The sequence below is a fragment of the Streptopelia decaocto genome (assembly GCF_964273445.1).
Source record: "Streptopelia decaocto genome assembly, chromosome: 15".
NCBI lineage: Eukaryota > Metazoa > Chordata > Aves > Columbiformes > Columbidae > Streptopelia > Streptopelia decaocto.
This window is the reverse complement of record NC_138670.1, coordinates 10176834-10229903: the sequence shown is the minus strand read 5'-3', so window position 1 is coordinate 10229903 and position 53070 is coordinate 10176834. Positions and strand designations below refer to the sequence as shown.

The window sequence follows — 53070 nt, the reverse complement described above, 5'->3', positions numbered from 1 at the left end:
GCTAGAAAAGATGACTATAACAGCCCTCAGTGCATTTTCCTTCCATTATTGGTTTAGCCACATTTTAAGCCAAAAACCTGTTAGTATCAGTGAAAAGAAAATGCACGCTTTTACTGTGGACAAGCATCTACAAGGCATTTCATCAAAGCTATTACTCGCATTTGTAGCTAATCAAATCTGATTTTATTCTTGCATGCTGCTTTGAGGACAACCATGAAGCTCTTATCCTTTTCAATTTGACTTTTATCAGGTGTCAGGAACTCGGGTTTTTTTCCTACTTTGAAGTATGGGAATTGTAGTCCCTGTGCTTGGTGTCCGTGTGAACTACATTTCCCAGAAAGCAACTCTCCCGGCAGGCGGCCCCTTCCTTCCGCGGCCGGGCCGGGAGCGTTATAAAAGGTGACATTTCGGGCTTTATTCACCGTATCACTCTGATTTCGTTAGATGAGTTACCCCCTCCCCGCCCCCCGTCATTATTACAGCAGAGGGGACTCGGGTGACGTGGCTGTCCCTCTGAATTCCTGTCCTGGAACCGTTTGGAGAAACCTGTATCTTACACCTTGAACTTGTCCGACCTCTTTCTGTGGAGCATCTTGGATGCGTGTTAAAAACAAACTGGAGCCTCGGGTCTCGCTAGGTACGTTTAAAAAGTTTAACTTTTGTATAGTAGTTGTTATTTTTTAATTTAAAAATCAGCTTTGCATTTCACAGGAAATATTCTGTCCTAAGTTCCTCTCCTACGCTTCACAGCAGGTCTCAAATCTATGTTATTTTTGCTGCTGGGCCCACCATTGCCTTCTCTCTCCTGTGGGCAAACCCATATTATATCTTCATTTCCTCTGAGAGATCTTTTGGTAAGGGAGAGGAATGGAGACTTCATCAGTTAAAGCATTTTAAACACTGTCAAACTGGCTTAGCAGCCTTTGAGTAGCACCATGACAGAAGTTATTCTCAAAGCAAATTAGTTTATTGGGAGACTTTGTCCCTTCTAATTAACTCATATGGAAAATTAAACCTCCTCAGAGGGAATGCCCAATATAACTCCTGCTAAACAACAAAACAATGCAAAAATCATTGCAAACAGAATCCCCTGCTTACCAGACAGTCAATTCTTGGTACCATTTCTTTCAAAACTTTTTGTACTTTGTATACAAAACCATAGAGATGCCTAGAAAAATAGTTTCCAAATAGTGAAATGGAGAAAGGAGAACTGCAGACTGCTAGAAAGACCTAACAAAATCAAGGTCCAAACCAATCCACTCCTATCACAGCAGGTCTTGCACACAATTCCAGGCTACTTGTCAGCAAAGCCATCCTGCCTGTCCCCAACAGGGTGTGCTCTTCCTCCCTCAGAGCAGGAGATCCCTCCCATTCCTACCTGCCAGGCAGTTTGTGCCCCACACGCAGGTGATCCATTCTCTCTCAAAGCTTGTTCCTGCTGGAGAAGCACAGCAGTATCTCTCTGCTGACTCTGGGGATGTAGCACCCATAAAGGAGGAGGTGCCAGAGGCATTTAGGCCACGTCTTAATCACCTTCAGTCCGACTTCAAGGCCTGTTCTGCACCAGGCCTTTATTAAAAAAAAAAAAAAACAAAAAAAACAAAAAACAACAACAACGAACAAAACCAGGAGGAACTCTAGTCAAGGCCTTTCTCCTGAAAAAGCAACACTTCAAGGTTGTTTTTCTCTCCCTTCCCACAACACGTGCAAAGGATGGGATAAACAGAAAGGGCTGATTTGGAGCAGGCAGAATATTAAAGGCGGCAGAGCAAGGGTCTGTTTTGGGGAACAACCAGTCAGCATCTCTGGGGGGGGTGCTTGGCCTCCCTGCCATTTCTCCTCTGCCCTGCTGCACATACCTGGAAGGACTCTGCTTGCTCAGGTCTTTCTGAGCTCTTAGGCTGCCGTCCTTCACACCAGCACAGGCGAGCAGGAATCCTGCGAGTCAGGAGTGCTAACTTTGTCCTTGTACCCTGAGCAGTCCTCGGTGTTGCCCTCTGTCAAAGGGATGTAGGAAGGCTGTCCCTGGATGGTGAGCATTAGTTAACATTTCCAAAATAATTTGTGTTTCTTTGCTAAAAAGAAAAAAGAGCAAAGGATAATTATCAGCATAATTTACCAGAGAAACCCAAGAAAATTGAATTAAGGACATGCTCTTCACCTTCTTTTACTTGTCATGTATTCTCTTTGCCTGCTTTTACCTGTCATGTGTTCTGGTCTTGGCTTTTAGCTGAACATGTTCTCTGCCAGGAAGTTGTCAGGAGTTTGCAGAGCCATCAGATTCCATCCTTTCAGATCCCACTCTGTATCCAGGACCTCTCCAAACTTGGCTTTCGTGCCAGCCTGTCTTCCCCCAGATCCTGTGGAAGTAGAGCAGCTGCAGCACTTTGTTTCCAACTCCAAGAGGCTGTTTGTAATGACTGGAGCTGGCATCTCCACTGAATCGGGGATCCCAGATTACCGCTCGGAAGGTGTCGGGCTCTACGCCAGGACAGACAGACGGCCCGTCCAGCACGCTGAGTTCGTTCGTAGTGCCAGTGCCCGACAGCGCTACTGGGCAAGGAACTTTGTGGGCTGGCCCCAGTTCTCCTCCCACCAGCCAAACACAGCACACCTGGTACTAAGAGACTGGGAGAAGCTGGGGAAGCTGCACTGGCTGGTGACCCAGAATGTGGATGCGCTTCACACCAAAGCCGGGAGCCAGCGCCTGACAGAGCTGCACGGCTGCACGCACAGGTACTCTCTGGCAGCACAGGGAGGAGGGTTAATCCTCCGGTCTCTCATTCAGGGTGATTCACAGGCAGGTGTGGTGTTAGCTGCTGAGAAAGGAGGCAAAATGTTGATGCTGTGTTCCCAGAGATGACATGCTCAAACGTGGTGTTGGGCTGGAGAAAAAGATCACAAAGCAGTGCTGTTCATAGCACAGTTTTTAAGAAATATGAACACCACTCAATTTTTTGGAGCATTATTTAGATTGTTTCCCTTGGAGCCTGCATCAGTCAGAATTTCCCCTTTCCTTGCTACAGCAAATGTCCTCTTAGTGGAGAGGACGAGGGGATCCTGAGGATGCAAGGATTGTTCAGGGCTAAGCAGAGTAGATAGTGGCAGATGAAAAGTTTCCAGATGAAAAAGCACAGCCTGAACTGGGATAAAGGACACAGAGTAGGGTTCAGAGTGCTTCCTCTAGAGCAGTACTACAAAGCAACAGTGGGAGGCAGAGAGACAGTTCCTTGACCTCTACTGTTTGGTAAATAAATGTGGATAATAACAACAGACCTTCTAAGGAACAAGTTACAGACTCCAGATCTCCAGCTGACATGAAAACCTCCCCATTAACACTTTGCTCTGAATTTCAGGGTTTTCTGCTTGGCCTGTGGAGACCAAATCTTGCGCTCTGAACTTCAGAAATACTTTGAAGCTCTGAATCCTAACTGGAAAGCTGAAGCGCTCGAAGTGGCTCCAGATGGGGATGTCTTCCTGACAGACGAGCAGGTGCGTAGTTTCAAAGTCCCGGCCTGCCGTAAATGTGGTGGAATCCTGAAGCCCGATGTGACCTTTTTTGGAGACACGGTGAACCGGGAAATAGTGGATTTTGTGCACCAACGCCTGGCGGAATCAGACTCCATGCTGGTGGCAGGATCCTCTATGCAGGTAAGCAGGTCTTCCTCCCACACTGCATTTCTATTTCTATGCTACTCGGCCTGCAACAATACTTGGTCCCACAGTTTAGGACTACTAATTGCTTGTAGATCATAACAGCCTCTCCAGAGCTTCTTTGTATTTTATTTTTACTGTGGCTGGAATCTGGCTTCACAGTCTGTTTGGGCTTCCCTGTCACTCTATTGCCAGTCTACATCACGCTGCCATAAATAACTCCACTTGCACATTCGGGCCTGTGTTACCTCCTCCATCACTACATTTTAAGTTCACAATTGGCCATACAGCCAAGATACCTGGTACAATTCAGTCCTGCAGAGATCACCACCCGATGGTTTTTTGCTTGGATTTTTTAGCATTTGGCAGCTTTCTAGGGCTCGTGGCACACTATGCGAAATACCAGATTTTAGGATCTCTAATTCCTAATTCAGTTCTCAAGAAGAAAGCAGAAATATCTCTGGTTGCTGCTTAGGATTGTCCTTTGTATTGCAAGGTCTTTACTCCATTAGCCTCTTATCTATAAGGTAAGGTAGTTTAGAAACACCTGTTGTTTAACCCATGGAAGCTTTTGGATCAGAGTGCGTATAAGATAAATATTTCCAGGAACAAGTTCTGTTACATTAAAAAACCCTACTCTAACACTTCCCAGAACAAGGTAAAACCAGGGCTGCCTGATTGTGATTCTCTTGGCTTCAGGATACTGGGGACAAATTCCTTGAGCTTGCACTTCTTAAGCTTATAATCCTTTGTACAGGAATGATTGAAATGCCTTCGGTTCATTCTTGTACTACCTAAGCTGGGCCATGTGAGAACCATCAAAGTAGAAACATTTGAGTACCTATGATAACTAATAATAACTGCTGCAGAGGTTTACTAAAAGACAAGGGCATTTCCCTTCCATGTACTCTGAAGTATTAGTTTCTATGAAACTGCAAATCCTTCACTGAGAGAGGTTAAAAGCTGTTCTTTTCTGTGCACTCCTGAAGGAATTTCCTACCTGAATTAAGTGCAATTGCCTAACACAGCATGTACATACAGCCCCTTTTCCCACTGCCAACAGCAACTATTTTACTTTCCTTACTCCTGCCTGTAGCTCTTCTTTTGCGTAAGCTGCCAATTATTTTTCTGGTATTCCTGCAGGTATACTCTGGTTACAGGTTTGCTCTTGCTGCCCGGGATAAGCAGCTGCCAATTGCGATCCTTAACATTGGGCCCACAAGATTAGATCGCTTTGCGTCCTTAAAACTGAATTCCCGCTGTGGAGAGCTGCTGCCTTTGATTGTTGTACATGATACAACCAGCTGAGCTTCAGTAGCTGAAAAATTATTTCTACAAGGTGAGTACCTTCCCTGGTCAGTCACCTTACGGGGGGTAAGCAGATGGGTTCCCATCAAATGCTGAGACTGAGATACACTGACTAAAAATATGCTCCCTCAATGTGCACCAAAATGTGGCGGAGATTTTCATCTGTAACTGGTATGCTCTGATGGGCCATGGTACTGCTTTCCATGGTCATATACAAAAAGCATACTAAGCGCTGATGCTCCCAGAAAATTGAGCAAGAGTAACCAGAAGATTTGGCAGTGTTGATTTCTAATCCATTTGCCACAATCAGAAAACTACAGGGGATCACGTGCAGATTCAGAGAACCTGATCAACACTGTTGCCTTTGCAACCAACAATTCAAAAGCTGTGCCTGGTTGAATCGATCCAGCTAATCCTAATCGAAACACTGTTGTTTAAAATAATCAATTCCATCTATCAAGCAGCTTCTTCCTTTCACTCCTGCAGGACTCATCATCTCAAAAGGGGAAAACTTTTATCTAAGAGGCAGCTGGGAGATCCAGTGCATGGCCCCTGACGACACCAGGAGAGGGCAGCAAGCCTCGCACATGTCAACCTCACCAGTTTTCTCCATTGAGACCATCTCCACTTACCAGGAAACGGAGTGATAATGAAAAAAGTACTTTTCTGCCTCACTTTGCCATTGTAAACAGTGCCTTTTCATTCACTGAGATAGGATAATCAGGCTACCATATCTGAGAACAATACACCTTTCTTATAATTGTCTCCAGAGAAGAATGAGGGACAGGGATTTTGACCGGGTAACTCGAGGCTATAGCACAGGAGGGCAATGTGGAAAACCACCATATCTGCTGGAGAATGAGGAAAAGGAGGCAAGAGGAACTGCAGTTGGTTCAAAACAGAAGCTGAACAAGAATACTGCTCTTTTTAGAGATTATTTGAAAGCACAGGATATAAGGCTGATATTTCCTAGCGAGGAGGGCAAGTCAGCATATCTCTTGACTGTCAGTTGACAAACTAAACTGCTTACTATCTGAACCCTTTAAAAATTATATATTGTTGAGATGCCAGAGATGCCAGAGGAGTTACTTTGAGCTAATCTGACCAGCACTTTCAGTGTAGCTGCTGCATTTTCCAGAATGCATTTTTTGAAGATGTTACTTAATGAATAGCTAAGTAGTAAATTAAAATTGTTTACAAGACTGATCCTATTTGCATTGTAATTTCCTCTCCCTCCTACGATTTAAGTACAGTCTCAATAGCCAATGTAGATTCATTTTTTCCATTGCAAAAATGCAGGATGTAATTACTAACAGCTGATGAATTAAGAGAGAAATACAATTAAATCTGTACAATAGGTCTCCCTCAGGATGCAATCGCAAGCTATTAATAGATGTAGTTTTCTGCACTCCTAACAGGAGATCCATCAATACTGGGTAACCTTAGGGTGGTAATGTAAGCCACATTAAACCATTTATGGAGTAAACCCAGAATCTTGCCCAGATTACAACACTAAATTTTCGACCCCAACCTTCTGCATAAATCTGCCACTCCCGCTCCAGCTGTGAAGGAAATTCATTGCTGGGGTCTTCCAAATGCCCCAGTCGTACTCTCCACATAACATGGCCTGTATTAATATTTGGACAAGAACCATAACAAGCAGTTGGAAGCAAGGAAAGAATCATCTGCTAAAAGGTCAAGTAGCAAAGCACTGACTACTGACCACATGATGCGAAGCTCTTGTTTGCTTTGTTGTTGATTCAAATCCAGGCTAGGCAGGAGCAAGCAAAGCACAGAATCTAAGGGATACTTAGGCACCCAACTTCTGCAGAAAGTAGAGGGAATTAAAGATACTTAATGTGTTTCAAGATTTGGCTGTTACGGGTCAGAGGAGTGATGGCTTCGCTTAGAAGCCAAGCGAGCTAACTTCAGGACCCCCAGCTGCATTCTGCTCTCATTTAACAGAGATCCCACTTCCCAGCAAGTTGGGTACCTGCTGTTTGGTAGTGAAGAAAGCTCACAGGTGTCACTCTGTCTTTAGCACGTCCTGCTAACCAAAGCTTTTGCAGAAATAATGGCTGAGGCACAGCAGAGTCTCCACACACAGCCAGAGAGCTTGCACAGTCTTTATTTGCAGAAGCTTTTCCGTGCAAGAAGAGATATTTATGCATCCTCAGCAGAGGAACTGGGGCTGGGTTTCTCACTATCCGTGTCATCTTCTGTACCACCTTGAAGCTTGTGTGACACAGGTGTGTTAAAAACAGAGGCTGCAGGTTTAGTGCCAGTAGAGCCAGCATTTTGAGAAGGTGTGGGAGCACTGCCAAGAGGTCTAAAACAAGAAAACATTTCCAGTGAGGACTTGGCATCAGCAATGCGACAGGTAACTAAACCTCCCACATCTCCCCCTGCCTCTTCTCCAGTTTGGCAGCTGAGCCTGTGGGAGAGGAGTCAGGATGTCTCTTCAGCATCACTGATAAATGACTCATGTTACCCTGACCCTCCCCTGATTATTTTGTCTGCTTTTATGTCCTTAGGACAATGAGTTATAGTAAATGAACATTTACAGCAAATTTCCTGTGCATGGTTTATTGCTATATCTTAATGAGCATATATACAACAAGCACATAAGACTGACATGGGGTGTTTGGTTTTTTTTTGTCTGCTAAGCTGATCCAGCTTTACTAAAATTGCCTTATTTTAGAGCAGGATCAGAGCATTTCACCTCTTAACATGTTCCTCAAGATACCATTGAGAAGTAAGTTCACTCAGCTGAGAAATGCCAGAGAAAGCCTAAAGTTCCTACATGAAGAGCCAGCTCTGCATCACTCTAATGCTGATTGACACCTTCCCTTGTCACTCTTTGGGGACTATTTGTGTGGGAAGATGCAATGCAGAGAGATAACAGCTATCAGAAGATAACTCTGTCATTGCAGGAAGCTGGCAAAGACCTATCCCAAGAAGTCTGTGTTGCTCAGCTTACTGATGTAGTTACCAGCCTGGAGTTATAGAAACCTCCAGGGTTGAGCGCTATAGGATGCGAATCAGCTGCGCTGTGGGAAAACAAACTCAGTAAAATAACTGACATAGTGTTCAGTTTATTCTCTCAGCCTATGCAGAATTTGCAAGGGAGAAAGATTTTTAAAAGGGGAGAAATATTGTTCCTAAAAGAGTCATCTTTGTGTTACTGGCTGAAACTAACAGAAAGACTGTTACAGACCTTGAGCAGCATTCTCTTCCCTCACCACCAGGAAGGAAACACAGGTCCTTTCTAGTTACCTTGTCTGCTTTAAGCCAGCTTTGTTCTCCATGATTTAATCCTCTCCTACCTTACGTGTCTCACTGCTGTTAGACTAGTACACCAGTATTTCAGAAGAGGGCTTGAAGTCATAGCTCTGTCCGCCTGTGGGTGGCAAAAGTACATATCAGCCAACAGTGTAAGGACAGTTTTTTACCACAAAATTAGCTGAATCATCAGCTTGTGCTCCTCCCTTTTTCCTACAGCTCTTCCTACTAGGACAGGCTCCTGAGGTTTGGATAGAGAGCTGAGCGCCCTACAATGGATTTTTCTGCTGCTCCTCTAAAAGTGGAGTTAGAGTTACCCAAAGCGAATAAAAGCTACTTCCTATTTGGAAAATCTCGTTTCTGATTATGGACAATTTTTCAGAGCAAACTCTGTAATCAAGTCCTGCAGGCTGAGAAAGATATTTCACATACTGTGCCCCACCAAGGGCAGCACAGACTGCAGACAGCCTGGAGGACTTGTGCCTGGTGGGTGCAATGAAAATGCCGCCTCTCACATCTTAATCAGATCCCTCCTACTGACAAACCTCATTCACAGCTTCTGGAACAGGACCGAAGACTCTGGGCATGGTGAACTGTCGAGGTTCGGAAACACTGGCATGAAGATGACTAGTTTTATATTCCAGAGTGTGCTGCTTCCCCCATGACTGCCTTGGATGGTGCCCTTTCCCAGTCTTTGCAGCTGTGAGGAGGAAAGAAAACAAACATTTCAAACCAGTACCAACTCACTGATTTCCTCAGTCTATTCATTCAACACCTGGGGCTTGGGCAGGACAGATGGAGCCTTCCTCTCACATAACCTGTCCTAGGGCAGCCCCAGGTAAACAGCAGCTGTAAGGAACAGTCCTAGGAGCCTAGCTGGAGTCAATGGGAAAGGAATGAGGAGAGTCTCAGCTAAATGCCTGAAGTCAGAGTTACTTATCACTACACACAGCTATTCTCTATGGTGTCTCAGTGCAGGGTTTTTGAGATCTGAATTAACTAAGCCTTAAAAATTGTGTTTTTAGATTACAAAAAAGATAATAGTGGTGAGAGAGTAAATTTACAATAGAGGACTTTGCCTCTCCAGTCCTACTGGTCTGGCCATTTTCATCACTGACAGATACTGTGAAAATATCTTTCTGATGCCAGATTCTTCCTGGCTGATGCTTTCTTTCTGTAGGGGCAGGGAATTCTGGTACGTGGGCTGTTAAACAGCTTTGATTTGTTTGGTTGGAACCTTAAAAAAGAGGGGGATGATGTGTTTGGAATAACACCACAAAGGAGCCCATTAATCCTTTTCTTCCTATTGTATCAGTTCTATGAGCTATTGCAACTGCAAGTGTCCCCAACAGGGGCTGCACAGCTGAGTGTTCTGTCACCTATGGACCCAAGTCCCAACAGAGGCAGGAAATTAGGCAGGGGACACAGATGGACAATAAGAAATTCATACCCACTCACCCTGACAGGACAACTAGGCAAGCACATGACAATTACGAAGGTTAAAAATAAAAGGAGAAGGAAAAAAAAAATAGGAAAAAGCATTTTGTCTTAGAGGGCCTCACAATATAGAGCTGCAACTTTTACGCACTACAGGAGAGCAGTTTTGAGCGAATGACCTAAGTGGTGCTTGCCCTTGCCAAGACCCAGACAACATATGCAGCTTCAGCATATGCAAATCAGAAATGGTGCCTTGTTGCTAATAAAAGAGGATTTCTGGGACACTCTACTATTCCTTTATCAGAATGCTCTTGCAAAAAAGAAAAACATCGAAAGATTTAAGACACATGCTGCATCCAGATTTCCAGCGATACCACATCTTTACACTGGCAGGAGCCAAGCAGAAGAATATTCAACTGGACTCGAATTCTAGAGACTAAATATCTGCAACAAGTCATTCTGTGCCCCAGAGATCATCATCTGACACCAACTGCTGCTGGTGGGAGGGCGGCAGCGCTTGGCTCCTTACTCAAGTGGGTAGCATACGTCAAAAATCAGATTATGACCCTCACCATTTAGCACTTGGCATGACAGAACTTAATCCAGTTTAACAATCCATCCCTGTGTCTGTGCACAGAACTGACCACGGCTGCAGTGAGGCTCCTCATCTCTCTGTGCACCTACTGTTCCTACAATAAAGCAGCTGTGCCTGCAGGTACAGGAAGCCAGAGGATCCTCAGGAAACTGAGGCTTTCACACACGTGGGATGAAGGCTGCCTTCTCACTGAGTCCCTTTGTTGGTTGGGGAAAACAGCATTGGAGCCAAGACAAGAAGTAAATGCTTTTTGATGCATTTTCACAACTTAGCATGAAGGGGAATATTAACTTCAATTTATGGAGTTGCACACAGCCAAATGGGTTGAAGACAATTCCTAAAGCTCTGCCAGATTTATAGTGATTGGCCCCTTCAGTCAGAGGGAAATCTGGAGCTGTGAAGAGCTGATCGAAGAGGAAAGCTTGTTTTAAAGGGGATGATGAAACATAGGGTTTGTGGCTTACAAAAAACGCTCAAGAAATCCAGGAAAGAAGTTTTAGTGATGGCCCGCAAAATGGACGATAAATCAGATGCAAAGCAAGTGAATATGTTTCTCCTACAGAAACTTGCAGTTGCAGCAAGTGGTTTCTGCTCAGGAGGTGATAAAAAAAAGAGGGACATATAATACTGTATCCAGCAGCAAAACAGTTGATCTGGGGCAATATCTTCTAAAAGAGACCACAGAACACCAGCCACCTTGCAGGTGCTTTCCCCAAGCTCCTGCCTTCACACTGGCAGTTCCCCTGGCGAGAAGCAGCTGGGAGCAGCCAGCAAGGCAGAAAGGGGCAGTTCAGAGAGGTGTGGGCTGCACTGCTCCTCCTACCAGCACCCCATAACACTGCAGAGCCTTTCCCTCTCATACTTGTCTTAGTACACTTAACTCTGCTGAAGTAGTCTACTAAATACTCCTAAGCTGTTACTAAACCCACAATACCACTACTTTGCAGTACAAAAACAAGATAGCACTTGCACACAGCATTTAGCGGATGAATCCTCGCAACCACTGTACCGGGAAGGAGGTATAGCTACCCATAACGGACAGAGGCGGCCTCGCCCTCCTTTTATGGCATTTACCACTGGGATGCAGAAGAACTGGAGGTGGCAGTAGTTGTTCTACTGGTCCCTGCAACAACACTGCTGCTTGGTGTGCCGCGAAGGGAGCAGAAGTCCCTCCTAGGATCCTCGCTCAGGACAGCCAGCAGGCACACAGCAGATTCAAAGCAAAAAGGAAAACTTTGGTTGTGTTGCCCAGGGGCAGGGCACTAGGCTTGGAAGGATGAGACCAGAGCTAATTCTCAGCCGTTTGATCAATCCAGAAGTCACACTGTGACTATCAGAAAGCCACTTCATCTCCCTGCATCTGTTTTCCATAATGTAGTCTACATAATTCTGTGGCCCATGTTTTTTTGTAAGGTATTCTGAGGTCTACTAAGAAACAGCAGGAAAGAGATGGTAGATAAACAGTATCACGGTTGTCCCCAAGATCTTTCCTGAATGATCAGGAACAAAGTTGCTTTAGGCAGATGAAAGCAGAGTCCAACCAGCTGGGGTTTAAAACCACTGTGCCAGATACAGATGATATCTGCAATTTTCTGTGCAGCCCCCTGTTCTTTCCCTTCCCACTAAGGAAAAACACCCAGTTACCACATTCTGCACTTTTCCCTTCTGCATCACTAACGAGACAGTGGCAGAGAAGAAGAAAAGCTGAACCCAAGAGGGACAGAACAGTGAAAGAATCTACTATTGGTCTCCAGGCCTAAATGAAAACTGAAACATGGTCATTACCACAAGCATAGCTGTTTACTCTCTGCATGTCTCGTCTCAGCTGGAGTACTTTATTTTTCATCTCTGCAATGTCCATATAGTTACAGTAATTCAGCTCTCCCTGCAGAGCCTTAAAAATCTTGGCCTAGAAAACAACAATAGAGAAAAGGAAGATAAGACATAAGCCCACAGAGCCACCATCCTTCCAGCATCTCTCCCTGCAGCTGCAATGGCTGCAGCAATGCACAGGGCTGCAGAACTCCCATGCCTGCTGAGCACCAGGATCCTTTGTGTTTCAGGTACTCAGTTGCTGGTCTTGGACCAGAAACACAGACCAACATGGCAGAAGATCTTCACATACTCTTCATACTCCGCACAAGTTGTCAGTAAGTCAGTCCAAGCAATATTGGCCTGTTCTTAAACTCTGCTTTCTATAATGTTCCTCAAAGCCCTAAAAAGCAACTTTGCAACAGCACAACCTCTTCAACTCCTCTGGCTCTGTCATCACCTAGGGCCTGCCACTGCACATCACCTGAGAAGATTCCCTATATTTGGCTGGCTCAGGGGGCTGTTTAAACCTACTGCTAGGGCTTTTGCAGCGCATGTAAATGAGAAGCGCAATCAAGGGACCAAACATAAGAGCAGGGTTATAAAAATCTATATGAAGTAAGGCACAGAATGAATTGATGCCTTCATCTATCCATTGAGTTCATCCAGGGAATGCTGGCATGCCCCAAATGCTGGATGCCAGGAGCAGATATACTACTCACCTCAGACCTAGAGAGCTCCTACTACAGGGAAAATTTATACCAACAATTTCTGAAGTGCTTCCAGCTGCACCCCAGCTCTCTTCCCTGCTTGTGATGATATAGCTCAAAAGTACAGTGTTTCTTCTAGACAGTGAAGGTATTTTCCTTTTTTCTCTACAATGGGATTTATCATTTATCGCTACAAAGTGACTTCAGTAACACGTTTCCTTAGGACCTTTACAGCTCTACAAACAATGATTTCAGAATCAAAACTTGTGTGTGATAACAGGAAACCTCATCTTGCACTTCTTGCTCTAGGAATGATTCATCTTAGTTGTATGATAGGAGTGCATCCAGGATCCTCAGGATTTCTGTGGGGAGGCCAAGAGCTCAGTGTTTCCAGAAAATTCCTTAAACACCCAAGGAAAAACAAGCAATGAATATTGGTACAAAATTAGGACTCAGTCTGCCTTGAGATGGAGTATTCAGCTAAGACATACACTTTTTTCTTCTTTTCTTTTTTTTTTTTAATAATAAAATGCAATTTACCATCTTATCTCATCATTATCATCCTCAAAGATCCAGTGGCCTTCACTAGGAAGGCATTGCAAGTACCTTCAAATAGGATATCAAGCCAGCTTCTTCCTTTTCCTTCTGTTTCTGCTTTCTCAAAATCCTCTCGCAGATCCTTGGGTCCTGCTCCATGGCCGAGTACAGTTCATGCAGGCATTGCTGAGTGTAGGACAAAGCCTGCTCCTCAAAGTCCTCTATGGAAATCAGCTTGCAAAACGATGTACTGAGGGGATGCTCGTTGTCAAACTCATCCAAGATCTCCATTGTGTAGCTGATCAAAGCCCACAGGGCAGGCTGTATGCTCTCCTCCCGCTGGTGGAGGCAATAGAGCTGTTTTCTGGGCATGGAACAGGGTCTTCTTCCTGCCTGTCAGCAAAGGGACAGCAGCAGGCCCTCCCACAGGGGCTCACCAACACCCTCCCAAGGGCCCCAGTAGTGTGATAGCACCAAGGCTGGGTGGGAGCTTTGGTGCAGGGCCTGGTCAGGACAGGAACACCGAGCAGACACTGTCCCTCAGAGCGGCCCCCTGCCCACCCCTGACTTCTAGGCCTGTGTTACCTCTCCCCCCAGAGCTCTGTACCAGGAACAGTGCTAGGCCAGAGAAGGCCTCCTGGGTAAGCACACACGGGTCTCTCAGAGCAGCCAACAGCCAGACAAATGGCTGAAGCCCCTCACACAGCAACCCCCCGAGGAATATAACGCACAAGGGGGCCAGTGGTGCAGTAGCCGACGTGCGGGCAGCCCGAGGAGTGGTGCCTCCCCCCGACACTCACCGGGAGGTCAGCAGGGAGGGAAAGGCCGTGAGGTGACCTGGGAGTGAGGGAAGGAGAGGATGCAGGAGAGGATGCAGGAGAGGATGCAGGAGGGAGGGCGGGAGGCGCTGCCCGCAGCTCCCGCGACACCTGAGGGACAGGGCGGGGCCGCCCCCGCGGGCGGGAGGGCGGGGCTGCCCCGCGCCGCACCTGCTCGCGCCTGCTCCCGGAGGCCAATCACAGAGCGCGGGGGCGCCGCACGCGCCACAATGGCCCGTTGGCGGAGGGGGCGTGGCCTCCCGTTCCCTCAGCACAGCCGGAGTCGCTGCGTCCTTGCAAAGACGTTTATTGCTGACAGGGCGCCCGCCCCCGAGGCGGGAGGAGGGTTAGCTGCAGTGTTTCTTGGTGTCCAGCCTGTTGTACGCGGGGTTGTAGGGCGCCCGGGCGAAGCACATGGCCGCGGTGCGGTCGCAGTTGCAGATGAACATGTCGCACTCGTCGTTGCTGCCTGGAGGAGAGAGCAGGAGCGGTCAGAGGCGCCGCTCGGCCGGGCACGGCCGTGACGCGGCAGGCGGTTCTGCTGCCAGGGCACAGCCGCTTTGCTGCTGCCGTCATTTCGGGGTGTACGTGCTGCTTCCCACAGACCCGCTGGCCCCAGAGCTCTGTGCTCTGGCCCAGCAACCTCCTGGCTCCCTCCTCCCCTGTGGTGCTGTTTGCCAGCCTATCTGCCACAAGCAGAGCCCTATAAAACTCCACCGTATGCTGGAGATGCCCAGCAGAATCTCTGCAATGCTGCGTGCTGATCTCTTAAATACTGCCATTAGAGGGACTCCCATTAAAGTACCCCAGGGACTCAGTCCCCGGAAGAGGGGACAGACTTCCCTGTGTCCTGTGATATCAGGTATCTTCCATAAACTTTAAATTGTGTGCTGTAGGGCGCCCATGTGAGGTGCATCAGCCCCCCTGCAGGCACTTGCACAGCGCCTTCCATGGAGTGTAACAGCCCTGTTCCATCGAAAGAGACACTGCAGTAACGTTTGAAGCAAAGGGGTTTGGAAGCGGACGTACTGCTACATGTGATCTGCCCTTGGGAGCAGCTGAACTTGTACGACGACGTGTAGGGGTTGTCCACAAGGGATCTGCACGCTGCTAGTTTCTGTGCCTGCCCGTAGCACTGATCGTGTGTTTGACAGCACCTGGGAAACAAGGAGGAAAAGGTCAGGACATACCAGAAACACAAACTGAGCTGACCTGTAAGACACGTAAATAATGCTAGTATTGCTTCGACAAGGCACTGACCAACAAAAAAGATACCACGGTTATGGCAGCTAATGGTCCAAGAGGCATCTGCTACACATGTACTTACTGGAACATCTCCACTGTTGTCTATTGGGCACAGGGAAAGCAAAAGCCGGCATTTACCCTGCGTGCCCATCACTGCCTGGCAGCTGGAGACCCAACAGCCAACACAATTCACTGCGTCTTGGCTACCAGACTTGTGCCATCTCTAAGCTGCCCAAGGCACTTAGCGTCTGCAGCTCAGCCCTGCACGTGTTGATGGTCTCGCATCGGGCAGAGCAGTGTCTGGGCTGCACTGCTGCAAAAAATATGCTGGGATGGGTGCAGTGTAGCTGCCACAGATAGCAGAGTTGTTTGGGTTATATTTTATCTTAGTAAAAAGGCATCAGGGTGCGATACTACACATCCTTTTTTCCCTTGAATCAGTCTTTGAGAGAAAGCTTCATTCCCGGCAGCCGGAGAATTTTGTGAACGTTTACAGGCAGGGCCAGCTGACACAAAACTGGCATGCACAACCGTGAAAGCACAAGCAACGAAAGAGGTTTGTAAAAGCAGAGTCTATAAACCTGTCGAGTTCATCCACGGGCGTCCCACTGCCTCCCAAGCCGCAGTAGCAGCCGTAGTCACCGAATTCCAGGAGTGGATAACTGTCTGATATGGTGCATTTGATCATGGAGCGAAACTCCCACACGGCGCGGGGTGAGACAGCGGTGCTGGCTGCGCCCACTGAGGAGACAGAAGGGTTAGAGTTAGGTGAGGTGTTACCTGTCCAGGGGGTGCCCAGTGCCACCTACACACCCGACAGCAGGAAAAGCAGGACCAGGGACTCCATTCCTGGAGGACTTGGTGGAGAGGCTGGTGCTAAAGAACATGTCAGCTCTTTATATGACGAACTCACCTTGACGTGGGTATGAGATAAGGAAGTCAGTATTTATGTTACTAAATGCAGATTTCTCCCATCGAAGGCTGTGGGCAGCAAGTTGTGACTCGACCAGCTGAAGGCCAGGAAGGAAAATATTTACTTCCTAGGTTTTTGCTATTAAATTCTTCTAATGCTACTATTAGAAGCCAGCCTGAAATACCTGGACATTTTTAAGGGCTCTCTACTGAAAAATAGTAGCAGTGTGGTAATTATGTTGTAAATGGCTGGCACACTAATATCAATCCTGCTAATACTGGCATCCTCTTTCTATGGTATCCCACTTATCATTAATCCTGTATCTCCCCTGGCCTAATTCAGAGTATAAAGTACAGGTTGCCCACTCTTTCCAAGTGGCCATTTGGCATGAACTGAACTGAAAAAAAATCAAGCTGTTTTTTACTTTGAAACTATAGAGGAGGAATAGGTACTACCAGGCAAAAAACTGGAGCCAAGCAGCCTGGTAAGCTTCTGTACCTGGCTTTAACAAGGAACAGTGTCTGTTTGCACATGACCTTAAGAGTTTCACTGGAAATGAACTGGGCTTAGAAGTCTGGACACACACAGTCAGAGACAGCAGTTTCTTTCACCAGCACTGAAGCAGAAACCAGTTAGGCGAGTTGGGGACCTTGAAATAAGATCAAAAAATGGGTAAGAAAAAGCTTCCTGGAGGCGGCTAGGGCTGAGTCCAAAATACTGCACTCATGTCCAGACCCAGGGGCTCTAACGCAGTCAGGGCTACACATTTGGCATTTTTACACACTCATGGTATAGATCTAGACTTGATAGTAAGAGTCTGCACTGATTTCTAAAGCACCGAGCAAGCTTTCAGTTTTCGAGAGCAGAGGAAGAGGCAAACCCCACCTTTCCGCAAGAGCCTAATATGCCAGAGAGCTTAGTGAGGAAGCTCAGGGTTCAGCACCCTTTGGTAGGGTCAAACACGTTTCTGTAAGACGATGAGAACATCTTCCCCTGCAGGGTGGCCGAATCTGTGCCAGGGTGCCCACAGTATCCATAGGGTGTTGACATAGCCGTAGGACATTAGATAAAGGTAGACATGCTGATGAACACCCAGAACCATGCCCACTTTTTTGATCTCCCACAAGCTCTCCGATACTCTGGGATTCCCCAACACAGTTCCACTAAAGCCAAACAAATGCTGAGTTACAGATTCAAGATTCTCAGGTTCCAAGAGTGACAATATTGAGGGAACATTAAAGGCTGATATGAGGGACAATCTGTATAACAGTTCAGAAAAAATGTTTTGCCCACAAGTCTGCTGATTTTCCATTCAATATCCATTTAAGTCTTAGCTTTCTCCTTTGCTACTTTGGCGCCTTTACTTTTTAAAAATTATTTCCCTGTTCTCTTCCCTATGAGCCTTAAGACTCTGTGGTTCCCTTTTCCTCACTTCTCAATGTCTGATTTATTATTGATGTTGCCGAGGAAACTTCCAATAAACTGGCCTGTCACATCTTGGAATTAATACATTTTAATTTGAGAGGATCACCAAGTGTGGGAAAGGGAGCATGTGAGCATTACAAGTGTGCCTCATGAGAAAAATCCCAGCAGGGTATTTTTCCACCAATGCTATTTTTGGTTTCCCCCAGGCTGTGCTTCAGACAAAGCCACTGGTCCCCAGTATGCCTGTGGGGACATCCCAACTTAGAACTGGTTCCTAAACTTACAGGCTTGAGCATTAGATTATTTTTAAGAACTCTCAATAATTAAAGTCTGCTGCACAGGGTTCCCTATTTCACACTGTTAGAATTCACCTTTCTCTTTTACTATTGTCTATTAAGGACTTTTCTTCCCATCGTCACATTTCATTTTCTTAGATGTAGCTTCCTTCATCCACCATAGTATTTGAATCCAGAACATCTGAGCAAAACCTCTAAGCACCGCATTGTCCCCTCCTTTCTTGAACCTACAAATATCTATACAAAACCTCCGTGACACAGAGAAGAGACACAATCTCTGTTAAAACCAGATCTGCCTCACATTATAAACTGGGCCACTGCCGAAGTCTGGGAGCAAAACAGAGTCAGAGCCCCACCTGGGGCTTTTATCCTAATGGCAGGATGCGATTCCTGCCAGCTCCAAGTTCACCTGAAACCTCCATCTGAACATCTCCCACCTCCAAATGACGACAGCGAAGGACAGTTTTCAAATAATTTATTAGGAATTTAAAACTGAAATCTGGAAAAAGGGTTACAGGTGTGGAGAGAACAAACATCGGAGTGTAATAACTTACTGGCTTAAAAACACAGCTTTATTTCTTTTAAAAAAAATGCCCACCCTGAAACCAGAGCCCCAGGCTCCAGGCAGCGGCAGCGCTGGCCGAGGGAAGCGCAGCCCAGCAGCACAGCTTGGCCTCGCGTGTCTGGAGGGGGCACGGAAGCAGCTCAGCGCATACACCAAGAGGGAGGAAAGCGCTGTCCGCAGACCCAAATTTGAAGTATATAGAATAAAAATAAACCCAATAAAATGCAGCTCTTCTTTAATTAGGAAATATTTAAAAAAACAGACATACAGACTCTTGTCTCAGTAACAAAAATTATTGCTTTGTGTTTTCAGTACTAATCTGTTAAGTACCCTCTTACCTAAACAGAACTCTCCAAACGCATTGCCCAGGTCAGGACCAGCTCCGGCAGACGGGGGGGGATGGAAGCGAAGGGCCCTGTGGGCACCACAGCCCTCCCGGTCCTGTTCTCACCACCCCCCCTCCCTTACAGGGGCTCAGTTTGGGGGAAGAGAGGGAATGATTTTTTAGATTTAAGATGAAGCTGTTATTTCCCTGGGAAAAGTGTTCGGCTGCATCTTAATAAAAGGCTTAATCACCCCCCTTAACAAGGTCTTTGGTTCAATGAGATCCAGACCCAAACCTGCCCCATGTGCTGCTGGAGGCGTCCCCAGCACAGAAATTGTCCCCAGGGGAAGCCCCAGCAGGTTCTGGAGAGGGGACCAGGCCACCCCCACGCAGGACAATGGACAAATTCCCACCGTCTTCAAGAACATAGAGTAAAGCAAATGGGAAGCTGCAATTCTATAATTCGTATAATCCCTGAGAAGCCCTTAACCCACCCCCAAATCAACACCCTAATGCTTTTCTCCCCTGTTAGTGACTTCCCACCCCAGCGCCCTGCTCTTCAGAGAACGACCACCCAAATCTCCCCCCGGCCATGGCTGACACCCCTTCCGATCCCCTCGCCTCCCGAGGTGGATCCCCTTTCCCCGGAAACCTTGACGCGAGCGATAGCGTTTGGAGAGTGAATTCCTTTCCAAGTAACCAAGACAAGCGATGGCGGTAAAGCCCTTTACCTAAAGCCAACGCAGCGGCTGGCGCTACGGAGCCCAGTGATGGAGTCTGTACATCGAGCGATTGGAAGCAGCTTTAACCCGCTCAGCAAAACAGCCAACGGCCTCACCCCCGCCCACCCCCCCTTTCATCTCATCAGAGGTTCTTAAAATCTTACAGTAAAAGGTGTACAAAAAAAGAACGGAGTCCTGTCAGGATTCTGCTGGAGAGTATTGCTCACGCTGCGGCACCAGGTCCAGGACCTGGAGCTGCTCCTTGGAGCCAGGCTGCCGGCGGCAGCCAGGTTCAGCTCACAATATTTACATATTATACAGGAGGAAAAAGAAAACCCCACGTAAAACTAAACCTAGGAAAAAAAAAAAATCTTTCAGCTGTAAGGATAGTGTTTTTCACTTAGCAAAATATACATTTGTTTTGTTCCATAGCGATGTCCAACATTTTCGGATCCTTGGAGTTTCACACTTTTCAAAGCCTCACATTTACAAAACAGAAACAATTAAAAACAGTTTCTTTAAAAAAAATAGAAATACATCAGTTCCTCTCAGCCTTTGCTCTCTCTGTGTCTCTTTCTTCCCTTCAGAACTGCATTCTTGTTACATACCGTGCTTTAAAAACACTGACGACAACAACAACAGAGTTGAAAATATTCAAAACAGTTTCAAAGCCAAATAAAAATACTCCTCAATAAAAGCTACCTAACACAATCACAAAGCCAATTCATAAAATATGTCTACTAGCTCAGGAAAGAGCAAACAACAAAAAGAAGGGGTAGCCCCCAAAAAAGATAAAAAAATAAAATAAAAAAATAAAACTAACAGCTACTAAAATAAATAAAAGAAGAATCGGTGGGCTGGGGGCAGGGAGGGGGGAAGCGTAAACCGTCGGTGGTTAGTAAGAAAGCGAGATGATCTCCTCGGGTTCAGTCCAGTGTGGTCTGGTCAAAGGGAGAGATCAGGGCATGGCGGCAGGAGCCTGGCAGCCGGCCGGCAGTGTGCAGTTTGATTCGAGAAAAAGGTAACCTTGGCTCATCCCCCGAGGCTCACCAGGTCCTCCAGCCGCTGTCCTCGGTCAGGTCACTGGGGAATCTGCGGGACACAGCAGGGGAGGGAAGGGACAGGGTCTAGAACAACCAACAGCTTTTCTCTTGGGGGTTTTCTTCTGGTGGGATTCAACAGAAATACTCGATAGCCAAACCTGCCCCAACACAGACTTGCTCTGCGTCTCGCTGGCACAGCGATGGGGCACAGCAGAGACACTTCCATCTCTGTGGGACCGGGAAACAAGGCCCCGCAACCGTGCAGCCCCAGGAGACGTAGGACCCAGCAGGGTCAGTGTGCCTGGACACCTTTCCCCTCAAGTTTTTGCCCTCCTCTTTGAAGAGCCGTTTTTCTTGCTTGCTTGGGTTTTGTTTTTTTCAATTTAATTCTAAGCCAGCTAACTTCAGACAAAGCAGAGACCATCCACCAGTTTCCTCTCAGGCCCACCCAAGGACCAGAAACAGAACTGATCAGCCTCAGATTTTTCTTCTGCCCTTCTCCCATGCAGAAGAGGAAAGACCTCGCTCCCCAGAGCCAATGGTCTCAGCAGCAGCGAGAACGACAAGCTGTATGGAGGAGGTTTCCCCAGCCACACAGGTGAGCCAAGGTTGTCTCTCAGGATTGCCACTGGGCTGTGATTCTGGTCAGCCCTGCAGATCTTTCCTCTCTGTCAGTTCTCCCTGTTGTACCCAGACACTAAACAATCTCTCCACAGCACTCCCAGCCTCAGCAGCACAAGGTAGGAACCCAACCTGGCAAGCCTCTGGTGCAGAGAGAGCCCCGGGCTGGCCGCAGGACTCCACAGCGGCACCCACAGCTCCTGCCGAGAGCCCAAGCACAGGGGCCAGCTCAGAACGTCACTCCTCCCATTACCTGTTCCTGTTCAAAGCTCTCTTACCTCCTGCCTCCTTGGTCCCCAGCTTCAGTGATACCCATTGGTAAAAGCTGTTGCAATCAAGGGACCCTGCGAAGAAAGAGTTAAAACCCCACTCTTTAGCAAACGAAAGAAAAATTAAGAACTACTACCACAACAAATTCAGTCATGGCCCAGATGCTGGGAAAGCTGGTTTCAGTGGGGGGTGCCAGGTCTAAGGAGCATGTCAACCTGCAGGACACTGCGACAGGGCCCACACAGGCTCTTGGACACTCTAGGCCAGACCAGGGAAAGGTCTGGATATCAGGACCTTGAGTGGTGGCCAGGGAGAGCCAGCGGAGCCCAGGGACGCTGCAAGAGAACTGCTGCGTCCTGCACCACCCGTGTGCTCTGGGGCTCAGCGGTGGCACGGCAGATGCTGCGGCAGGTGGCATTTAACCAGAAAACAGGCTGCAGGCGGAGAGGGGGCCACCCACTGCTGCTCACCTCCATCGCCACGTGGAGATGCAGCCCCTTCCCCAGCCATGCTGCTCTCCATCCCCCTGCCCTGCGCAGAGCCCGGCAGGGAACACTCACCCCTAGGCTGTGGCCGAAGCCAGTGCTGGGGGCTGGACTGGCAGCGCTGATGTAACTGCTGACCCCTGAGTCCTGGTTGGCGGCTCCGTAAAGCTCTGCCATGGGCCCGGGGCTGGTGGTGCCCAGAAATCCACCGGTGCGACTGGGGGTGGAACCTACGGGAGGCAGCAGAACTACAGAGTCAAGATCCCAAAAATGCAAACCCTGTCCAACCCCGCCCCCCCCCCCCCCAGCCCCATCGCAAACCTCCGTGCCAGGACACACTGGGGAGGAAAGTGGCAGTTACCTGTCCCTCGCACCACGGCCGCCGCAGCCGCTGCTGCCGCCATTGGTCCATACGCAGTGAGGGGGATGGCTGGAAAAGAAGGAACAGGCATCTCAGGGGCACTGCGGCTACACGGGGAACTAACTCCTCCGCAGGAGCCTTCACTTCCCGCTGCAAAATACCAGGCCCAGAGGCGCGTCAGCTTAGTGCATCACACAGGACATCCACGGACAACGAGAGGGAGTGCACAACCCTGCATTTACTCGTGTCCTTTTGCACAACGAATGTTCAGGGGACTCACTAGCCACACTCTGCTAAGCCCACAAGCCTGGAGCAGCTGAGGGCACGATGTGGAAAAGCTGAACCAGAAGTGGGCAATTGCAGACACATCCTGTCACTCCTTAGTTTGCACGACACAGTTAATCTGAAGCTACAGATCCAGATTTTGGCTGTAAATGTGGAGAAAAGCAGCAGCTGACAGCTCAGCATCCTGAGGCTCAGTCCGTCCTCGCTGTCCCTTGGTACTATTACTAAGTAACAGTTTAATAGCCTTTCTCCCTGTTTCTCTACTCTTCTCAAGACGCACCATCCTCCCCAAGTTGTGCTCATGAAATGCCCAACTCCTTGCTGTTCATTGTAGAAAAGCAGAAAACATACACCTAGGGAGCAGGGACTAGAAATGGCTTAATTGAAACAGTAAGTCTTAATTTATATGTAGCAGTTCTAATTCCCAACTCTATTGCCACAGGCATCCAACCCTCGGGGCACGAGCCATCTCACCAGTGCATTTCTCTTTGCCCTTAAAATGACTGGGTCAGCATTTCATGCTTGAATGTGAAATTCACTGTGATTCTGTTTAAAGCACCATAAAAAGAGGTCAGAACAAATCAATCGCGTTAAGGCTGAAACCCAGACTAGCTTATAAGGGAATATTTAGTAGCAGGCACCAGCCTGTTTCACACAAACGTCATATGAGGCTTATATCTGGGTTAGCCGCTCATTACAGGCCCTGGGCCAACGAGAGCACATTGCTGCTCCGCAGCAGCCCCAAAGATGCTGTTCTGGGGAGGAAAGGCTGCTGGCAGCCACCGTCCTGCCCTGTCATTGCTTCATGTCCCTAAGACACAACTGAATGAATGCGGTTTTACTGAGGAAGGAGGCGAGGTCTTCTCCAAAAGCCTCTAGCTCTATTCCCAGGAAAAACCCCTTTTTGCTTTTGCTGTCTATCTGCTGAGACACCAGGGTTGTGTTGTGATGACAAAGCACCTGCACGTTTGCTTCCCTGCATGCTGGAGCAATCAGCCCTGCTTGTGCCATCCCCTCCTCTCAGTTCCACTTGCCAAGGCCACCAAGTGCAGCCCATTTACGCGCACGCACCCACTTGAAGGCACGAGGGCCCTCGAGCGCAGGGCAGCTCGCGGGGCCTTTGTACGGAACGAAGGGGGCTCTGCCCTTTGTGGGACCAACTCCAGCCTCTACGTGCGAACTGCAGCTCTCAGCCCAGCCAAGAGGCTGCACAGCGACTGTTTAGCAGTAGGTAAGCGTAACGGGAAGGGAAGAATGCCATGATCCCCAGCTGGTGCTTCAGCGAGACACTCAGGACTGTAAGCTAAGGTGGCACCCGGCCAGGACAGCGGCATTAATAACTTCTTGTTGCAGAGAGCCCTGCTGCGCCCCAGCCACCGGTGACTGCCAGGCCCCAGGCAATTCACCTCCGCCATAGGAAAAGCCACAGAGCAGCCAGGCATGGACCCCGGAGGCAAAAAAACCCCACTTTTGCCAAATCACTAACATTCCCCTGCATATTTTATGGGGTTTGCTGTAAAAACACACATGTAAATAAACAACCAGACCCACATCTCCTTTGTTTGGTAACCAAAAGGCTCAGAGGTGGGGGTCAGGTGCTTATGCAGTTGCATATGTGGTGTCAGGGAAGGGTTTTATTAAGAGGGAGCTGGTATTTGGTCTCCCTCTACCTTCCTCAGGGTGATTTGTCCCTTGGTGGCTGCCAACCTCAGCATTCTCAGCAACAGAGAATCCCTGAGGATTTGACAGGGATCTGTGCCACAGAAACGCCCTCTCAAGTCTGTTGGTACTGATAATTCCAGGAGAGCTTCTCAGGAAGCTTTTCCACACCCCCATTGCAGACAGATTCAAACCCTGAAACAGGTGGGGGCAAGGAAGCGCTGGGGGGAGGCACACCACAGGAATGAGATGGCACATGGGGAGCAGGGTGCGAAACGAAGCTGCTTTTCTACAACAAAAACCATGAACATGATAGAGCCGGGGAAAACACGGCCATGGAAGGGAGAGTAGAAAGAAGGAGCATCACCTAGAGAGAACATACTGCACACAACGCAGGGGGCTGAGGATCCAGAGGGTATTTGCACTTGTGAGGACACTGAGCCAGGACTAGTCCCTGGAGAATGGTCCCGACCCCGTTTCATTCTACAGTTCACCACGAGCACTGCAGGACTTTGTAGAGTCCCACCACGCTCACTTCCACCCGGGAAGCCTGTGTGGGAGTAGCTGTGGAGCTGCACCACCTGCAGTGGGGAGAGTATTCCTTGCAGCCCCTCCTGCACAGTGGAACGGGATTAGGGTAACCGGGAGTGCCCCCACACCCTCTCCCTCCTCCCAGCACTCCAAATCTTGTCCTTGCAGCAGCTCAGGTTGTCAGTAGACCTTTGAGAAGTCACCCTGCTCTCTGCAGTTTTCCATATCTGGTTTACACCCAGCCTGGGGCAAGGAGCTGAAAACAAGGCAAGAAGCAGGAAACACCACCTAAGGATTACGCGCCTTCATTTGGTATGACCTCCATTGCCCTTCTCTGAGGCAACACACATGGCTCTGATTGCCTCTCCATCTTTCCAGCCCCAGCTCTGTATGGAGCTCGTACAGATGGAAAAGGAAACAAGGAACGTTTCCTGTCTAACTGCACCAGGTTGTGGAGCAGAGACACCACTTAGCAGCCCAAAGCCCCCTTCTCCCCTTCCAGCCTGTGAGTTTAGGAAACGAGCGGGACTGACCTGTGAGCTCGGGGAGGACGGGGGCACTCGGGAGAGGGGTCCGCTCTACACGGAACTCTAAAAACGAAATGCAAGACAGCTTAGGAACTTGTCAAATGCCCCAAGGGAGACCCCGCAAAGTGACAGCAGCGGGGTCTGCCGGGGGAGCAGCCTGCTGCCAGACTGCGACCAGACCAGGGTCTTCTTTAAACTAATTTATAACTGGTGCTGAAAGGTGCTGGACTCCTGCTCTGGAGACTGAAACAATCCATTTATCCATAGAATAAATCTGGCCAAGGCAGGGCAAGTGCAGCCCCAGGTCTTCCCCGCAGTGCTGCCCTGCAACCCATCCGACCCGGCCCTTCAGCTGCCACACCAGTAGATGCTCAGAACGTTCCACACTCATCCAGCCATAGGTTTACAGCCAGGCACTTGAAGCCACTATGACTGGGACACATAAACTGGATTCACAGAGAGCTTCCAGCCAGCTAGGAGGCAACAGCAACTTTCAGCCCCAGTCAGCCTGGGCTCACCTCAGGCAAAGCAGCAACTTCCCATTCCCAGCCCCTAACATCAGGGCTTCATATATAAACCATCAAACTGGGGGATGAAGTAAGGAAGGGAAGCTTGGAGTTGCCACTTCTCTAGAAAACAGCACGACAGCCTTTTCTCTGTGTGTGCTCTGCCTCGTCCCCTGCCTGGCGGGGAACGCTGGGGAGAAGAGGCCCCAGCAGGCGCTGAGCAGCTGCGGCACAGCAGGGTCCACCAGAGTTGGTGTTCTGAGCACATGGCGGGGCTGGGAGCTTGAAACCACCCGGTTTGCGGGGGATCTGCAGCCCATCGCCCACACAGATGTTTTCTGGAGGCTGTGAGCAGTCCAGGCGCCGTTCAGAACACAACTACAGCACTGCAGGTGCTTGCGTTTTGGGCACCTAGGAGTTCCCCGGCCCACAGAAAGTCACATTATAAAATCCTGTGCTATTTTCAGAGCGGTGGCAACTCTGGTAAAGAGAGACAGACAGACACAAAGGCAGCGGGACAGGCAGAGCTGCAGGGGCCCTTCTGCGTCACAGCAGCAGCCCTATGGAGGAGGCGTCAGAGCAGCCTTGGGCTTTTCCTGCCGCTGGAGTGTGCGGATAATCCTAATGAAGGACAGGCTGTTCCACCTATTCCAGGGCTTTTCCCCTCCCCCTTCCACATCCGTCTCCAATTTAAAGAAAGACCAAACAGGGGAAAGGGTGAAAGGGGCAGAGCCTGGGTCACCCATCACGCCAGGGACCCCCGTCACCTGCAGGCACACCAAAAATCCGAGCAGGGAGCACCACTCACCAGGGAACTGGTAAGTGTAGCCAGGTGCAATGCCAGTGTAACTTCGACTCGCGTAGGTGGCAGCTTGGAAGCCTGGATAACCTGGGTGAGAGAAAAGGGCTCTGTTACTGCAAGCTCACGGGGTCCACAAGCAGCGCAACCATCAGTGTTGGACAGAACAAACAGGACTAACAGCAGAAACCCCAGGAAATCGCTGGCAGAATGCACAGCACATGCGAGTCTGCAGAAGAGTTCTAGCAGGCCCGTTTGATTTTTTTCGTCACTCCAAACATGTAAGGACATGGAGGTTTCCTCCTCAGAAGCTCATCGCTCGGCAGACTCAGGCTTTCTGATGCATCAGCTGGATTCACAAATAGGAGATCAGGGTGGTGGAGGCATCTGAATGGCTGAATAGCTCTGAGTCACTTCTACACCAGAAGTGCTGGCGAAAGCAGGCAGAGAGCTCCTTCCTGGCGCGGGCTGGGAGGACAATCCCTGCCGTTCCCAGGAAGCTGACCACCTATACAGAACGAGCCTGTGAGAATGCAGGGCACTGACTCAGAGATTAATATTTGATTTGAGATTTCCCAAGACATAAGTACGTGGATTTCCCAATGACTCAGCTTGAGCCTTGCTGCTTTAAAATTTAGATGGTTTAGAAAAGGCAAAACCCAAAACCCACAGGCTGGAGATTTATTTTCCTCCAATAAGTCAAGCGAAAACACTGGGGGAAAAAATGCCGGTTTTGGGGTTTTGTTCAGTGACTAACTGCTACTCGGGAGGCTTAGCAAGGAGAGCCAGGCTGAGTATACTCTGCCCAGCCACATCAGCAATGATCCTGAGCAAAGTCTGCTTTTGGTTGAGCTCAAGCCTGGCTGGAACGAAGAGAGGGAGGGAGAAGAGCCAGGAACAGCACCTGTGCTGGAGGGACCGTGCTTGACTCTCAGATCCAGGCACGAGGGTTTGTAGACCTGGAATCAGAGGCTACACAGGAAGTTTTTTATTTGTTAAATCTTGTATCTGAACACATTTGCCTCAGAATCATGGACAGGCATGAGACCCAGCCTGCTTGTCAACAATTTCTCCTTACAAGACAGTCTCATGATAAGCACATAGTTTTCCTTGCAACACCAGATACTTGCTGTCCCTGAAAGCGAGGGAACAAAGTGAGCCAGAGCTTAGCTAGAACTTTAAAGGCATTTTTATAGTCTTTAAATGGCAGCGAGGACATTTATAGGGACCATTGTTTCAAGTGGAAGCTCACGGGCTCTTTAATCAACTAATTCATCAGAAAGCCTGCACAAGTGTGGGAGGAAGAGGCTTGGGCGCAGATCACTCCACACTTCAGCTGTAAAGTGACATCCTACTCCAAGTGAGCCATTAAAGAATTCCAGCGTACATGCTGTGGCCCTGCGGATTGTTGATGGAGCTGCAGAGGGCCCGAGCTGCCCAGCAGCACATGGCTGCGTCCCCTAAGCTCCCGCTGTCGCAGGGCAGCAGTGACAAGTTTGCAGTTTTTCCAGGTGCCACCAGAGGGCAAGTTGCGATCACAAACACGTCCCAGCACCCCCAAAGCATCCCCGGCCTTGCACGGGGAAGAGCTGCTGCCCTTGGCCGCCCTGGGGATAAAACCTCTAAGCTGCTGCCTGGCAGGACAGGGAGCGGAGGTTTGTCCTTGGGCTTACCCAGCATGCCGATCCCCAGCATGAAGGCGTCCATCCCGTACGGCATCACTCGGGACCGCCCTCGCGCAGAGCCCGTCGGGGACATCACCTCCTTCGGCTGGGCTTTTTTACACTCCACCTGCCACAAGAAAGGAAGGATCAGGCTCAGAGCTGCCGCGGGGCACGGGCCAGGCAGGGCTGTCCGCCTTGATGACACTCCCGGGCAGCTTGTCCTGCTGTCCTTCCGTCCATCCTGCCTCTGGCCGTGCTGCCAGCCTTTCCCCTCACTCTGCAGCCACCACGGCCAACGGGGAGCTCAAACACTGCTCTTCTCCCCTGGAGCTGCCCCCATGCTCTGCTGGGCTCTGTACCAGGGCCTCAAAGCCTAATCTTCCTCATTTCTGAATGAAGATTAAAACCCAGCCGCTCCCAGGCCACCAAAAGGTTTCACATAACTTCAGAACCTCCAAGTACTGCGCAATTCCTCATTACACTTTTCTCCTTGAAAACTCAGTATCGTGCTGGCTCACCTTCACACTGTAAGTTTCCTTCCCAGACTGGCTGCTGTGACTTTGGGGAGAAGATTCCACCCAGTTCCCCACTGCAGAGATGGTGCGTGGGGGCGCCAGTGCCCCCCACCCTGCCCCACTCTACCCCACACCTCTGCCCCTTTTCCCCCGGGTTCTGCCCCAGACACTCACCATTTTGTTGTTAATCTCATGGAAGTGGATTTCACACACTTTTTCCACGATGTCTTCACTTTCAAACGTGACAAACCCAAACCCTGAAGAAAAGGCAAAACTCCTTGATCATGTCCAAGTTCTGCACCGTTTGCACCCGCTACCCACACCCTTTTATTGGCAGAAGGACAGTACAATCAGCCCTTTCTCAAACGGCTGTCACTCATCTTCCCTCTCCAGCAAATCCTGCTTTTATACACAAGAGCAGGACCGCTCCCTTATATATTCCCCTTCTCATCCTGTACTTCCCACCCTCTCTAATCCAACTGCTCTCAAAACCAAGTTGTTGTGGGTTTTTTTTAACTTTGCTATTTGCCAGGCAAACCACATGGCTGATAATGCTGGGGAGGATCCCGGCAGATGCTCGCACAAAGGGTCGGTGGAGAACCGAACAGCTGCTTGCCAGGACGTCGCCACCCTCGCTAAGTGCACCCCACCAGCAATGACCCCTGCACGTTTCCTCAGTCACTGCTGACAGAGCCTTGTGTGAGCAGGAAAATATCAGCAACGCAGTTGTACAGAGCAAGAGAGATGCACACAAGCAAAGCAATTCGCAAAGTTTCACCAAAGCAAGGTTGGTATCTGGGGTAAGACAGGACAGCGTGTTCATGGCCCACGCTCGCACGTCCTTTCTCCCACCAGCCCCTTTGCTGACAGTTTTGGCAAAGCCCGGCTCGGGTGGGCAGACTAAACTCCTCTCAGATGACTGCAGCCGCTTCCGGAAAACTGAGGCAGGTGGGAGGACGCCTTTAAGCTTGCCTTACAAGCAAGCTGGGATTAAGCAGAGCCTTCCACCTTCCAGAACTGGCCAATTCCATGGTGCTTTAAAATAATTTCTAAAAACAGACAAGGATCTGCTGCCCAAAACCCCACTTTTTCCTCTGTACTGCCAGAAAAGTAAACTCCTCTCTCTCTGTGCCCAGGTAGTTACACACCATTCACATCAACACCCACAAGTGGAGGGGCTGGGGTGTTCAAGAACAAAATCCTGATGTCGAAACCAGTCCTGAGCCCCATCAGACCCCCACCAGGCCTGGGGCAGAGCCCCACGTGCCGACACGATAGACGGCAGCTCACCCTACAGCTATTTAATTGGACTAGGGACTGCGAGGCACCCGTGGAGGAACAGGGGTTAACACTTCTTCCCTTTTAAAATGAAGCTGGAACATCCCAGGTCAGACAACCAGTGTACATTTAATGGTTTTAGAAAAATAAAGCAAAAACCTGAAGTGCACACAGTGTAGCGAGAACAGAAGGGAGCGTTCCCTGGCTGATCCAGGGGCAGAGGTGCTTGGAAGTGCTTCAAACAGCACACAGACACGAGAGTGGCCCAGCACAGGGCTGTTACTGGCCAATTCGGAAGGTGCTGATGCTAAGTTTGCACGCTAAGCTGTCGCAAATGAATCTCTGAGGTGGTGCAATGCTTGTGTTGAGCTCTGCTGTGCTCCAGGGAAGTTGGTCTGAAGACTCACGCAAGGACGCCCATGAGTGGCCTGGGCCTGGATAGGGCAAATATTATAGCCTTGCTCCCATCCTGTAACCGGACCTCACCAGCAAGACTCGGGTAAAAAAAGGTGACCTGGGAGCAGAAGCGGGCTCCGGGCCGAGGAAGGGGCGAGAGGCAGGCACTGCGCGGGCTCCCGTGTCAGCTTTCCCAGCGCTCAGATTACTGGGGACAAGGTAAGACACACACTGCGGGCTGGAGGCGCGGAGGTGAGCGGGCAGGGGAGGGGGCCGCCTCCTCTCACATATCTGCAACTCAGCGAGTTTGCAGCACAGGAAACGCGCTGGACAAAAGCCCTCTGTGCTGCGAGGGACGCTGCTGAAGGATGCAGATGCAGAAGGATGGGGCGACTGGAGGCAAGATAAAGAGCAGCTGCGACCCGCATGCCCTGCTGCTGGGATAGCAACCCCTCTGCGGGAGGCAAACCCGTCGCAGCTCCCCCTCCCACGGCCAGCAGCTCTCTCACCTCGGTGTCGGTTGGTTGTCTTGTCGAACATCAGCATCGCATCATCCACCTGCAAAGAGAAGGGCGCCCATCAGCTTACTGCTGTTGCCATGAGCATCCTCTGACATGTTTGCGCAGAGCTCCCCAGGCCTCCTCACACCTGAGGGGATGGAGATGAGACCTCCTGTCCCCAGGAAGGAAACAGGGTGTGTGTACACATGCACACACGCATCGGCTACCGCACCAGGCGCTTCCTCAGGCCACAACCAGCCTTGTTTCCCCACCAGCTTGGGGCAGGTGCTGCCGAGCTCAGCCCCCTCAGCCCGGCCCCTGGCAGGGAGCGACCCCGATTGTTTGCCTGCAGCTCCAGCCGGGGGGCAAGGAGCAGGGAAGGCATTGTTCCCAAATCCCAGCCTCAAAGGAGAGGAGAATTAAAGGGGGGGAGAGAAGCAAAGCTGGAGAGGGGAGAGGAATAAGGGGCCTCCCAGCGCCAGGGGAAGCGGAGGCCTCAGACAACAGAGCCTGCCTGGGAAGCGCCCCCGCCCCCACCCCAGAGGAGCCTTTTCCTCTAGTGAGGTTTCCCACTGCTGGAGGCTGTAATTAGAGCAAATTTACTGCAAGGCCTGAGCAGGGCTGCCTTCCCGGGGGGAGGGGCGGCCAGGTCCCATCCCCCAGCCCCCGGGGGCCGCTCTGTCCCCCCAGCACATCTCGCCTGCGCCCACTTGTCCCTCATCTCCCCGCTCCCAGAGCTGCACCCGCCCGCAGGTCAGGCTGAGCAGGGTTAAAAGATACACCCCAATCCCCTCCGTGTAAGCCCCGGTGTAAACCTGTCCCACTGACCCATCCCTCTTCTCTAATGCCGCTGCTTTAATCCGATTATGAAACTGGACGTGCAAGTGCTCAGGGGAGGCGGCGGCAGGCTCCGGCCAGCAGCTGCCCTGGCCCTTCTCCTCCTCCTCCTCCATGCGAGAGCACCGCTCCCCAGGCAGCAAGCCCCAGGTGCCCCTGACTCCGTGGAAGGATTAGTCCCTCGCCATGTCCCCGGGAAGCATCTGCATTGCTGCCTTCTGCAGAGCATCCCACCAGTAGAGCCCGTATCCCGGTGCAGGCAGCCACCAGCATCGCTCCTGGAGAGCCAACAGGTTAGGGCAGGGAGCGGGACAGCCGGCTCCACCTCACTGCCACAAGGATGGAAGAGCCCTTGCTAATGTCTCCAGTGCCACCACGAGCAGACAGAGTTCACCTTGGACGCCCTTGGGCTTGTCCAACACGTCCATCCCCCAAGAGCAAGGTGACAACAGACAACCTGGCACCTGCTCATCCCATGCTCTTCCCATCCCGGCTCAGCCTCCCTCGGCCAAGTCAACAAACACCTGAGAAATGTGCCAGGCATCCAGCCAGAGCCACGGGGGACGAAAGACTCGCACAGACCCAGAGCAAGTCCTCAGCACTTCCCAAGACGCCGCTGGGGGCTGAGGGCAGCTGGTCACGCTGCCATTACCCATCACTGCACCGTTCTGCCCCTTCACAGTGCCGGCACTACTGTGACGTGCTGGGCGAAACCTGATGTGGCTTAAAATATTTCAAGAGGTTTTACTGTCTGTTTTTGTTCATTATTTAAGCTAGATCACTTCCTCCATCTGTTTCTCAGAAAGTCTGGGCACACAGCTGTCCTCCTCCCAGTAAAGACTGGGAGAAAGCTGTGTCAATGGGGCTCTGCAGCAGCGCTGCTCCTGAAGACCTCAACACAGGTCGCTGGAGCCCACAAACCCATTGCGATGAGACAGGACCACGAGAAAGAAAAACCCAGCAGGGACAAGCACAGCCCAGCTGCGCTGACTTACCCTGTCCAACCAGCCCCAGCGACCACCTCTTCTTCTCGGAGCCTGGACGAGCTGCAAGGGGCAGCGCCCAGCACATGTCCACACACCAAACCACCTCACAGCAACACCCCGGGCAGCGGCCGAACGCTGTTCGAGCACTCAGAGCTGGGAGATGTGCAGCCACTTCACCCCAAGCGGCACTCGGTGCACCCAGAGAGCTGCAGCCTTCCTCCCGCTGAGCCTTCTACGCTTCTGCTGGTGCTCTGGGATCCAGCGTCTACCCAGCACCCCAAAGTCTTGCCACAATGTATTGACAATAACACACATACTTTATTTGAAAGCTGTTTCCTGCCGTGAGCTAAATCTAAGATGGACAGGTATCTATGTGTATATACACACGATATGTGAAATAGTCTCACCCCACTCAACACTAAGGCCGCAACTCTGTGTATGGCTACAACTGGTGGTTTTTATTGCCAACAAAACCTACACACGAGGATCTTCTTGTCTCCTTCCAAGGTACCAGGTAAGATGAGCTGGGTGGTCTCAGCACACAGCCAGTGCCGCGGGGTAAAGCGGAGCCCTGTAACCCGTGAGGGTGCGGGGTGGTGCTGGAGCCCGCGGTGGAGCACACCCAGAGACGGAGAAGAGCCTCCCTGCACGCACAGAGAGCGGCCACTTCCAGCACCCTGCCCAAGGGCTCTGGCCTCATGCCACATCCCTCCTGGCTCATCCCTCCTGGTCTGGAGCAAGGGGAGGAGATGAGACCGGCTGCCTCTCCCTGAGGCCCAGCGCCAGCCAAACACCCAGGCAGCACCAAGCACTGCGGGGATGAAGGTAACATGGCCGGCTCCCACCACGGCAGGGGGGAAGCAAGGCCTGCCCCGACCCCGCACCCACACCCCCCCAGGAGTGGCAGCCCCCACGGACAGATATTATGGCGGTGAACCGATCCCCCCCCGCCTCGCCGGGCCCTTCCCGGCTGGGCCGCGCGGGCCCCAACAAAGGCGGCCGCCGGCGGGGCCGTCGCCATGGCAACGCGGCCGCCAATGGCAGCTGCCGCCCGGATTAGCGCCGGGCACAAAGCCGCCCCGCTGCGCCCGCCCCGCCAGCGGCGGCGCCCTCACACACAGCGCGGCCCGGGATGGCGGGCGGGCGCCCGACACCTCCCTCCCTCCATCACAGACAAACCACCGGCACACACAGGAGAAAGGTTTCACAGCCAGACCCCCTCCTGCAACCACTTTGTGTGTGTGTCCCCAGCTATGGCTCCGTGTGGGACAGAGGTGCCGCCATCTTGGCTCACCCCCCCGGGGACACGGAGCCTGGGATGGGGAAACAAGGGGCACTGGGGAACTGGCGCAGCCATGAATGGAGGTGGCATCTCCAGCCCATCCTCAGCAGTTGGCAGAGATGAACCAGATCAATTACCCAAGAACTGGATGGGGGAGAAGTGTGTGGAAAATTGCACCGAAGAGTTTCAGAAACACCCCCAAGATAATTTTTAATAGGGTGCGGAAATAATCTATGATCATAACTGTACTTTAACAAAGGCTTTTTTGCCGGGTGAATTGTCTTTCTCCCCATTCTCTCCCCACCCTTAAATAAATATTTGTTTCAATTCTTTAAACATAGTCAAAGAGGCGGATCACTTTACTAGGAAACTGTTTAGCTTAGTGGCCAAGGCTCTCTCCCAGGGAACAACTTCACTTGCTGGTCCAGGCCTCCGTTATCCAACATGTGAGGTTGGAAGTTCAAAGTTTGTTAATTTTGAGGAATGATGTCTCTCACCATGTTCAGCCACGAGGGTCAAAAAAGCCAAGGACAAGGAGGGGTCGAAGAGCAGAGACTTTGCTCTCTCGGCACATCCTTCCCAAGGAACCCGACCACAAGAGACAATTTCTTTGGCAGGTACTTGGCAGGTCAGCGGTAGGTACCAAACCTCTGAACATTAAACCCAAGCTGTCCAGCATCACCTCCTCTGAGCTCTGTCTCCAGCAGCTCTTTCTGCCTTTGGAAAACCAAACAGGAGCAGAAGAAAGATCATGGCTTTGGCTCAGTGGAGGTAACATATTCAAAAAGTGAAAAAAGGTTCGTCCCTGGGGATGGAAGCTCTTCTAATCCTCCATGGATCTGCCACTGCCAAGACCTTCTGCAGCAAGCGGCACCTTCCTGAGAGGAGCAGACAGGTCCTTCTCAAAGCAGCACCTGGTTTTGATGAGAGCAGCGTGGTGGTGACAGGAAGGGAAAGGGACAGTCACGCGTTTCAGAGACTCTCCACCAAAGCAGCCCTCAGCACAGCCCAAATAACCAGGTGCACAGATGTGAGGCATTTTGTACCCAAACAGAACACAGTACAATCCACCTGGCCCTGGACAAAAGGCCCTGTTTTTGTTGTATTTTTCTTCTTTCAATGGCTTAGTTCCACTCTAATATCTTCCAGTCTTACTGGGACAGTCATAGGTGTCCGCAAAGGAGGAAGTCAATGACAGCCTCGTGCAGATTAAAAAAACAAATTTCCAACACAAGTTTGATAAGAAATGCTGGGTGCACTTCTACACAGGCAAACTTTGAAGACAGTTGTAAATATTTAAGCAAGGGTTTTGCAGAAATGGGCATCTTCCACCTGAATAGCAATGAAAGATGTCTTGGCTCATCCTAGAAGGAACCATGACAACATTGGTGTAGAAAAACCAGGCAGAAGAACAACAGCTGCCGAGTCGGCTTCAGAATGAGGAATGCGAACCGAAATGCTCTAGAAATGACTTGGCCACCCTGCTCCTGGGAGAGGCCGATTCTGGGGTGGAGGACGCACGGCGCAGAGCCCGGCTCTGGGAGCGGGTGTAGGACACCCACACGGCGCCAGGACCTGCTCACCTGCGCTGCAGCTCTGGCTTCAAAACTCCGGGAATGAGACTCGGCCGACGGACAGAGCCCACCCTGAGGCACAGCCTGCCCAGGTGCTCCTGCCCGCCCTCACACCGCCGGCACCTGGCAAAGATCAAATGACCCACCAAAGACCTGAATGACCATTTCTGCTACCGCATTTTTGGCTATCTGCCTACCAGATGCGGAGCACAGAGAACCCTTTGTTCCAGTGGCATTGTTACCGCAAGCCAAACAGGCTACTGCCGCAAGAGAGGTGATCAGATTCCCCTTCTCCTCCCCTCCCCATCTGTTCATTGCGACCATCTTATGCGTGAGAATTTGCATAAATTGCCCTCTGATCTGTGGAAGAAAATCCAAAACCCAGTTTGGAAATCCACAGCAGGTTGACAAGTAGCTTTGATCCCTGAAATTTCCAGAGAGCGGCAGATTAAGGATTAATTAACATTCTCCCGATCCAAAGTGAGGGAAACCACGCCCACCATAAGCACAGAACAAGTCTTCCTTTAAAGAAATTCGCCATTGGTATCTAAAGGTTCTCCCATTAGTCAGCAGGAAAACTCATTTCATACACCCAGGTCAACCGCACCATTTTTCTGGCAGGTGTACGTGACTATGCATTTGTGACAAACACTCCAATCCTCGCTGAATCCAGCGCCTTGGACATGGTGGTTTTCTCTTGGGTGGGATGGTACGAGAGTCGTTGCCCGAGCGAGACCTCAGAACCTGTTTCAGGCAAACAGTTTAGAATTTGGACGGAGTATTAGATGGCAGCCTAAAGGTCAGAATCGTCCTCAGACCTCAGCAGATCTTTTTTCTTGTTTGCTTCCAGGATATTTTTAGAGAGCAGATCTCTCTCTGGACACGATACGCTTAAGAGAGGGGCTGAGCTTTCGTGACCGACTCATCCCCACACGCAGATCACCTGCACGCCCAGGGAGAGACGCAGACTGGTTTTAAACACTTCTCAAGCATCTTTGGAGCCACGACTGATTAGTGAGTCATGCAAAGACGTCATTGTGAATATGTTTCTTGCGCTTCCACTCCATGAAATGCAAAAGCTCACAAGAAAACACCTGAACTGGGTCCAGGTCCCGCTTCTTCCAGTAACTGCATTTCTAGTTTCTGAAAGGACCAACTTCTCTCTCAATGACAAACAAAGGACTGGCTGCACCACGTCAGAGCAGAGGTCCACCTTGCCCAATACCCCCCAAGATACCAACCGACAGCAGACACCTTTGAAAGAACATAAAAGACAAAGGCAAGGATATTATGATAGACCCCAGAATACTCCATCATCTTCCAGCCATTTGTGATTCAGGGATTTCCTGAACTTGACAGCGTGTCTGTGTATTTAGAAGACCTTCCATGAATTTGTCCAATCGTTTTGGAGCCTATGCAAATTTTAGCAACAACAGCCTGGGGCAAAGATTTCACAGCTTAGATAAGCTCCATGACAAAAAGACCTTGTTTGTTCTGAGCCTCCTATCTCACAATTTATTTGACTTTCTCTACCGCAAGACCTCATCCAACCAGCCCTTGAAAAAGAAAGATGATCTGAGTTTCTTCAGTTATGATTTGAAACAAATAACTTGCTTACAAGATCAGAGACCCAATGGTCCATACAAATTACCCTGATGGAGAACTGCTTTCCCTCCTAAAAAATAATACAAACCAACATGTTCCCATGGGTTGAAGTAGCAAAGGAGGAAGCAGGGACACGAGCTGCTCTGAGGCATCCTCATGCGTGTTGAACTAGACAAAGAACTAGCTATGCCTGAGGTGGTAGGGGCAAGGTATCTTCCTTCTCTGATTCTGGTTTCGGTGAGGGTGGCAGCCTCAATCCAGAGAGGCTGTTGAAATACTTCCCTGTGCAGTCTAAAGATCTCCAACACCATCCAACTTAAGCCAAGACACTTGGCTACATACACTATGAATGCAATTCTTGCCAGGACTTCTGTCCTACAGTTGAAAAAATAATCTCCTTTAGAAAGCATGTCCATGGCCTTAGCTTGCATCTCAGAGAGATTCCAGTTTTGGAGCCAGAAGTGTTTCCTAGAGATCCCGCTATGTTTAAAGTGCGAGCAGCTGCACCTGACAAACCAGAGCCAGCTTGGGAGCTCTTCTCAGTCTCTCTCACTGTACTAAAAAAACCCTTTGTATTTTCTTCCTCAGGAAAACAGCAGCCCATATTTTTCATTCATAGTTTTGGAAGGAAAAAAAAATAAAGTGATCCTTCTTTGAAGCAGAGAAACTCACACTGTATTTGAGATCCTCTTTGAAGCTTTGCCTTTTGTGCCTGTTATTTTGATACGAAGAACTGGGGTGCCAGCCTCTCCCTTTCTTCCTTTATCCCTAGGTAATACTCATGGATTTCCTCCTCATACATTTTCGTTTTTCTTTTGCCACTTCCATTTTACAAAGCTGCGAGAAGGATTTGGACACAGCAAGGAAAGAAAAGAAAAGAAAACAAAACTAGGAGAGTAAGCAGAAATGCCAAAATGGGAAAATCAGACTTGGGAATTTTGTTTTATGAAATGCGAATCCATTTCATCTCCAGCTCAACCAATCTTCCCTTTTTTTTCCTGCTAATGCACACACAAACTGTGTTGTTTGTGACCCAAGATGCACCAGCGCTAGCTACCTTGGTAGACTTGTGAACTGCAGTTCACAGATTTGGACCGGAGAGAACATCACGATAATCTAATTTGACCTCATCTGTACTGCAGGCCACAGCACTTCCCCTCGTAATTCCTACAGCATGTGCGTGCTTTCTGTCTGGACTAAAATGTATTTTTCAAAAGGCATCTATCCTAATTGAAAGGCCTTAAGTGGTGGCAAATCTAAAGCACACTTAGGCTTGCAGCCTGAGGGTTACCTAGAAGATAACCTGTGTGCAAAACTCATTCAGCAGGCCCGTCTCCCTTGTCCTCAGAGGCAGAGGATGATCTCTGCCTGAAGTCGAGATCCACACTGAGCTTGCCGCTGGATTCTCAAAGATTGACTAAAGATCACCACCGGGAATCTGGTACCTTGATCCTGAGGACTCAAGGCAGGATGACTTGTGCTCCCCTCTCTCTCCTCTCTAGATCCTAAGCATTCCCATGTTTTCCTGGATAGACAGGAGAAACGAGGAGCGATTTTTCTCCTCTCTCCTAGAAAACGGGGGTGCACAGACAAAGAGAGGGAACACAGACAAAGCCATTTCCTCAGAGGGTAAGTCCTTTAGAAGGGCAACCTTACCAATTCCTTTTCACACAGTCCCAATCCAATTCCAGAAGTAGCACTGGCCCAAATGACTTAGGAAAGATTTTTTCAGGCAGGCTTTCCAAGATGAAGATAACACAGCTGAAGCTTCAGCACATCTCACTAAAGGTGCCATAAATCAAGGAGATGAAGTCCGCAGAGTCGGGTGCCCAGAGCACCTCTGAAGAAGAGATCCCAGGAGACCTCTGAAAGCCAGGAGGCCCCAGAGCATCACAAACACACACCCAAAGAGCCTGTGTACCAAAATCATGTTCTCCGTAAGTCACACCTGAAACTGAAGGCAACAGGCTTTTCTTAGCCCTGGAAACCACAGAGCAGCAGCACATTTGGAGCTCAGAACCCCAGAGCTGATGGCCGTGGAGGTTTTCCTCTGAAACACGCCTTCCCACTGATCCTGTGCATCAGGAGCTACCGACTGAAGAGAATTCCTCAGGAAACAGTTCTCCTGGCCTTGGGTGAATTATCTGAGGCTTAATCTGGAAGATGGTTACAGGCCAAGAACGCTGCTTTATACAAGAGCTCTGAGGAGTCTCTCCTCAGCTGAAACGACCAGATGACTCAGAAAACTGCCCCAAAAATGGAGAGTCAATCTGACCAGCCCTGACCTCTCCCCACAGAAACTCCCCAGAGCCAAGAGGCAGCTGCATCGGCCTCATGCAGATTTTGAGCACCGGATGTTGTCCAGGATGCTAATTCTTCAGAAATGAATTGCACTGAGCTATGCAGAACTCTCCCTTCTGCCCAGTCCCAAGAAAACAATCTGACACAACCAGTTCTCGCCACTCTCCTGACGTCAGGACACCTTTCAGCACATGACCATTAAACAAGAGGAACGTTAACAGCATAACACCCCAAAAGAACTGAAAAGTACTTCTCAGTCTAGAGCAACTGTAACTGTTTGTAAACAGAGCACTACACGATGTGCTTCTGCTTCAAATGAACAGAGGTACAGTGAAGGTTAAAAGGTGATTACACCTGAGACACTTTGTTTTCCTATCAAATGCATCCATCAGCAGCGCAGAAGCACACGCAAGTCACACCAACAACCTTCAGACTGCACAGACACATGGACAACACCATCTTTAGTGGTGATGCCTTCAATGACACCACGTAGAAGCTCTTGGGGACACAAAACCGTTTGCTTATTTTGTAATAGAAAATAAAACCACACAGAGCTAATGACCAGCAAACATGGGGATATGTGACCACTTCTGCCATTGCCACTTTCACTTAGGACTGAACCGAAATACAAAGGAGTCCCACTTTGCAGACACGGTATCATCCCAGGACATGCAGATTCGACTTCAGAAGCTGAAGAAAGGTACTGAGCGAACACTTGTTCCAAGCTTTCTGCCCAGAAGTTCCAACGATATGGCAAAACTGGTTACAAAACTCTCCTTCTTTTCACCAATTAATGTGCCGTTACATAACAACACCCTTTTGTAGTATCTTTCAGACGAAAATTAATACTAAACCCTTCATCCCTCACATTCTACAGTTCCTGTGGTAGTTTCCTCCACATCCATGATGCTGTCAGCGATGTCCTGGCCAGATTACTGCCCAGCAAACTCTGTTCTGCCCCCACAACTGGGCAGGAAGTTCCCAACAGCTACAGAATCAAACACTTCCCACCCCAAACAGCAAAGCCATGCACAACACCACTGAACAACAGCCAAACAGTCACAGTGCCCTGCCCCAGAGGTGACCGCATTCAACATTCAGATACAATGATCCCCTTCAGTTCATAATCCCATGAAAAATCTTGGGATCTTTTAGTCTAATACTACTGAGGTTGCTCCTGGGGATGCTCACAACCTCCTGACGCAGCTGAGAGGCCAAGACTGAGCCTCCTTCTATGCTCCAATTCAATCCCAACTCACAATTTGCACACCTGGCTGTCACGGACCACAGCACAAGTGACTTCCATCCACAGAAGCCTCCCCTTTCCTGAGCTGCACCACGACAAGGGACAGACATAGTGCCAGATTTTCTTCAAACAACCAAGACTAAGATCACCACTGGCCCAAGACTCAGCAGGAGAAGTTTCAGGACCAAAAGGCTTATTTTTAATAAAGGATTACTGAAATATCGATCGCAAGGCTTAAGAGTTAGAAACAGGCCACAGTCACAGGTTTGATGCTACAGCCGCTCTGTTAGGAGTGTCTACAGACCTTCCTCCAGCATTTGAACAAACTGCACATCTGCAGGCCACAAGAGGCCTCTGGATAGAGAAACACTGCAAAACCCTCAGCCCAGGTCCCACTGACTCCAGGAACAAGCACAAACTTTTTGTTTCAAATCATCACAGGGCAGGAGTCGCTGGCTGTAGCCCTGCAAAGACATTACAGCCTCCCAGCATCTGTAACTGACCTCCGGTCTACTTAACCTCACGCAAAACACTTGCAAGCTCCTAATCTCACCTCTACAGGAGTTCAGAAAACTCATTTTTGCCCCAGAAGCAACAGCTTTGATCCAACACCACTCAAGAGACTTACCTTCCCAAACTGCTCGAAATACTGTTTCACATCCTCCACAGTAGTGTTCACGGACAGACCACCCACAAATATCTTCTTCGTTCGGGTCACCATCTGGAAAAGGGAAGGACAGGAATTCACCGAATAAACCCAGAGTGAGTGGAGAATGAGATTCAAAAGGCCACTAACTCCCGTCTGCTGCCAGGACCGCCTGCCCCTTTGCTGCAGCTGAGCTTCCACCTTCCCAAAGCCCTCTGGCCAAACACGGCTGGCAGATGTGTCCCACTCCAAAGCCCAATTCATGCACTCGCCCCATCGTCCTTGCCAGTGCCCAGCCACCACCCTCTCCTCAGACAGCACATCACCTCTCCCTGCAAACCTGCTGCTGCTCTCTTGGCACATTCACCCTGCCCTGAAGATGCAGGACACGACTGTCCCCTCCCCAGCCCTCCAGCTGTCCCCACAGCCCTGTCACCCAGCACAGCCAGCCTCCTCCAGGCCCCCTGAGATGCCCGCTCTGCTCCCCAGAGTGGAGAGACAGGCAGGAGGTCCTCTGAGCTCACAAATTTTAAATTATCTGGTCTTGCATGAAATAAGCCTCATTTCGCACCCATTCCCCAGTCAACTCCCAGTTAAATCTCTTTTGCCTGTACAAGAAGGCGAAAAGAACATCCCTCTGCCCGTTGTCATTTACGTGGCTGGGACAAGGAAGAAAACTAACTACCCTGAGCGGGGCCATTGCTGCCAGGCGGAGGCACACCAGCGTCCTTTGAACCGGCTCTCCAGCTGCATCCTCCCCTTAGCTGCTTGGCTACACCCCTGCTCTCAGAGGAACACATGGTCCTAATTACCCCAAGGAGCATAGGGCTAATCCGCAGCAATTCCCTGGCTTGGAGAGCAGCCCGTTCTAACACTAAAGCACCTTCTGTCACCAAACTGCTTAATGGAATTAACCCAATTCCTACCATGTGCTTCCTGGCTCCAGTTACTCGGGATACCTGCTCACCAATTGTTCTCGGTGCCTGATCCCCCCACTTCCCTCCCAGCACCAGTCTCCTCTTCCCTCTCTGTTCCTCGACACCGCTGCTCCCCAGCTCTTCTCCCATGACAGCACTTGGAATTGAGACTCTGAACTTTAAAAACTCCCATCCAAGAGCAAAGTTAAAGGCAGACCCAAAGTCTGAAGGCAGTCTCCAGCCCACTGATGGCTCCTCAGCTCAAAGTTTCTAGCTGCAAGCCTGGAAAAAGTTCCTGCAACTGCAGATTTCAGTGTCAGAGCCTCTTGTAGATAAAAGTCCAACAATAAACTCCTTCTGCCTTTTCCAGTGCTGAAGAACACGAGGGCATCTCACAAAATGAAACCTTTCTGCCCCTCTCTCTGCCATACGCCTATTTGTACACGTGCATGTGCACACACCCGACCTTCTTTCCACCTGTATCACGCCCTAGCACGGAGCTGTTCTGAGTCTCCTTAGTCCTGAAACTTCCAGGCGCTGGCTGCAACTCCAGAAGGACTAAGCTCACCCTGGGCAGCACTTATTTCACCAGCTGTAACTAATGCATCCTAAAGTACAACTAAGAGGCCTCCCAGTTCCTCCAGTGCCATGCAAACCCCCAGCACTGCAAGCCCAGTGGGAGCGCACACAGTGCAGCACGTCAGGCTGGGCTGCAGCACAGCAGCTCCCACCCCAGGTGAGTCCTGAGCAAACCCCAGGGAGCAGCTCCATCGCATGCACTGGACAAGATTCACCGCCACGAATTTCACCCTTTGGAGCGGCGAGGGCTGCCCGCAGTGCTTACCTTGGGCTGTGCTCGGCGGGGGAACGCTACCTTCGGGTCAATCTGAAAGAGATGCAGGGAAGAACAGGTGAACATGCTTTTGCTGCTTGTTTACAGACGCTGGGTTTTCCTCCATGCGCACAGCTGTCTCTGCCCATGTGGCACCTTGTTAGAAACCCAAGCAATCTACCTGAGGTGTGTAAAACAAAGCTGGCCACAGACATCTTCCCCCCTCGGTAAGGTGTAATCCAGGGAGACTACAAGTCCCAGCATGCAGCAGTCTGTCTCCAGCTGAGCGCTGGCCAGACGCACCAGAGAGCCCATCACATGCTGGGATTAACAGGCTAGGCTGCACCCTCCCGCTCGGCCTGCCCCTGGGTGCCCTGCATCACCGGCCTCATCTTAAAAGCGCTTTGGTTTGCCTTTTTGCTCTCCCCTTTCACTACACCTACAAGTACAGAGCTCACCTGGGCAGTAACAGGACAGAAAACAGGCAGCGCACAAAAAGCCAAAGATTCCATGCCACGAAACACAGGGTGAAGAAATAAAAGAGCAGACAGGATGGCACAAATTAAACAGAGGAGCTCAAAGCCCAGCGGGCTGCGGAGGCTGCGGCGGCAGGGCAGCGTGCTGCCCCGCTCCCCAGGCAGCGCCGCACACAATGAGGCGATGCCTCCCTGCACAGGCTGAGCCTCCATTGTGCCTGCTCAGCTTCTCTATAAACCTGCTGCCGGTCCCCGCGCCGCCATCCAGGTGCCGCGCGTTCTGCTGGGCTCAGCACGGCTGAGCATGCGCCTGCTCCGGCCTCACGCACCACAAAAGCCGGGACAACACTAATGCAGCCGCAAGCCAAACACCCATGAAGCCTCCTCTTCTCCTCAGTCACCACCTCTTTCTTTACAGCCTATTTTTACAGCAGCTCCTGTAAAGTTACATCACATCGGGGATGATCCACAGCTACAAATCAGCTTACAAAGACCTGTGGTAAAGGCAGGTCTGGCTCATCCCCACGCTTGGACAGGCTGCAGCTGGGAGGGCAGCCCAGAGGGTCGTCCCATCAGCCCAGCAGCTCGAACAGCCCAAAAGGAAGCCGTGTTTCTCCAGCTCCTCTCGCCGCTTTGTTCAGCTTTGCAGCCTGGCCGCCCTCCCGTCCCACATCCTTTCACTTGTCACACAGCCCTGCAGTCCAGCCTCCCTGTGCCCTTCCACCAGCTCTTCTCCCTGCCTTCCCCACCTCCGTCCTGACTCACAGCCTACAACATAAATAAACTCAGCACGTAAGTAAACAAAGGCAAAAGTGAAGAGCACAAATAAACTCAAAAATAAACCTCCCTCTCCAAGCTCCAAGCGCCAGCAGATTAACATACCCTCCAGTGCCTCCCTGGGGCACCTGAACCTTCCCGTCCCTCCCCTCCCCGCACACACCCCCCCACCGCTTCCTGGCCAGTGCAGACACCCACGGCAAATTCTGAGGACAGGGGACGGCAGGAGACCAGGAGGTTGATGGCAGATAATAAGCAAAAACAATAATCTACTGTCTTTTACTTCTCAGCCAGTGTCATTCAGCTCCTGCCAAGAAGATGCTTTCATACTCAGCAATGCTAAGCTCAGCCTCATTTTCTCATTACCCTGAGTGTGATCAACTGGGCAGAGATAACGCGTTCTCCTGGCTGGAGGGAGCAGGCAGTCATTTCACAAATTCTTCTGCACAACCAGCTATTGTTGCAGGTAGAGGGAGGCTGGGGTGACCAACTGCAGGGGCAGCCCTGGGAACATGCGGAGGGGAGCAAGTTCAGTGCCAGACTCAAGTTACTTGAACTGGACTGGTCCTCAGTGGCTGGAGTCTTTCTAATTAAAGCAAAAGCACTGGTACCTTATTCCTCCATTTCTGGTGTCAAAACAAACAGCCCGGGAAGAGTTGTGTTTCAGTGTCACCCACTGACGTAATAGATCCTTTTTACACACCTAGACAGAAATCTGCTAAGAGGAAGAGCATTCAGAACTGCCGGAGATTGTATCCAAAAAAACAAAACCCCAGGATCAGGCTGCAGTGAGGGGAAGTCACTTGAGCTCAAACCGCTTGCACTTCACCCCACAAGGCTTTGGGGACGAGGAATCCCGCTGATGTCGCAGGTGGGCCAAGCCAGCCTGCCAGGCTCCTCACTAATGCTCTTCAGGCCACCTACAGCAACATTTACTAGTTCAGGTCACATAATTCCTGCATGAACCCAGCTGGTATCGCTGCCCCTGGAACAGGGGCAGAATAGGGAAGGACCCGTGAGACCTCACGACTGGGTTTCTTCGTTCATTGCACCTCCACAGCTACGTTTGCTCTGTTAGTCAGCGCTGCCCCAGAGCCACAGATCGCTCTCTCCACCACAAAAGACAAACCCAGCAAAAACTCGGTAACGGCAACAAAGAAACGACAGGGCGACCCAGCACCGCCAAGCCAGCTCTTCCCAGAGCGCATAAAGCAGCAGCTCAAGGCAGAGGCCAGCTGCAGCTTTACAAAGTCACGCAAATCTTTTACCTTGAGACTGCAAAGCCAATTCTCATATCAAGCATTTCCATAAATAACTCCGTAGGCTGGTGCTATCTAGCTTAAAAACAAAGAGGAGTCTGAAAAGCACAAGGTTTCCCCAGAGAATCGGGCCAACAGCCCTTGTTAGGGTAGGAAGAATCAGAAAACAATGAAGCAACAAGTTGGGCAGACACTGTCTATCAAGTGCTGCTTGCCAGGAGACACTGAGCCTTGAGAGAAGACTGTCCTTTCGGGACACTGGGCCTTTTCCTGCAAAGTTTCATAAAACCCTAAATTAGGATTCAGATGAGTTTATGTCATTTAACCCATGACTCACAGCAGAGCCTTTCAGCTCAGCAGGGAAAAGCCGTACGGAGGCTCCACGCGGCACCACAAGACCAACTTCTCACCCGGCAAAACACCCCAAAACATCTGACACAGCCGAACACCATACTAAATGAAAAAATAATTAAAATAAAGAAAGTAGGAAGAGGATCAAAGTTCCTAACAAAGGAAGGGCCCTGGTGAAACTGCCCCCATTCTGCCGCGCCAGCGGGGCGAGCAGAGCAGATGCAGCCGGGAATTTCAATGGCCGGGCAGTCCCCTGCACCACGAGGCCCTTCTGTTCTCCCGCCGGTCCCTCCCCACCCTCGTGAGCCGCACGGTGGGACACGGAGCGGCTTCGCACAGGCGGCGGTGCAGGGAGAAGAACGGAGACAGTGGGTTTCAGCTTGCTCCGAGCCCCAAAATGCTTTTGGGATTAGTGCTACAACAGACATCCATCACTTGCCTTTCCAAGAGAGGTCTATGCCAGCCCACAGACTCATGACGGGACTAGCTGAGCAGACACCGTGTTTACATAGGCTACTAAAAAAAAAGAAGGAGAAAAAAAAAGCAAGCCCTGGGCCCTCCTCAAAACACTTTACCATAACCCTCCCCCAGAGCAAAACTCACTTTACATCACTCCTGAAAGGAGGAGGGCTGGAGTCCTGGGGACCCAGCCTCGGCCAGGAAGGCTGGAGAGGTTTAACCGGGAGCTCCCGTGGGGAGGAAGGACCTGTGCACATCAAAGGGAGCGATCCAAGCAGTTAAACAGGAACAGACATAAATCTCGCTGCAACTCGCACCGTAAACCCTAAGAAAGCGGGTCTTGCTCTCCCGCCCTCTCCCTTCTGCCGAGATAAAGGCCGAGACGCCTGAGCCACACGCTGGAAGAAATAAAGTTGCACGTTTGGACTCCTGGGTAGCCCATGCCATGAGCCGGAACGTCTCCCCTCACCGTGCAGCCCCACCGCTCCCCCATCCCTACCCTCACCTTCACCCCGGGGCAGCACTAAGGAAAAGGAATTCAGGGGAAGGCAAGTGACTAAAACTACAGAGAAGGGACCTCCCACTCAGACACCTCACCCCCACACCCCAAAACAGCCCACACATCTCCCGAGCACCGCAGATTTGCAAGGCAGGACGGGGCACGACATGCCACCAACACAGGGAGCCAGCGAAATCTTTCTGTTGGCCCAGCCGGGGCTCCTCATCAGCCCCCGCTTGCAGAGCAAGGGCTGGAGCTGCAGCTGCTCCAAGAGGCCAGTGGTGGCCCACATGGGCGGGCGCTGGCCATGCTCGGAGACAATAAAGTCTTGAACCTCCATGACCGTTACAAAAACTTCGCCTGGGGAAACCACGGGAGAGTCTCTGGGGCGCGCGGCACGGAGAGCCTCTGCGAGGGGAGGGCACGGGCCACCACGGCCGGGGAAGCAGGGCCTGGGTGGTGGGGACAGCACCCCTGGGGTGCTTGGCAGCGCATGGGGGGCAGGGGCAGCTCCCCTCTCCCCAGACGCAGCCACATCCATTTCCCGGTGCCAGTCATCGCCCCAAACGTGTTCAGGTGTCCCAGCTCCAAGGGGGTCACGGTCACTCCTCATAGGGGCCTTACAACCGCTGGGCAGGAGGAAAACCATCACCGGGAGCTGCAGACCCACGCCAGGACACGGACCGCGGGTCAACGGCGAGCCCAGCGCCCAGGCAGCAGCCGGGCTACCCGCCGGTAAGCAGGACGGAGAAAAGGCCGACCGATCCGTACCAGGAATCGATAGTTTACAACCTCTAACTGGAAATCAAACACCGCAATCGATGGCTGCTCCGAGCACAGCCGCTCCACCGGCAAAGGCACCCCTCGGATGAGAGAAGTCATCTCACCGTCTTGGAGTCCAGTTCATGTCTGGATTGGGCCAGGACCTTGTCGACGCCAGCCTGGTCCATGAACGTGACGAACCCGAAGCCCCTGAGCCCCGCAGCCCGGGCAGGAGAGGGGATGCAGAGAGAAGAGAGAAAGTTGGTTAAAGTGGCGGCCGGGCCACGGCGGGGGCGAAGGGAGGCGCGGGCCCGGCCTCTCACCTGGATCTCTTTGTCAGCGGGTCCCGCATCACCAGGCACTCCTTCACCTCTCCGAACTGGCTGAAGTACTCCCGCAAGCCCTCTGCAAGCACAGCGCCCACCGTTGGGTGTCCCGGCCCGGCCCGGCCCCGCCGCCCCCGCCGAGCTCGGCCCCGGCCCCACCACCCCCGGCCCCGGCGGCAGGTGCGGGGCTGCCGGGCGCTCACCTTGCGTGGTCTGCCAGCTCAGTCCCCCGATGAACATTTTGCTGCGGGAGGAAGGACAGAGCCGTGAGCGGGGCCGCGCCGGGGGGCCGCGGCGCCCCGCGGGGGTGGCGGCGGCGGCGGCGGGGCCGGGCGGGGAGGGGAGGGCGCGGATCGGCCATGTTGGCAGCGGCACCGCCGCCGCCGCCGCGCCTGCCCGGGCCGGGCGGCCGGGGCCGGGGGGAGGGGGCGGCCGCGGCCGGGGGTGTGGGGGGGGCGGTGGGGGCGGCCGCCGCGGCGGTACCAGGGGTCGTGCGGGGAGTCCGGGGAGGCGAGGCCGGGCTGGCTGCCGTCTGTCTCCATTCGGACCTCTTCTCCCTGCGAGGAGCGGCGCCGCACTCCCGGGGCAGATGAGCGCTGGAAAAGGGGCCGGACGGACAGGCCATGCTGCCCCCTCCCCCGACCCCTCTCCGCCGGGCGGGGAGGGAGCGAGGGAGGAGGGCCCGGCGGGCACAACCTGCCCGGCTCCTCCCACCCCCGCCGGCCCGCCGGCCGCCCTGCGCATAAAACCCGCCGGCGGCGGCGGGGCCGAGCACCGGGAGCCGCGCCCGCACCGCGCCGAGGGAGCGCGCCCAGCGCCGGGCACGGCGGCGGGAGCAGCCCGGGAGCCCGCGGCCGCTTTGTCCCCGGCCGCTTTGTCCCCGGCCTCGCCGCCCGCACCTGCCCCGGGGCGGCGGACAAAGGGCGGCGGGCTCAGCCCCGCCGCGGCGGAGCCAGGCCCGGCCCGGTGCGCTCGGGCTCGCCGCGGCGGACCGCGGAGACCCCGGCCGGGACCCCTCGGTCTCTCATCGCCGCCGAGCGAGCGCCGGCACCGGGCGGGTTAAAGCCGGCACGGGGAGGGCCCGGGACCGGCCCTCGCCGCCGTGGGCGCTGCCAGGGCGGGACCGGAGCTGCCCTCCTCGCCCCCAGCTCGGCGGTGGGCACTGGGGAGCCCCAGCGCCTGCACCCGAGGCGCCTTCCCGGAGCCCCGGTACCTCCGTGCCGCCCCGCCCCGCCGCCCGCGGGGACCCTGCGGGAGTCAGGGGCCCGGGCTGCACCGGCAGTCGGGCCCCGAGCAAAGCTGGTGCTGGGCACCGGCTCAGAGCCCCACAGCACAGGTAGGCACAGCCCGGCCTGACCCGCTCACCCGCGGCTCTCCAGGGAGGGCAGCCGGGCTGGCCCCCAAGTCACCGCGTGGTTTCTCACTTTTTCGAATTAACAGATAGACTTGTGCCAAGCTCCAGCCTCTCTCCGCTGCCACGGAAGTTCATGCACATACTGGTGGCTTCTGGAGCAGGTCTGTGCGCTCTTTGCCTCTGTTCTTGGGCAACCTGGCCTGGGTGGCTGGGGGAGCTCAGCAAGGAAGAAATGAAATGCTGGTGGTTAGATGTAAAGCTGTAGTCAGATTGGAGTTGTAGCCTCTCCTGACTATGCTGGGCATCGCTCTGAGAGAAGGCACTTGTTTGTGGCTGTGGCGTATCAGAACAGCTGTGCACAAAACCTCTGGTGACAGTGGCTGTGAGCCCCTCTCATTGCGAGGGGGTATCACAGGGCACGTGTGTGCTGCTGTGCTGCCAGATACTCCCCGCACACCTCTCTAGCTCTGTACCTTCCAGCACCAGGTATTGACAGCTCTCAGCTCTGTGCCATCCTCATTTGACTTTCCTTCCCTTTCTCTCTGATTGCTTTTCCACATGCCAATGCACCTCATCTCCCTCCTGGAGAGGATCCAAGACACCTTTGTTTTAGCAATACTTTGCAATAGTATCTTTTGTTACGTGGGCTCATCCTGAGGTTACAACTCAGAGTTAAATTCATCTTCTGCCAAACCACCATTCACCCACTCCATTTCCTGAGCTGGGTCAGTGACACCATCCTGTCTCCTGGCCCCATACCTGGGCACAGCAATACACTCGACAGCCACCCCTGCCAACCTCAGCATCCCAGCTGCCACCAGTCCTGACCGAGCTGCTTCTCCAGAATAACCCAACTCACCATTCCGCAGGGCTGAAGTCACCACTTTGGGTGGAGGTGCCCTGAGAGGCAGCTGGGCTGGTGCAGAAGAGGAATATAAATAATGATGCGCAGAGGTGGCACTGCAGCTGGCGGCGATGGGGACGGGCTGTGCATCCCGGGGGAGCATCCCAGCCACCTCCCCTTGGACGGCCCGAGGAACCTGGGCAATAGCTGTGCTGTCAGAAAGCCACCGCTGCCCAAAGTCACTGTCGCTGTGCTGCCTCCCAGCACCTGCTCTCTCCCATTTCGATGGCCAATATGCCAAAGGGGGAACTGATGCTTTCAAGTCACCTGGCACAGCTTTTCATGCTCCATCATTGCCCAACCTAGGCACAATACTAATGCTAATTAAACACAAGAAAGAAAAAAAGAAACAAGAACTGAGTGTTGGATACACTAACAGATAACAGCTCTTGGTTTACTACCAGTGCACTGGTATAATTTTAAATATGTGTTATTTATGAGACAGATAGAGCACTCTGAGAGACACAGTGTTAAAATACTTCATCACATATTTTTTGCATTAAGCTTATTATTTTGTTCTCTTTTTTTCTCACCAAAATAATATTGAAGAAGGGAAAACAGGATAAATGTGAGTTAGCATCTGTGAGCATTAGAGGAAAAAAAAAAATAAGCCTTCAGGAGGGTTTGGATGGAGGAAGTGGCCCGACTCGCATCACTGGGAATGACACTGTACCACATAACTTATTCCGAGGCCCTTTCCAAAACATACACACGATATTTTGTATTTCCACCTTAGGACCCCAAAGTGCTTTGTAAACATCAATTCATTTATCTCTGTAACACACAAGACAGCAGGTCTTGAAAAAAATTTGTTGATTAGTGACAGTAGGAAGCTTTCCTCACAGAGAAGTAAATATATAAAACATTCCAGACCTTATGATTGGAAAGATGATCTGCCCAATATAAAATAATGCAGCATTGTATTCCTGGGGCTGCAGACAGACAGCTGTAGTGCCTCTGTGGCTGCTGCTGAGAGGTTGCCAAACACCACCGAGATTAACAAAACTGCTCAGTTTTCTTGCTGCTATTCAGCGTCTCGTGTGCGGTAGAGTGACACTATCAAAATCATGTCCACTTCCTGCTGAGGAGGATGATTGGCAAAGCTCTGCCCAGCACCAGTGCCAGACACTGGAGTTATTCATGGCGAGAGGGAGGTTCCAGGAGTGGAGGCTGGGAGAGGGGCAGGGCAGCAGCCACCTCTTTTCCTCCCTCATCATATAAGGTTTAAGGGGGGACTGTGTCTTGGAGACCTGTCTCTAGCCAGGAGGTTTTGGCAGTCGGGTACTACAAGGAGTTTTGCTTTTCATTTAGTTTGGACAGCTTGTAAACAAACCTCAACTGGAATCCAAATCATTTTTGTAATATTTGCGTTACGACGCCAAACACGCAAACCTGGAAGATGTGATCTGCAGCTCGGTGGGCAGCCCGGGGACAATGCCGGTCTCTGGCAGCAGCTGCCGCTGGCACCGGCTCTGGAAGGGACACTGACCCTCTGGAGAGGCTGATGGCAAAACCTCCCGCTGGCCCACGCAGGAGGCAGCTGGGGGGTCTGCCCCAAAGGGAACCCCCTGCTCTGCCACCCCCTGCCTGGAGGAGCTGGCTCGGGACAGGAGTCAGGCACATGGGGGAAAAGAGCTATTTAGAGAAACTGAATTATTTAGACTCCACTTAGGTGAGTGGGAGGGACAGACTGAGCAACAGGAAGAGAGGAATGGCTGCAAAGGCACCAAGGATTTATTTGCTTTACATAAGAAGCGTCATGGAGCAACATTTGCAATGGGAAAACAGGCTACGTGGTGCAGAGCATTGAAGAACAGGGTGGGAAAGAATATAGGAGCAGAACAGGGCTGCATGCAAGACAGGGAGAGAGAAGAGAAACATAGGTGTGGGTGAATAAAGGGCAGGAGAAAGTAAAAACAACGGGGATAACTGGAAGAAAGGAGTGAGGGAGGAGAGAGGAGACCACCCTAACCACCACAAAACTGCAGGAGGGATTGGAGCCTTAGAAACAGAATGGGAAAGAGGTCTGCACAGGATGGAAAAGTAAAATATCAAGGGAACTTGAAGAATAGTGAATAGGGATGCCACATAAAACAGCAAAAAAGGTGAGGTCTCTGAAGGGCAGAAGATTGCAGGCTTCCACTCGCTGTGCTGGAAATGATGGCTAAGGGAAAAGTCAGAGAGCCTTTCCTGCTATTCGCCCTCTCTACAAGCTTTAGAAACTACTACGTGGTGTCTAGTCTCCATGATCCTCTCTAAAGCAGTCCAGCAAACATGGGAGGACACACCAACCACTCAGCTCTAACACCGGAGCTGCTCCACGTTCCGAGAGCACCCAGCACTGCACCAGCCCTGTGGCACCAGCTCCTCTGCAAACGGGAGCGGAACACATTTCCACATTCCATTAGTTATTTTTTCCACAACACTCTAAAGATTGCACATAAAGTGACAGAAAGCAGCAACAGATTTGAAAAGTGCCATGAGCTGCACCTTCCTTCTGCACTCCAAGTTACTGTTTGTAACAGACTTCCCTCAGTCGCTGCTTTCTGCTCCATCCTCGCTCCTACCCAACCCCTCCCAGCCCTCACTCCAG

The 53070-nt window shown here is 51.2% G+C and overlaps 4 protein-coding genes across 9 annotated transcripts; 1 reads left to right on the top strand and 3 right to left on the bottom strand.

The window, feature by feature from the left end:
* Positions 1 to 361: 361 nt before the first annotated feature.
* On the top strand, positions 362 to 4977 carry SIRT4 (sirtuin 4; the record flags this gene model as incomplete). 3 transcript variants are annotated; one of them, XM_082066691.1, is made up of 4 exons in its annotated part: positions 362 to 637; positions 2231 to 2736; positions 3357 to 3651; positions 4815 to 4977. In XM_082066691.1, the coding sequence occupies exons 2-4, from the start codon at positions 2237 to 2239 to the stop codon at positions 4836 to 4838; spliced, it is 819 nt and encodes a 272-aa protein (XP_081922817.1). In that variant the 5' UTR covers positions 362 to 637; positions 2231 to 2236. The 3 variants fall into 3 exon arrangements, with proteins under 3 accessions (XP_081922817.1, XP_081922818.1, XP_081922816.1); XM_082066692.1 differs by having other exon boundaries at positions 2296 to 2736; positions 4798 to 4962; XM_082066690.1 differs by having other exon boundaries at positions 4798 to 4962.
* Positions 4978 to 7125: 2148 nt separating this feature from the next.
* Positions 7126 to 13626, bottom strand: LOC309446605 (uncharacterized protein; the record flags this gene model as incomplete). Its single annotated transcript, XM_082066472.1, has 5 exons — positions 7126 to 7291; positions 8289 to 8362; positions 8790 to 8944; positions 12062 to 12185; positions 13405 to 13626. 5 exons carry the CDS (start codon positions 13624 to 13626, stop codon positions 7126 to 7128), a joined length of 741 nt encoding a protein of 246 aa, XP_081922598.1.
* Positions 13627 to 14492: 866 nt separating this feature from the next.
* Positions 14493 to 16245, bottom strand: PLA2G1B (phospholipase A2 group IB; the record flags this gene model as incomplete). Its single annotated transcript, XM_082066301.1, has 4 exons — positions 14493 to 14622; positions 15183 to 15310; positions 15980 to 16139; positions 16212 to 16245. The coding sequence occupies 4 exons, from the start codon at positions 16243 to 16245 to the stop codon at positions 14501 to 14503; spliced, it is 444 nt and encodes a 147-aa protein (XP_081922427.1). The 3' UTR covers positions 14493 to 14500.
* Positions 16246 to 20023: 3778 nt separating this feature from the next.
* On the bottom strand, positions 20024 to 48971 carry MSI1 (musashi RNA binding protein 1). Of its 4 annotated transcripts, none has more exons than XM_082066281.1 (15): positions 48703 to 48909; positions 48423 to 48463; positions 48217 to 48298; positions 48019 to 48103; positions 43323 to 43364; positions 41544 to 41636; positions 31094 to 31142; positions 29085 to 29167; positions 28405 to 28522; positions 26741 to 26821; positions 25433 to 25489; positions 22425 to 22493; positions 22139 to 22311; positions 21587 to 21652; positions 20024 to 20736 (listed from the first exon to the last, which is right to left on the bottom strand). In XM_082066281.1, exons 1-14 carry the CDS (start codon positions 48759 to 48761, stop codon positions 21611 to 21613), a joined length of 1074 nt encoding a protein of 357 aa, XP_081922407.1. In that variant the 5' UTR covers positions 48762 to 48909; the 3' UTR covers positions 20024 to 20736; positions 21587 to 21610. The 4 variants fall into 4 exon arrangements, with proteins under 4 accessions (XP_081922407.1, XP_081922408.1, XP_081922406.1 ...); XM_082066282.1 differs by having other exon boundaries at positions 22139 to 22293; XM_082066280.1 differs by having other exon boundaries at positions 22139 to 22293; positions 48019 to 48298; positions 48703 to 48971.
* Positions 48972 to 53070: the final 4099 nt, after the last annotated feature.

Coding starts and splice junctions, on each gene's coding strand:
- MSI1 (XM_082066280.1), bottom strand. CDS start 48,963: ATGCGCAGGGCGGCCGGCGGGCCGGCGGGGGTGGGAGGAGCCGGGCAG. Junction 41,637..43,322: donor CCCGCCGAGCACAGCCCAAG/GTAAGCACTGCG, acceptor TCCCTTTTCCAG/ATGGTGACCCGAACGAAGAA. Junction 31,143..41,543: donor ATTTCGAGCAGTTTGGGAAG/GTAAGTCTCTTG, acceptor TTCTCTTTGCAG/GTGGATGATGCGATGCTGAT.